The 60,948-nt window shown below is 40.2% G+C and overlaps 2 protein-coding genes across 6 annotated transcripts; one reads left to right on the top strand and one right to left on the bottom strand.

The window, feature by feature from the left end:
• Window positions 1-241: 241 nt before the first annotated feature.
• MDM2 (MDM2 proto-oncogene) lies at window positions 242-18,327 on the top strand. Of its 4 annotated transcripts, none has more exons than XM_056482572.1 (11): window positions 242-370; window positions 869-941; window positions 3,516-3,590; window positions 3,967-4,100; window positions 4,259-4,308; window positions 5,579-5,646; window positions 5,796-5,889; window positions 8,432-8,589; window positions 9,568-9,723; window positions 11,149-11,226; window positions 12,725-18,327. In XM_056482572.1, the coding sequence occupies exons 2-11, from the start codon at window positions 873-875 to the stop codon at window positions 13,292-13,294; spliced, it is 1,452 nt and encodes a 483-aa protein (XP_056338547.1). In that variant the 5' UTR covers window positions 242-370; window positions 869-872; the 3' UTR covers window positions 13,295-18,327. The 4 variants fall into 4 exon arrangements, with proteins under 4 accessions (XP_056338547.1, XP_056338546.1, XP_056338544.1 ...); XM_056482571.1 differs by having other exon boundaries at window positions 8,429-8,589; XM_056482569.1 differs by lacking the exon at window positions 242-370 and adding an exon at window positions 493-778 and having other exon boundaries at window positions 8,429-8,589.
• Window positions 18,328-18,805: 478 nt separating this feature from the next.
• On the bottom strand, window positions 18,806-47,633 carry CPM (carboxypeptidase M). Of its 2 annotated transcripts, XM_056482573.1 has the most exons (9): window positions 47,490-47,633; window positions 47,236-47,389; window positions 32,187-32,284; window positions 24,813-24,985; window positions 23,222-23,406; window positions 22,814-22,984; window positions 21,846-21,998; window positions 20,910-21,058; window positions 18,806-20,252 (listed from the first exon to the last, which is right to left on the bottom strand). In XM_056482573.1, exons 1-9 carry the CDS (start codon window positions 47,502-47,504, stop codon window positions 20,013-20,015), a joined length of 1,338 nt encoding a protein of 445 aa, XP_056338548.1. In that variant the 5' UTR covers window positions 47,505-47,633; the 3' UTR covers window positions 18,806-20,012. The 2 variants fall into 2 exon arrangements, with proteins under 2 accessions (XP_056338548.1, XP_056338549.1); XM_056482574.1 differs by lacking the exons at window positions 32,187-32,284; window positions 47,490-47,633.
• Between the last annotated feature and the right edge of the window lie 13,315 nt (window positions 47,634-60,948).

Genomic DNA, 60,948 nt, shown 5'->3' with positions numbered 1-60,948 from the left:
GCGGAGCTATTCCCATGTCCGGGCTATTCCCGTGTCCGGGCTATTCCCGTACGGGTCTGTTCCCGTGTCCGGGCTATTCCCGTGTCCAGGCACCCTGTGCGGGGCTATTACCGTGTCCGGGCACCCCCGTGAGGGGCAATTCCCGTGTCCGGGCACTCCCGCCCCGGCCGGGCTGCCAGGGGGAGCCTTTCCCTCAGGCCCGCTCCCACAGCGGCTCGGCGCTGGGCGCGCCAGGGGGCGCTGCGGGCACCAAGATGGCGGCGGGCGGCGCGCGCGGCGCGGCGGGCCCGCGGTAGAGCCCCGGGCAGGGCCCCGCCGGTCCCGGCGCTCTGCCCGCCGCGGGCCGGGAGCGGAGCGGGCGTGGCAGGCGGTGCGTGGGGATCGATCGCGGCTCGCTCGGGGGCCCAGGGGCGCCGGGGGTCTCGCTTGTCGCTCTGCGGCCTTCGGCGCTGGGGGAGGGGCTGCCGCTGGGGGAACGAGGCCGGGCGGGCGGGGGCCGCGGCGAGGCCGCTGTTCCTCCCCGGCGCCGTCTCTGCGCGCCGCCAGGGCCCGCCGCGTTCGGCGGGCGCCGTGAGTCACGCCGGGCCGGGCCCGCCCGCCTGCCCCCCGCGGTGGCTCGGCGGCGGCGCTGCGGGTCATGCTCGGGCATGTCGGGCCGGGCCGGGCCGCGCGGAGCTAAGCCCCGACTTGCCCTCTCCTGGCAGCGCTATATAAGGCCCGGCCCGGCCGCATCGGCCCAGACACCGAGTCCGGCGTGCGGGCTGGACGAGGCGCCGAGGTGAGTGGGCCCCGCCGGCGTGGCGGCTGCCGCCCGCCCGGGCTGCGTCGCCGAGTGCCGCGTTCTGAGGTTTTTCTCTCTTAACTGCAGGCAAATGTGCAATACCAAGATGTCCTCCCTTACGGATGCCTCCTCTGTCCCCGCTTCGGAGCAAGAGGCGCTGGTCAGTAGCTCTATTGGACGCGATTTTATTTGCATGCCTTTTGCAGAGTTTTAGCAGCTTATTCAGAGGGATCACTCTGCTTGGGAGCGATGGTTGGAGAAAAGCCGGGAAGTCCAGCCGGTAAAGGTGGTCTCTCTTTTGGTTCTGTAGTAAACAAATCTTAATCGCAGTTTAGAGAAGAGTCATGGTATAGGTCTAGACTGTTTCTTGCAGACGTTTGGTGGTTTTTTGCTTTCTTTTGATAGAAAGCATCCTGTGATCCCGTTTGATCGTGGTGAGTATGGGTGGAAATTTTTGACAGATGATAACTGAAGAGCTGTGGGAAATTTCCATCGTACAAAACATACTGTTGATTAAATAATCTGATGATTTTCGACTTTCTCCTCTATTGGGATTCGTAAGAAGGTTGTAAAAATAGTCTTCATTTGTGTTTATGGCTTTGCATTTCCAGGCTTTTCATGATACAGTGATAGTTCTCCTGTTTTGTCCTTAGTTTTCCTGAGGATGGAAGCCTTTTACACCCGAAATGCGAGTTTAAAAACTGCATATGTACAATGATGATTGAACTGGATTATCTTGTGTAGAAGGGTAAAGCTTAAAGTGTGGACTTGACTTCAGAAAAACTTAAAAAATGTGAACTTGCAGAACAGCAGGCTGTTCAAAATTGATTTTTTTTCATTTGTGTCTTCCTTTTTTTTTACATCATCATATTGTGATATTACTGTCTGCTGTCAGATGTGCAAGGCTGCAGAACTTCATACTTGTAGGAGTCAGGAGGAGAAGGCTGGGGAGTAAAACTGGGCTTCGTTGTGGATTCAGAGTTCTGAAACTGTGCCTTGCTATGCTTAGCTGTCAGTACTACTTGAATAAATTATTGCTTCCTTTATGAAACTCTGATATATATGCCGCATATTCTACATAATTCAGTTCTTAGGAGGGAGTGAATGGACAGCTAATGTTGTCCAGGAGCTTAGTTAGTTTTTTCATGATGTGTAATTCTAACAATTAATATCTTGTTAGCTTACAAAACTTAACATTGGTTTTAGCAGATCTTTGGAATAGAATGTAGGGGAGTTCCCTTCCTTCACCCTTCCCTCAAACACTGATTCCTTGTCTCATGATATTTTATTCACACTTCTCTGTTTTGGTTTGGGGGTTTTTTGTACTTTCTGTGGGGTTTTTTTTAACATTTTATTTTATGCAGTATATCAGGATAGCTAAACATTAGTCTGGTTTTAGAATGGTTGCACAATTATTAAAGAGGTGACACTAGAATATACTGAGCTGGGAGCATTAGTGGCTCTGCAGGCGTTGCTGTTGTGGCACCCCCTGCAGCTTGTTCTTGTCTGCTGCACTGGTGCTGGCACAGCTGTGTGGGACAGTGCAGGTTGTATCTATGGGGGAAGTGATTTTTCTTGCTTAACTTTTCCTCTGCCTCTGCCTTGGAAATTGTCACAGACTGACTGCAGATTAACCTGCTGGCACAGTGGGTGGGTGGGAGGCCATTGCAGGGGTAGGAGTGAGTGAAGTATGGTGGAAGGGACAGGATGTGCTTGTCCTAGCTAAGAAAAGTCTTCAGAGGTGAAGCAGCCCAGCTGGCAAGTGCAAAACCAAAATCCCAGAAACTGCCACAGAAGGAGACTGAGAAAGAGGTGGACCAGTGTTTTGCTTTATCACTTGCACTCTGGACCTGACTCCCTTTGGGAGTCATGGTAATGGTTAAAGGAGTGAAGCTGAACTCCCCAGGACCCAGCCCTGGCCTTGGAACTAATAAACAAGTCCTGTAGCTCCAGTTTAGGAATTTGTATTTACCAATGTGTTGAGGTTTAACCCCAGCTGCCAACTAAGTAGCATGCCTTGTTCCCTGCCCCCCAACTCCATGGTGGAATGGGGCAATCAGAAAAAAGGCAAAACCTGTGGGTTTAATAACTGAAGTAAAGTATAAGAGTAATAGTAAAGAAAAGGGAGTTAAATCCAAGGAGGACAAGTGTTGCACAATGCAATTGCTCATCATGTGATGATGGATGCCCAGCCTGTCCCCAGGCATTGGCACCTCCTGACCTTCTCCCCTGTTCATAACACTAGCCTGACATTCTGTGGTATGGAATATCCCTTTGGCCAGTTGGGGTCAGCTGTGCTGGCCATGTTCCCTCATTGCTTGTTGTGCAGCTCCTCACTGGCAGAGTGTGGGACACTGAAAAGTCCTTGACTTGCACCTACTGAGCAACAACAAAAACATCAGCGTGTTCTGAACATTATTCTCCTGCTAAATCAAAAACACAGCACTGTACCAGCTACTCAGAAGAAAATGAACTATCCCAGCTGAAATCAGGGGACAATGAAAGACTGGGGTTTGAGATACGATATACAGTATATGAGAAGTTTAGTATGGTTTGGTTCATATTATTTGCTTTGAAGTTTGAACTTTTCAAAGTGAAAAAGTTGAGTGAAGATAGATTTTAATGCTGTTGTATGTTTGCGTATCAGATTAATACAGGAGGAGGAAGACAACCTGTATAAATAATGTTTTTTGGTGAATAATTAGGCATATTGTTTTTCTCTTTCTACACACAGGTTAAACCAAAGCCACTGTTGTTGAAACTGTTAAAGTTAGCTGGTGCTGAAAAGGATACTTTTACTATGAAGGAGGTGAGAACTTTTTAATCACTAAAGGTAGACTACTGTGAGTACTGTTAGATTGCTTTGGGTTGAGTAAATAGAGGTGGGGGACAGTGTTGTTCATAGCTTGTCTAGAAATTGAGATAAGACACTGTGTTTTTTCTCCTGCTGACTTCTAACTGGATATTTAGCAAGTTTCTCAAATCTGAACAAAAGTTTCTGGTGGTCAGTAGAGTAGCAGTGTTCTTTTGAAATGATAGATGAAAATCTGTCAGTTCAAAGAGTTTTAGGCAGAGTTTGAAGAGCAAATTTCAATGTATTTAATAAGCTTTGTCTTTTACACTTGAAGACAAGTATTTGTCTTCAAATACTGGGTATTTAACAATGGTATTTATTTTTTTTTCAGGTAATATTCTATATTGGACAATATATTATGTCTAAGCAATTATATGATGAAAAACAGCAGCATATTGTACACTGTGCAAATGATCTCCTGGGGGATTTATTTGGAGTAGCAAGCTTTTCAGTAAAAGAACACAGGTAAAATGGGATTCTTTTCTGAGAGTCTGGTTGGGAAATGATGAAGAGCATAATGCATATGTCCGTTTTTAAACTCTTCGAATCTTCAGAGGTGGTAAGCTCTCTTTTATGGTTACATGTAGCTAACTTGTATCATCTCTTTCTTTATCCCTGTTAAGGAGACTATATTCAATGATTTCCAGAAATCTGATAGCAATCAATCAACAAGGTAAGCTAGTTTAGGAGGTTGATTTGTTTCAGTAGGGAGAACATAATTTACATAATGTATCTTGCAGCTAGTGATCAGATAACAATATTAGCTCCAATATTAGCTATTTGGCTTTGCTGACTATAGTCCAGAGCAGTCACAAATAGTGAATCAAAGCAAACACTTGCCTCTTCAAGAAGAGAAAAAATTCCCAGCAGAGCATTTGGGTAACTTTATTGACTAGAACCAGAAAAAGCACAGAGCTGAACAAAAAGGCTACTAAATTACAAACTCAAGTCATTTGCTTGTATTTGTTACTGATAAAGCCCTCAACAACATATAAAGTTTTAATATGAAAAATTAACTTCTTTAACTTACACCAGCAATGAAATCAAGGCAAAGGCTCCTGTTTTGTTTTTGTTTTTTTTTAATGTTAGAGTTCTTTTTAAATTTTTGAAACTGAATGTGAAGAACATTTAGAACTGGTCATTCTTAGTTATACTCAGCCCTGTTTTAAACAGGCTGTATTCTTTTAAAAAGTAGCTTTGTGGTGATGCTGTCAATAGCCACTCCTTGAGTGGAGAATTGTTATACACAGTCCTGCAGTATAAAAATGTTCAATATAGCTGTAATTTTTGCCTAATGTGGGGTATGAAACAGAAGTTAAACAATGGAAGCCATTTTGTAGATTGGCTTTAAATCTGTATAAAGTCACCCTTTGTTTCTAATTTTTCCTAAAGGCAAATGTTCAGCTGCTGAAGATGGGAAACTTGCTCTCTTTGTCATCGCCATTGTTAAGCTTGCAAACTCAAATTTATCTTTAATTGTTTTTTTGATGAAAGATTTTTTTATTAATTCAGGATCTGTCTGTTAGTAAGCATATATCATTAACAGCAGCTAACTTTTCTTTTGTTGCATGTCTTTTTAATTCAGGGTTCCCATAAGATGATAAGTACTAAAAAGTACTTGGAGAGGAGAAAGTAATTGCATTTCGTGCCTATGTTCTTTCATATCTGCAGAATCACAGTTTATGCACAGACTTCATTTGAAGCCATTTATCATAGAATTCTCATCTGCTTTCTGTTGACGTTTCTTCTTTTTCCCCACATTTCCACTTCTGTAATGTTACAGGGAAGGTGCTGTACACACCTGAAAAACAAGGAGCATTGTGTTTTTTTCCATTGTTGCAAAATGTCTGGATTTTAGGTTTTACTTAGAATTTACTTTTTGAGCCTGAAATTAACTTTTTTTGCTATATCATATTATGGGTTTTATTTTGGTTTGATTTCAGACTCTACCCCTGTTGACATGCCCGAGGATGATGCCACATCTCAGCTTGAAGACGAAAATGTTATTAAGGTGCTATTTTTATTTTATTTGAATAAATTTTCTGAGTTGTACATTCTGTTCAGTTTTGCATGGTAGTGTTAATGGTTTTATGTAGTAAGTTGATTCTAGCACTTTACCTCATATTCATGCTCAATCTTACTCAGTATTTCTATTATCAGGAGTCAGTGGAAGAGTTGGACGAGAAGCAGACTTCATCAAACATGACTTCCCGACCAACTACATCTTCTAGGAGGAGGACACACAGTGAATCTGGTATCTGCAGATTTATGATGCAGAGTTTCAGTAGCATGGCCACTTAGGGGGAAAAGCTACATTCTCTTGTCTTGCTGACTTGAAAGATGCTGACAAATACTAGTCATGTTTTTCTGCTTATCTAAAACAAAATGTTCAGTCTGAAAGAAAAACACAATTCCTTACATTGCTTCAGTGTCAGGTTACAGTTTGGATCTCTAGAATTGTTAATAATATGATGGAATAACTTGCTCCACAGTTCTGTTAAACTTTTTCACATGAGCAAGACTTTATCAGTCATGTTATCTTCATGATGAGAACACTTCTGTTTGTAATCGACTGATACCATCAAATTCATTTCAATTCCCTCTGTAGACAGCCACAAAATTTGACATTTTGTTTGTTCACTAAAGCCAGTTTTCATTGGATTTCAACTGGTGGGAGGCATCAAAGGTATGGTAGTAGCACAGGATAGTTTTGGGTATATTCAGGTACCTCATCATTCATTAAGCACTTGTTAAAACATCTGGTGACCTAAGCATCATATTTGCCTCCCATTGATCTTTACTGTGGTCATTCAATAATCACTGGCAAATACATTTTCAAAATACAAAATTTTTCTTTTGATAAGTAGCAATAACAATCTGGTGAGCATAAACCTGAGTAAGTTTCTCAATGGAAGCATTCTGTACAGTTCTACTAAAATATTATTCTGTGGAATTTCTTGTATTGGTTTGTTCCATCACTTACTGTCTTGCCTCACGACTTGGTGGTTGTAATTACCTGGGCAGTGATAACCTCCTGTCACTGCACTGTTCCTTTTCTTCAGTTGCTCAGGAGCATTTTTCAGTTCCTCAGCTTTCAAGCAGTATTTTTTTGTGTCCCTCATCAGCCCCTGTTACGTTAAGTCAGTCCCAAACCAGTGCTGCGTTTCTGAGCGGTTTGCACTAAATTAAAAGAACACTTTAATGTTGTAACTAAAACTGATGAAAGGATGGAAAGTCTCAGTTAAACATCACAACCTGTAATATTTAGGCATAACACAGAGCACATAAGGTCCTGTGTTGTGCTTACTTATTGTAGGTTTGATTATTAACTCTTGAGTTTGCATCCATTTATTAGTTTGTTACAACCTTAAGAGTTCTTTTAATATAGTGTTTTTATATACACTTTTTTTCTAATTTGTAGGAAATCTTCCCTTTAAACTACTATTCTTGTTAAATTGGGATGGTAGCGGCTCCTTTGGAGCCACTAAATAGTGTATAGAGACCTTGTGGTGATCAGTATCAGTACAGCATGGAGCCATGACAACTAAATGAGGACAACGATGGACAGGAGCAGCCTTTGTGCCTGGGGGCACCAAGTTTGGTGGGGCTCTCAGGGCGGAAAAAAGAAAAGAAAGGGGCTGAGCCAAGAAGCACCAAGGGAAAGTAAGAGAAGTCTCAAAGTATGTACAAGTGTTTTGTTCTCCTTTTTTATTATTTTTTTTTTTATAATGAGAGATCCAAGACTTGAAGACTTGTGGATTGTCCCAGTGTGATTTGCAAGGCAAGGGAGAAGATGGGCAACAGAGGGTGGGTGCAGAAGGCACCTGTGGGGAGGCAGCAGGCTCGTACGAAGGCCTGTTGAACCAAAAGTTGTTGGCATCTTGGGAGGTTTTCACTCTGCTACACTGACATTCTGAATTTACAACTCATTTTTATATAAAATTGTTTTTTACTAGACGCTCTAGAAGCCAATGGAGCTGAATTTTGACTTGCCCCTAAAATGCTGTGCCCTTAGTCCTTATGCTGCTGTAGGTTGTTGTTCCAAAACACGATGCATTTACAAAGCATTGTCTTTTTGCCTTCAAACCAAGCATGCTTAGTAAGCAGAGCTTAAAACAATGCTTTCAGAGTTCAGCTTTGGCAAAGTATGTCTTGAAGATTTTCTTGCTAGGGTGCAATGAAAGTTCTAATAGTTTTTTATAAAAATCTTCTTGAGTAAATACAATTACATATAGTGCAAGAATTCACTGACAAATATGTTGAGGTGTCTGAAACTTGAACCTGAACTTCCCATGCTTAGCACAAGGTGTTCTGTATGCATGTGATCTGGGAACTAATTGCTCTATCTCCCTACAAATTCTGGAGTGGACTCAAAAGCCCTCTGAAAGTGCCTTTCTGTCTGTTGCTTGTAGAGGGAGTGAGGACAAGATTCTACCTGTATTTCTTAAAATTAGGAAGGGTTTAACATGTCATATGTGGAGTAAAAATTCTTTCAAATTTGCAATTGTTTTTCATGTGGAGACTGCTATTCATAAGCTCTACTCTTGGGACAAGTGGGGAAAGCCAACCCCTGAAATACTGGTTTCTGAAACATTTCACGCTCTATGGGTATAAGTGTTACTGTGTCTTTTTAAATAAGTCTTAGTGGCTTTTTGCCCCATAAAAAAGTACTGAAATTATTATATTTATTATATTCTTTGTAGTAAATTATATTTTAAGCTTCTGTTGAGAATGTTCAAAAGTGTACATTGCATAGATGCTTTTGAGTAATAAAAAAATTCTTGACTGCCCAGAAGAAAATTCTTCAGATGATCTGCACAGTGACAGAAGAAAGCGACACAAGTCAGACAGCATTTCGTTGACATTTGATGAAAGTCTCTCGTGGTGTGTAGTCAGTGGTCTGTGCCGTGAAAGAAGCAATAGCAGTGATTCAACAGACTCTCTTTCCATTCCTGTAAGTCAAAAGAGAAATGTAAAATATTTTTGTGGTAAAAATTTTGCAGATGCCACGAGTGCAAACATGCATCTGAAAACACAGTGTTCTTAATTAAAAGCAGCAGTGCCTTCAGTGCTGTGTGAAGAAAGAAAAGAGGTTGAAAGAAGAGTAGGTGTGTGGGTGGATAGATCTGCTGGCAAAGCTGAAGTGAAATTTTTAAAAATATTAGCATTGAATAATCTTTAAAAACCCAAGATCCTCACTGTTTGGCACAGTGGGGAAAAAATGTCAGATGTATTTTGTGTTTTAAAATTAGTATTTCTTAGAATGCTAAGAGACAAAAAGAGTCATAGACATTCCATAATTCAGTTAGGTGCTAGTTGTGCAACTTTGGTAACAGTACCCAGTGGAATGTGTGCTGATGGTGCCTTGTATTCCTTTGCCATGCCACTACATAGAAGTTTTATATTGTTTTTAGCAAACACCTAGGCAAATTATTTGTGGTTAGATTAAGTCATGAAGAGGTGAACTTACAGTATTCGTAGACACATGCAAATTTAGAACATACTGTGTTCTAAATTGGTAGAACTGGTACTGTATATTCAGTCTACCTGCTTTGTAATTGTTAAATCATGGTCTCAGATTAAACAAGGTTTATGAGAACAGAGAATTTAATGTCACACGGCCAAAATATACCATCTTCTTGCATCTGTTTTGTAACTTCTAAGAGGGACTTTCTGAAGTAATAACCTTTCAGCTGCCTGTAGGCTGAGTGCAGTTTCTTTTTACAGAGCCAACAAAAGGCTTCCAGACCTAGCTTTGTTTTTACCCACCTATAATTTGTTTAGTGCTGTCTCTCACAACAGCTGGTCCTTTTTCTTTCATAGGTAATTACACTGAGTAGTACAGTTTTATCCTGAGTTGTTTTAACAGTAATGTTATCTATATGGACTGGTGAGGTTGAATGTGTGCTTTCTTTTTTTGTTTTTTTTTCAGGATCTTGATGCTAGTTCATTAAGTGAAAACTCTGATTGGTTTGACCACAGTTCTGTATCAGACCAGTTCAGTGTCGAGTTTGAAGTTGAGTCTATTTATTCAGAAGATTATAGCCATAATGAAGAAGGGCAGGAGCTCACAGATGAAGATGATGAGGTACTACCTGCTATGCTTGTTTGATCCTGGGGGAGGGAGAGGATGAGAAGAAAAAATAATTTCAACATGAAGACTTCCTGTAAGCTTCCAAGGAGAACTCGTTAAATATATTTTCAGGCTGCATATACTGGTGTCACAATCTGCACCCAGTTATTCATTAAATCAAATAACACATCAGTGCAGTTGGGTCACCCTTACACAACCCACTACCAGTGACTGAAACGGTGCTGAGGCTTTCTGCAGGCTCTGAAATGGGCTGGGTAGGAAAGTCTGGGTGCTTAACTTCTCTCACCAGCTGTTGGAGTCTGTGGCAGCATGTGTGCTTTAGTCTTTCTGCATTTTTAATTCTAGAAGTATGTATTGAGCTTTGACAGCTCTTGATACCAAAGGAAACATTTCTGATTAACTCTTTCCAGAGGGGTATGTCCAAGTTTTTTGCCTCAAGGAATGTAAATGTTTCATAGAGATGCTGAACCGAAGATTCAGAAATCTTTATTAGTAGGCAAGAAGACAGAAAAATTTGGATTACCACAATTTTCAAGAGATTTCTGGAATGTTGGGATCTTTTCTGGGTTAGTTTTCTGTTACTTTAGGAGGTTAATCAGCTCATGGCAAGGTTGGGTAAGTACCAGAGGCAGAATTCACCAGGGACATACATAATTGGTACCTGAGAGGGTGAATGGGACTGTACTGATGTACACCTGTAGTGTAGTGCAGAACTGTGCCCTGAGAGAGGATGGTAATTTGGAGGAAGAAAGGATTGAGGTGTGCCCCTGCTCCTGACAGTAGTTTTGGGAGTTGCAGAATGACAGGTGTTCAGAGGGGCTTCTGGAGGTTTGTCTTACCCACCTGCCCTGGCTCGGGCACAGCTGATTGCCCAGGTCCATGTCCAGATGTCTTTTAAGTATCAGGGATTGCGGTTTCATAGCTGCTCAGGGCAACCCATGCCTGTGCTCTTTCATCCTCAGTAAAAGATGTCTTCTGATATTCAGAGGGAGCCTCCTGTGTTTAATTTGTGCTAATGTAATTTTGCCTGTTGTCCTGCCGCTGGACACCACTGAAAAGAATGTGGCTCTGTGTTCGTGGTGCCATCCTCTCATGTATTTACCCACATTGATCAGGCATCTGTCCTGAGCCTTCTTCAGGCTGAACAGTCCTGGCTCTTTCAGCCTTTCCTCACCTGAGAGCTCCTCTAATCCATTAATACCATCCCTGGAGGCTCCAGTAGCTTGCTATCTGAGATTCATTCTGAGATTCATATCACGTTAAAAATATGTGGGGGGTTTAATTAAATGCCAAAACCCAGTTATATTTATTTATATATTTTTATTTATATATATATATATATATATATATATATATATATATATATATTTTATTATTATTTTTTTTTAATTTATTTTTTTTTTTTTTAATTTAAACTAGGTTTATCAGCTGACTATTTACCAGGATGAAGATAGTGATGCTGATTCATTTGATGAAGATCCAGAGATTTCTCTAGCTGTGAGTAAAAACTTGTCTGGTGAAGTATCATAAGTTGGGTAAACTGACATAGAGTAGATCAAGAAGTATAGATGAATTCTGTTGCTACCAGTGTTTTTTTTAAGAATTGACATTTTCTTCTATGTGTAAAGGTTCAAATACAGTATTTTAATTACTGAACATGTGATTATTAAGGAATCTTGGGGTTGTTTTTTTTTAACGATTAATAAACTTTCCAGTCCGTTATTAAAATCCCAATCCCACACTAATTTACCATTTCATTGACTTAATGGAAGGAAATTATTTGGAGCCTAAATCTGACTTTCTGCACAAAATGGAAGAAAAATTAAAATGTTAGTCATGTGTATTTAAAAAATTGTTCCTGTAAATCAGAATACCTACTTTTATTGTCCAGCTTGAATGAAGGTATCTGTAGCATACAAATAATGAAGGCAAGCCTTTTTTCAGAGCAGTACTGTAAAAGTAAAAGAGGCCTTGACTACATTCTTTGTGACAGTTCTTGAAGAGTGGGAAGAAATTTGCAGTCTTTGAGGCAAAGTATGGAGATGTTTGTGAAAAAACACTGCAGTTTGACTCTAATGTGTGCTATCTCCTTATTTGTGTTTGCTTTTCAAATTTGTGGAATTGTGAAGTGTTTCAGTCCCTTGATAGTTTGTAGGACTGAGGGACTTTGTTAAAGACAGGGCTTGGCCACCTTCTGAAAACATAGTAGTGCTTACATGTGGAAAAAGAGACCAGTACATTATTTTTAGGATTTAAATTTTTAGGATTAAAATTGGTGTTACAAGATTTTGTTGTTCAGGACTTGTGTAAGTAAGTTTTGGGTTGTTTTTTTTTTTATTATTTTTTTTATTTCCCCTACAGCTTGCATTATTTCTAAGAAGGGTCTCTGGCCTTAAAAACAAAAATGTATTTTTAACGAAAGAGTGGTTTATTTTCATTGTAGTATATGGAGTAAGCTCTGAGAGGCTGATGCACCCCTTTTTCTACCCTTTTATTTTTTTCCTGTTCCGTTTGCTGCCGTCTGTTTTTGCATTGGCCGTGTTTTGTGTGCCGCGGCTGTGCGGGAGCGCCCTCGCGCGGCCGTTCCGTGCACCAGCGGCTCAGCAAACCGCAGGGGAGGGAAGGAAAGGTCCCTCTGTCTTCAGTAGCTCCCGCTGCAGAGGCCCATCGTCAAAAACAAGGGAAATCACATTTTTCATGGGGGCCCCTGAAGAATTTTGTGGTCTGGTTTCTGCAGTTTTGCATAAGAAATAATAAATTGTTCTAATCACAAACCTACTGCAAAACGAAGGAAAGACTTTTAAAATAAGAGCCATTTTAATCTAGAACTGTAAAATGGGGCCAAAACCACTGAATGGAATTTTAAAATTGTAAACAAGTTGATAGCTCAACATAATAATTATTTTGGCAGTAATAAGTTGTTTATTATTTCTGAATACTTCAGTTGTAAATGCTCCAAGTAGCTTATGCTGTTCCAACCTTTGATTCACTAAAGGATTATTGGAAGTGTCCTGAATGTAATGAAATGAATCCTCCGCTTCCACGACATTGCCATAGATGCTGGGCTCTTCGTGAGGATTGGCTTCCAGATGAAAAGAGTGAGAAATTGGAAAAGAGCAAATTAGAAGCCTCCTTTCTTGCAGAGTCTGGAGAAGGTTTTGATGTTCCTGACTGCAAGAAAACAAAAATTACTGAAGATAAAGAACCAGCTGTTGATCAGAATGAGGATAAAGCATTACAGCTTTCTGAGTCTCAGGAAAGTGAAGGTTATTCCCAGCCATCAACATCAAGCAGCATGTTCTGTAGCAGTCAGGAGGACTTTAAGGAACCTGAGAAGAGAGAAATGCAAGACAAAGAAGAAAGTATGGAATCTAGTCTGCCTGTTACCAGCATAGAGCCGTGTGTCATATGTCAGAGCAGACCTAAAAATGGCTGCATAGTACATGGCAAAACAGGACATCTCATGTCATGTTTTACCTGTGCAAAAAAGCTCAAGAAGAGGAACAAACCCTGCCCAGTGTGCAGGCAGCCCATACAAATGATTGTACTAACTTATTTTAGTTAGACGCTTGTTGACTGGAAAGCTGCAAAAGAAACTTCATAAACTGGTTAAGAGAGTAAGAAATTATTTTTGTATGCTTATTGGAAAATTAATATTTTGTGTCTCTTGGTGTTCTGTGTGAAAAATAATGGCTGACATAAATGCACTGAAGTTATTAAGAGGTTTCTCTAATATTTGTAAGTCAACTTGGAGATTTTAAATCCTTCTCAGTAGAAGTAACCAGGTCCTCTAAATCATCTGTGTCTCCAAGTGTTTAATGTTCCATGCAAGTCAGTGACATTTGTTTTATTGAATTAAATACACTCATTAAAATGCCAAATTCAGTGATTGTTGGAGGAGAGACATGTTGAAGTGTTTATTTTTGCAAGTTGCTCATTTAAGAAATAGATTATTATCTAGGTTCCAGGTTTTGTTGCCTGGTGAAGATTTTTTCACAGGGGTCTGATTGAGCCTTAAGTCAATAAAATGAATAAACAGAATTTTTACTTAAATTCCTCCAAGTAACCAAATTCTATGGGAGATCTTGCCAGGAAGTAGGGAAAGATGCGGTAGAAAATAATTAATACTTTGGAAACAGAAAAGGGTATTGTGTGTCTTTTATTTTATAGTGTGCATTGTAAACTTAAGGGCTGTGCGTCCCCTGAGAAGTCATTGGTCCAAGCTCAGTCATACAGTTCTCTCAAATGGCCTGAGAAACTGGCATTTGTGGGTTTGGAGGTCTGTACTGATCATGATGATGATTATTAATTTAGCAGCATGAAACAAATCTCAGGCAGACAAGATAAATGAAGGATATGCTACAAACTGTCATGTCAGGCAGTATTAGGGGACAGTTTTCTTTTTCTGCTCTTGTTTCTGACTTGCCAGAATACATTCAGCTGCATTGGTACATTCACTGTATTAAAAATAGAAAAAAAACCCCCTTCATCTGCAGAAACAATTAAGCTGTGCAGTTCCAGTTCACATTCTTTAACTGCAGTAGTCCTTCCAACTCACTGTTATAACCTGTATCACAAGAATTCTGAAAATGTTTTGCAAGGTGTTTGGCCAACTCAAATTTGGTCTCACTGGATCTGTCCTTTACTGCTTTTAGCTCATGTCACCTCACTGTACTTTGTCAGAAACTTTGTGAAACTTACCAGTTCTGTGCCCAGGGAGTCTGCTGCCTGCCTCAGTTCTGGGGGCCTTCAGGCAAGGTAGTGTGAGTGTGGGAACCAGGATGTGGTAAAGATCACTCAGCTGCTTTTCACATGGAGTTTCTGTACCCAGTGAGTGATATTTATTTCTTATGGAAAGCTGTGTTACAAGTGGAGTTATATATTTCTAGCACCTTTTGTTTTTACAGGTAGTTGGTAATTGTCTGCCCAATAGGGAATGGCATATAAACAGTCAGGGGAGTTCCAAGAGTGGAGATGTAGTCCAAGTACAGGAGTTGTGCTGTGTTACCATCTTACAGGCTGAGGCTCAACAGCTTCCCTAACACCAGCAGTATAAGATTGCTGGTGCCTGTGTGCTGGCACAGAGACTTCTACTGCTCTCCTTAACTCCAGGGCTGCAAATGCTTGGAAGTACCCAGGAAAAGGACATAAAGATGTACAGGACAGACTTAGTAAATCCTTGGTTGTGACTTGGTTGGAAAGTGATAACATAAAGACTGAATTATTGGGATCGTTCACATTTTGTTCATACATTTGAGCTATTTCTTAAAAATACCACTAAAAGATACTGGTGTACCTGAAGTTCTAACATAGTTCATTTTAACTAAACAAAATATAAACCCCAATTGTATACATTCAAACTCTTACTTGCAAGTTTCTTGCCTCCTGCAATTTGTAAAGGGACAGCAGGTAGCTGGAAGTTCTTTGAAGTTTTTGGATCAGCAGAAACCTTTAATGGGTTTTATAGGATTTGATAATCCTTCAGCCTGAGATAGAGAAGGCCTTTGGGCAGATAGTTAATTTTTTTCAGGTAGGGATACTAATAGAGAGCTACCTGCCTTACTTTGCACTTCCTATTAATGTTTTTTATTGATTTTTGATTTGATAAATTTAGTTGCAGTGAGGCTTGCAGAGGCTTTTCATTGCACTTGCAGGTGAGAGAGAACTGTAGATGTATATGTGCAGAAGCATCAATAACATGGAGACTGTACCTAAAAAGTTTCATCTGCTTGTGAAGCTTTGTGCACTGCGTTGTCTGCCATGTCCCCCCCTCTCTCAGCTTGATGCCTTCTTTACAGTTGCTGCCCTGGCTGTGTGACTGCAATTCTGGGGGAGCAGCTGTCCTTATCTAGTTCCTGTTGGGACAGATTGTACCGTCCCACTCTTGGCACTCTTTTCCAGTCACATGCCTTCTGTTGCAGAGAATAGCCCTGGAAGTACCTTCTGCTTGCTGCAGTGGTGAGGAAATGGGGAATTTTAATTTCTCCATCTGCAAATCACTGTGTCAAGTGTTTTGGTTTGAGTTACATTTGATGTCTTAATATTATTCTTAATGACTTTTAGAACAACTTTAATTTGTTTGGTGTGGGTGCATGCCTTCCAAATGGAAGTGATGGTATTGATGCCAGTTCCTGTTCCTGTTGGGGATGCTGGCAGGCGAGTGCTAGTGCAGGCCTGGCTCCTGGGGGCAGTGTCACAGTGACTCCTGAGGTAACTCCTGGCTCTGCCTCCACCCCTCTCCCAGCCTGGCTGTGCTCTGTGTTGCCATGAGCAGTGAGCACCCTGCTTGTTCTGGCCCTTGAACACGCTCCTGGCCTTGGGTAGTGGCACAAAAATCAGTGAAATTTTGGTACAAAAGTTGTTCTTTGCAGTGTTTGAGATCCTTATTTAATATCACACACATTTTAATCTTTAATTTATTGCTGTTTGTAAATATCCTTGTGCTCACAATTGATGTTTCGAGCTCTAATTTATTGAATTAGTCTACTGGTACATGTGTAGTTATATAAATAGGCTTATTTTGTAAATCACAGGCACAAGAAAAATATTTTAAGAAGTGTAGCATTAAAATACAGATAAATACTTGTATTGTATTCAGATTGAGAATGGCACAGAAAGATCTATGGCTATGTTTCCTTTTTCCCTTTCCCTTAAAACAACTTTTTCGTTGAACCTGAACAAGATTTATTAAATAGGGATGGTGCTGGTGCAACATTAGCATAGTGAAAATGTTTTGATGGTGTTTTGCTTTCCTTTGGAATACTTTTGCATCCCTCAGTACAGGCAAGGAGCTGACAGACTGCTTTTGGGGGTGATGGTCTGGGAGATCAGGACAGTGATGAGAGGCTTAAAGGTTAATTTGCAAAAGTGGTAATGGCTTTTGCCTTTAGACACATGCCCAAGAAGGTGCAGGGGAGGCCAGATGCCCACAGGATGCAACTGTATGTGATTTTCAGTAATTTTCTTAGTCTCTTCCTTCTTGCTCATCAGGTAGACAATAGTTACGTACAAATGGTGCAAGAACTTGCATTTATTCTTTTTCAGAAAGTACAATAAGCGTACTTGTTAAAACACAAATCTTTAACTATTTACCTATTTGTTAGTATTGATACTATATTAGTATTGAAATTCACCCCACACCGGCAGGATCGTGGGCTGTGCCATCTTGTGCCTCTTCCCTTAGAAGATGATTTAGAAAGGGTAAAAGTGCTTCAGAAAGCTCACTGGCAAAAAGGATTACATTTCTAAGAGTCTGGTACGATTTTTATCACTGAGTTCTCTTTGCTGTACATTTGTTCAAATGTCACTGTCTCTGAAGTGTCTGTGCATATGAAGATGCTTGCAGGACTTCAGGCAGATTTTTTTTTCTTTTATGACTAATATGAGGAAGAGAAAAATCCTTGTTCTTACAGAAAGTGTCAATAAGAATAATTGTTTCAGAAAATTGTATTTTACAAAAGAAATTAGAAAATTTTTAGGAGTCTAATGAAACTGAATAAATAGGATGAAAATAGGTTGAAGATTTTTTTCTTCCCCATCTTAGTCTAAGGCTGCTGTTGTGTTAGGGCATAACTTCAGGTAAAGTTCATAATTTTAAAGCAGGTAATTTGTTCAGTATATTAGTTTGCCACATACATGGTGGGGCAGGAGTTACCCTTTATCCCAGGAAGATGTGGCATTTTGTTGTGCAACATTTGGCCTGAAACGGGCCATTTGCTGTTGTGGGGCTTCCCTGTGGGAAGGGGCATATTGGACATGTTCATGGGACGTTGTGGAGAGGCAGCATTGTCATGGAGGGACTGTAGGGTGGCCTTGTTCCCACAGCACAGCAGAGCCTTGCTGGAGCATCAGCCCTCCTCTTCAGGGGATTACCTGCCCTGCCCTGCCTTTCCAGTTACCACAGTCCAAGGCATGTCTTGTTCTTTAAAGGCTGCACAAGCAAAGCACAGAACCCAGCTTAAGGTTTTAACAGAGGGTTGCACTTACTGAACGTGAAAAACTATTGCTTTTAACTAAAGTGTGGGGGTTTTGTTAGTTGGGTTTTTTTTTAGCACAGATGCACTGAAAGCTTCAAGTGAATGCTTCTTTAGTGTATCTATAGCTATATTATACATGTGAAATTTGTCAGTGATACTTAAAAAGGTGGTGGCTCCCCTTTTGAGTAGATGTTTTAGCTTAACACCTTGCTTTTAAAGGACAGTTCTTGGTCTTGAGCCACAGTAGTGGGCTGTCAGCATTGATGATTACTTAGCACCTAAAATACCAATAGCTTTTCTAAAACCAGAATACTTGTTATCTGACTACACATAGCCAGAATGACTGTTGAATAGAGTAGTTCATAGTGATTTTAAATAACTATGCAACACGCTTTCAAGAGCTTGACCTGGTGCATTACTTTCCAGCTACCCAGAGCATTTATGACCACAGTCAGTAACCATTAAAATGCAAGTATCCATTCCAACTGCACACAGTATAGACCCATTTATGAGAAGTTTCACATGTGTTGCATTTATCTTTCAGTTTTCAGTTTTTCCTTTTTGGATGAAATTTGAGAACTGTGTTCCATTTAAAAGCTTTAAATAAAGATTTGTTTATCTACTCCATGGTGCTCTTTTTTTTAATGTCAATTACTTGATTGTTACGAGTTTTGGTACTTTGTTTTCACACAGATTCTTACTTTTGTGAGCCAGCACACAAACTCTTTCTGCCCCCACTCAGCTGCTGGACTGTTGACTTCTGTCAGATTTCTTTGTTTTGGGAAATTTTAACTCCAGGAATCTCTTCCTGCTACAAGTGGGAGGATCAGTGATGGGATTTAGTGGATAATTAATTCTATGTGGTAAACAACCCACAGCAGATCAGAGGATGAGAAAAGGTAGAAAATGCAAATGGATATGAGGAAGACATTCAAAAAGCAGGCTCTTGCACACACAGCCCTCATTGCTATCAGCATTGCTGTTTCAAGCCCTGGATTTGCACACTGGATGTGGCATCTGGCAGAGAAGTGGCTCCACAGCCCAGCTGGTAGGGCTTGATGTGACAGGCAGCAGTGCCTCAGGAAAGATTTTAAAAGGCATTAAAGGATTAACTGCATTCCTGCATTTTTTATTTACTGTATACAGGGAAAGACTGATGTTTCCAAAGATAATATTTGGTGGTTTACTTTTGAAATTGCTTAAGAAAATTACTGGCAGATAAAGCTTTAAAATAAACACAGGAGGTGGTACTAACTGGCTTTTCTTGATAAATTTTCTGTTTATTGGGCAGCTTCAAAGGGCCCTGAAAATGACTTGAAACTGGCCAGGCAAAAGGAATCTGCTAATCCTGCCTGCAGTACAGCCCAGCCAGGGGAACACTGAAACCACCCTCTATAACTGGAGCTGGCTTTTGCCTTGCTGAGTGTGCCTGCCAGCTCCTGGCAAGGGTGTTAAACAGTCCCAACAGTGGAGCAGCAGGGCAGTGAAGCTGTTGAAACAGTATAAAGCCATTGCTAAAATATTCAAAGAATTCTGAATTGTATGTGGTTCTGTGCCACAACAAATTCAGTTAAAAATGGACAAGGTATAAAGCTGTCTGTGATTCTTTCAAACTGTTTTCAGCAGCTCTGCCATAGAAGAACACTGTTTTCAAAGTCACAAATTCCTCCCTTTTCCCTGTTGGTGCAGATTATCATCCAGCTTCCACAGTATGGCCCTTCAGCAGATACTCACATTTCATTTTTATCTTCTTGTCTTAAAACATGTCTGTGTTACTGGTCTTTGCCTCATTTGAGCCCTGAGCAGTCTCACCTGTCCAGGTTAAGAAACAGCATATATAAAAATGCCATTCTTCATTTTTAACAGTGGCTTTATTATGAGAAATTAGTACTGAGCTGCTGACTTACAGTTGTGTGGCATCTGAGCTGTTGGCTCAGTGAGGTACCTGAGCTTGCATGAAACTTTGCAGTACAATCCTCAATGTTTTTTAATTTGGGAAAAGTCTTCAAAATGTAGTTGTACTTTTTTGCATCAAAATTCTACAGTTATCTCCATAGGCTGTACAAAAATTGTTCAGAGTAAAATACATAGAAAAATACGACAGTCTGTTACAATTGAAAATATGTCTACTATAACTAAAGTAAAACATTCAATTGTCAAGCCAGTATTTTAAAAAATACAGTAAACATGATTGTCAATCTGAGAATTTGGTTTACAAAACATACATTCTTTTGCATGTACAATTCCTTCTCTGAAAAGCCACATTTGTGCAGGAAGATTTTGCCTTTGCCTTTGTTATTCCTGACTTTATTTGAAAATTACAAGCATAGTGGCCATTAGAACCAAGATGTGCACGGTTGGTTTTACTGCAGCTGAAGCCCGTGCGAGCTCTTGGTAGAGGGGAGTTTTGGGACATGAAGCAGCTTTTGATCTGATCTGATCTGAGACCTCTGGGAAAGAGAAGTCCTGTTTCAAAGCACTGAAGTTTCCAGTATTGTCAGGTATTTCCACTGTCTTCAGCATCGATTTAAATCCTGGTACAGTAGCCTAGGAGGAAACACAAAATTGTTCTTCCTTGGTTTGAAACATTGAGTTCAACTGTGAAACAATCATTGTTTACACTTTAAATGTACAGGGAAAAATGTTCCAGAGATATATTTGAGAACATGGAATGGGAAAAGAGTAAAGTTTTCATGTTATAGCAATAAGACTCTTGCTGTATAAGAGTCAGAATCCTGCAGTGATGCTTAAGCATAAGCCTTTGCAGCAGGCAGAGCCTACAGGGCATGGATGTTCTTTGGGCTTCCACAGAGAAACCTTTGACACAAGGAAATGACAGTCACGATGGTGGTGCCAGCCTGCTGCTGTGGATCCCAGGCTCCACCTCCTCACCCTGCAAGAGCCCTGTGGTTTGTTTCAAACACCTCAAGCTCCTGTTGCTGTGCTCCAGCTGCTCATCCCATCTGGCTCCACCATCAAGGTCCAAGGAGTGCACATCTCTGGACATTGAGGACTGTATAAAAAATATCCTTTCTGCTGACTAATATTTAAATATATAGTTTTTTAAAAGTCTGCTGAAGAGTCTTTACAGCTCCTATCTATGACTTGAGCAGTTCAGCTCATCCACTTCTAAGGCTGCAGTCTCACTGTGCTCAGGAACTCATTGCAATTAGAAACAATACTTCAGTAAGGCTGCATACTCACATTGATCACATAGGTCCCAGGCAAAAGGAGAAGAAAGTACTCCCCTTGTTCATTTGTTCTGTAGGGGCAGACATGTGGCCTTCCTTTGGCTTCCACGATGGCATTGGGAATAGGATTCCCATTCTTATCAGTAACTTGGCCTTTGACACCTATGGAAAAGGGAGAGGAGGGAAAGATCATGATCTGTAACTAGTGAGCCTCCTCCTCTGAGAAAGGCAGCCTGTTCTCTTGCTGGATGCACTCAAAGGCTATTTCACCAAGTTCAGTACATCTAATATTATCACTAGTCACTTTGGCCTTGCTCAAGGGAATTAGACCAGAAAATCCTTGGCTGCTGTTGCTAACAGTTTACCTTCATGTTAAGTTAGAAAGCAGTAATGTAATCTCCTCTTCTAAATCTCATTTGCTGAAGGCATTATACACACTTACTGTATGTCCTTTAGTGAAGGGCTTCAATATTCAGTACAGGTTTGGCAGTTTTTGCACACAAACACACCCACACCCACATACACACACCCCCTGCTTTTTTGTGATTTAAAATAAGTCAGCCTCTTGTCTAGTACTTCCCAAAGGCAGAATACCAACAATGTCTGCTTATGAAGTAGTTTCCCTTAATTCCCACACACCATCTTCAAGGCAGCACAGGCATTAAGCAGAGATAAAATAGCAGTCAGATCTTTAGGGCAACAAAATGCAAGATAAGCAACAGGTTTGTGCAAACCCTTCAACTCATTGTAAAGCATCACAGCTTCACTAAGCAGCAGTTCTCTTCCAAATGTGAAGTCAGATCACACCTAGAGAAGCCTTTCAAATTCACAGAATTCAGAAACTCCCAAGCTAACACCAGACCTGTTCCCTGTGACACTGACCCAGGCTGCTAAGGAGTTCCCTCTAAGCTGGTCTCACTTTTCACTCAGTTTGCATTTGCATACCCACCTAGGTGCACTTGTTTGATATATTCGATCAGAGCAACTTTGTTGTCTCTCCAGAACTTTTCCAGCTGTTCTGCTGGAGGATATTTACAGCATGACAGCTCCAGTGTAATTTCAAAACACTGTCCCCAGACATAGTTGTAATCTTGCATTCCACCTTAAAAGTGAAATAAAAGGGTTTTCAGCTGCAAAGAAACACTAAGGTCAAACTAAAAGACAAACAGGAGAGTTAAAAGTTGGTACTTGCATCATACCTGTAAGAAAAGTAATTCAGATAAATTATTCCTCAATGCCACACTTATATTTACTGCCTCCTGTGAAAAACCAGCTTAATTATTTACTCTAGTTACTCATAGAGTGTGTTTTCTAAAGCATATTTCATTTTGGAAAGGATGATGATTGTGGCTGAGAAAGGGTGGATCTTTGACTTAAATTCATTCAGGTTTTCCCAACTAAAAAGGGACAGACAGGCTGGCATAGGATTTGCCACTGCCAAAGCCATTCCCAGACTCTTTTAAGTCTTTGAATTAAGACAATGAAAACAACATACACAGTGCACAAGCCCCACATTCTATTTGGCTACACATAAATAATAATGAAAGCATTTATTTCAGTAATTAAGAAATGGACGACAAATGAATAGAAGGTTGATTTTCTTTCTGAAAGGAGAAGCTCTTGATGGCAAGCAGTGTGTGCTCATGTGTGCAATGTATAGAGCTACTGCAGGCCTTAAGCAAGGGCACAGAAGCAGGCAAACAGCAGTGAGTGCCTCATTCACTTGTGTGACTGCTGTCTGGAAGAGTCTGAAAACACCCAGGTGCTGCTCACAGAATCTGTGAATGAGCTGACCTGCCCCCCTCATCAGCCCTCTTCTCTGGCTAAAATCACTGCCCTTTCACCATCAGAGACGGCAGGAGAAAGTAAGACTATCATACCAGAAGCAGCTGAATGAAATACCAGTGGCATTCTTACCTTCCAGCTGGTACCAGGAGTACCCGTTGGTGATGCCTTCTGGGAAGGTTTGCCTGTTGTCACACCCTGTCCCTTTGTACATGCTGGCATGGTTGGAAGAATAGGTTTTTGCCAGGTGAATAAAGACATCATCATCTGGAGATTTGCTATAGCCTTTCAAAGAGCCAGTAACTGCAGAGTGAAGACAGTTTAACTCTCATTACTGGTAAAACACAGTGTTGGCATACATGCAGGATAAACACCTCCCAAATGGCCATTTTCAGCAGTGAATTTTGATGGGGTTTATCAAATTCTGCCCATCCCAGCTCAAAAACTAGAAGAACTTTGCAGGAATCATACATTTTGCTTTGATACAGCCAATGTTCCCTAACCCAGACAATTGTGAAGAACAGTTTGCCACCAGCTTACCTGGGTTACCATTATCAAAGGTGTAACTGGCAACCAGGGCACCCCCATGCAGGTTTGCTGAAAGAACAAACGTTTCATTTTTTATCCAGTCCATTACTGCTCGAGTCTCTGGCTGAATGCTGGCACTGTTATTTTCAAAGGCATCAGGAAAATTCCTGTTCAGATCTTCTCCATTCTTGTTGTACCTTAGAAAGGGAGAAGACATTTCCATTACTGTTTTGCCTGTGGATACTTCTACATCACCAGGCTCCCAGTACTCCAGATCTGTGGTGTGCTGCTATCTTCAGGGGACAGGCAGGATGACCATTTTTCATTTCTCAAGCATTACAGTGATGGACTTCACTTTGCTTTCTGGCAGCACTGGAATTTTCATAGGCCACAATAAAACAATTCTAAGTGGAAACAGAGATACATAGAATGTACATCTACTCATAAGTGAACTAGGAAAACCAGAGCTGGATCAGAAGGACTTTGTCCTCCTGTATCTGTTTTTCCTGCTTGTATTGAAGACCAAGGTAACTATTGAATGGCTATATCCCTTGTCACTCTCAAGAGAAAAAAAATTTGAGTCAAACACAGGATGCATTTTCTTCTCACTGAGCCTTAACATCCAGCTCTGTTCAAACACTCACTTTTTCACTCAGGTCAGTATAGGAATAAAGAGGGTATTCACCCTTTACTGTGTTAATTTTTGAACTGTCTGTTAAACTGTCTATTTGACAGTGAGGGAATAAAAAATACCCCCCTCCATACAAGTCCCATCTATTTGAGGAATACATTTTTTCTCAATAAAAAGGATGGTCTACACTGGTCACCTAAAGAACTAAACTACTGAAACTTTCTTTTCACTTGCTTCTGATGTTGCCAAGGCCAGTGATCCAAGAGAACTTGTAGCTCATGGGTTTGCTTTTTCATTCAAAATTTGTCCTTTGGGCATTTCTTCCCATTCTCTCACTGTCTCTTTCCCTCTTCTAGCTTGTAAAGGTTTTCATCCCCTTTTTGGTCTCTGTAATAGTTACAGTAAAGAATGCAAAAGTAGCACAGGATGCAACGACAGGTTATATTTTCTTCTGTGTAGGTTTCTTTTCCTACCATCACTATTAGCACAGAACCTATTATAGCCAGCTCTGCTTGTGTAACTCTTCCTTCTCACTAAATCCATTCAACATTATTTTTAAACACATTGCTAAAGTCAATTCAACGAGTTTAGACACACCTTTTCTCATTAAGAAGGGTTACAGAATTCTCCAATTGAAATAGATCCCTGTGGGTGGAATTTTCCTTCTTTTCTTGTACCACTCTAAAAGTGCTACAAAACAGGGAATTGTGCTTGTATTCAAAATCTGGGTCTCCTGCCTAAAAGGTGAGGTCATTATGCCATTCTGACCAATTTTTTCTGGCCACACCACATATAAACACCAGTCTGACTCAGCCTTCCAGAAACCCATAACAATGTGTCTTCAGAAGAGCACAGGCAAAAATTAGCCCCAGCACATCCTGCAGACTCTGCTCTCCACCAAGCATGATTCAGTCTTCTGGCTAGCTGGGACTATTACTCCCCACCCATTTATTTTCCCTCTCCCACCCTTACCTTCCCCGTGTGTAGTAACAATCAGGCACTTTTGTAGCTTCAAAGCCATCGGGGTTCATGGTTGGCATGATGTGGATCCGGGTGTGATTGAGTAACCGGCTAATGACGGGGTCACGGCCGTAGCTGGTCACCAGCAAATCTATCAAATGCAGCAGCAATTCTCTCCCAACAGTCTGAGTAAAGAAGCACAGATTTTTACTTGAAGTCTGATGTGGAAGAAGAAAATAAATAAAGATCCATCACCTTGAACTTCAGGTTTTTCTTATGGACTACACAGATACACACTGATCAACATCTCTTTGTTTTATGCTCTCCCCTAAATATATTTATATTGAATAGATTAAAGAAATCACTGGAGGGTTTTCACAAGGGTTTTAAACTCAGATCAACCAGACCTTTTTGTATGATGGGAAACAGACTGTGTTAGATGCACTGCTTAAATATTGGATGGATAAGGAACAGCTGTAACAAAAATTAAAGCTGCTTGATAAGCATCACATGGGCTTGGGAACCCTACTGTGTTTTCTCAGTCCCACTGCAGGGTCCCAGCTCTGTGCTGGTGCCTCAGTGACCCTGCACATGAGCACCAGAGCTGTGTGGCACCACTTGGCAGTGGTACTTCAGCAGGAGGGGAGGACAAGTCTGTCCTTTTTCCAGGATTTTTCCATTTTCTAGGATGCCACAGAGCAGGATTTTTTTTTGTTGATGCTCTTTTATGGGAAGTCAATATTAATATAAGACCAAAGAGGCCACATAGATACTTCTGTTACATTGGTTTATTTTAATGTCATGAACATGTGCATTGGGGAAACCAAATAAATCCTTAGAAAAAGACATGGAAAGACATTTGCATATAGACTTTAGATCAAGGAGAGGCAGTGGCAGAGAAAAAGCTAAGCACATATTTATGTTCATATAATTTGTGTAAGTCATGCATGAAAGCTGACATCTCCCTTTAGTCTATCAGATTTTAATATAGTGTCAAGTACCAGATCCAGAGTTAAGGACAATCCTATTCTACCCCAGAAACCACTGCTAGTGTTCAGGGCCCCTTTCCACAGCTCTGTGACCATGCCTCAAGGGTGCTTTAGGATCCTAAGCCCTGTCTGGAAAGGGAACAAACCAAGACTTGCAAGCAAATGAGTTCTAGAGATAACTTATCTCTACTTTATCTCCAAGAACAAAGCCTGGTATATCACAACATGATCTAAACCAGCATCTGAGTGTGTGAGAACAGACTGCTCTGCAGGTTTGATAAATATACTCTGTGAAATTTAAGAAGGGATGCAACAGAACCTGTCTTGTACAGGCAGCTCTTGAAAAGGGTGATAGAAATCTTGGGAAAGAGAGAGGAGAGGAGAGGAGAGGAGAGGAGAGGAGAGGAGAGGAGAGGAGAGGAGAGGAGAGGAGAGGAGAGGAGAGGAGAGGAGAGGAGAGGAGAGGAGAGGAGAGGAGAGGAGAGGAGAGGAGAGGAGAGGAGAGGGAGAGGGAGAGGGAGAGGAGAGGAATCAGCCAAATCATGGCCCTGGGCATGAGAGATGAAGTTACCAGACTCAGAATCAGCAAGAATAGCTCTACCACAGAGACAGCTAAGCTACAAACAAGACTGGACTGCTGTCAGAGAAACTGGGAAAGTGCTCTTCTCCTACAGTACTTCTCTTCAGTGCCTGACCAAAAAAAATCCCAAAAAGAAAGGGCAGAGAAGCAGGAGCAGGAAGGAGAAAAAAGAAAAGTAACAAAAGAATGTGGTAGAAAAGAACAAGGTTTACAAAGAATGAAAGATGACCAGATTCTCACAGATGACATTCTTGGCACACAAAAGTTAATTCCAGGCTTACTAACACATACAGTATTTTACAGGATTCCTGGTACAGCTTGTTGTTGTATTAGGACATTAGGTGATTCAGATTACCATAAGAGTGCTGGCATTTGGGTGACTGCACAGTGAGGGAAGAATATACTTATTATCACTGTTTTGGTGTGATAACAGAGCGGTAGTTTTGTTTTGGTCCAGAGCATCCTGCTTTGCTTGGGAAAATACATCTGCAAGTATCTGAGGGAAAGTTTCTGTTTCTGGGAAAGTTCAAGTTCAAGGTTAAGTTTTGACCAAGCCCTTGGAAAGCATCTGCTGTTCAGTGAAGCTTTACCCTGTTACTATAGAGGTCAGGTGTGTCTGTGGATAAGAGTTGAGTCACTCAGTTTTATTTTAGAGCTTGAAATAAAGGATGTACAGACACTGAAAGTAGGTTGCTGACAGTAAAATCAAGGACAGACACTTATACCTGCCTCAGGTTTAATATGAAGATAGAGGGAAGAGCAGGGGACAGCATGTATGTGTTCTGGGGCCTTGAGAGGACATGAACATTTAGTTTTGATTGCAGTATCCCAAAGGAGAGGCCAAAGTGCTTTGTGCTAGTGCATTTCACACCAAGGGTGACAGGAGAGCAAAGGAAATCCCTTTCTCCCAGCTCTAGGGATACAATTAGACATTAAGTTTGTGCACTTCAGATGTCAGCTTCCTCCTGTGCCCCAAAGGGAGAAAGTCATCAGGAAGGGCTTTCAGAGGTGCTCAGGGAAGCCGTGGAGGAAGGAGGGTGCGCGTGTCGGGACACGGACCAGCGCTGCAGAACAGGGCACGGCCGCTGCTCCTGCACAGCCCTCCAGAGTGCTGAGTGCCTCTGGCAGGGCTGGGTCAGTGTCAGCACCTGCTCAGCCACCACAGCATTGCTCAAGGAGCCTGAGCAGCAGCCAGGGAGGAGATTCAGGTTAGCTCCAACTGCACCTGCACTGTAACCCTTCACTGATCAGCCCTGGCTTTAGAGCAGTGCTCTTACCACATGATAGAGACCTAATAATTCCAGGGGACTAGGGGTGGATGGACTCTGCCTATTTTTATTATTAAAATTCTTTCCTTACACTTGGCCTGGTTTTAAAGTTGAACAATGTTGAAAGAAAGATCCAAACCATCAGGCAGGACCTGTTTCAGTGCTGCCCATCTCCTTGCTCCAGCCCCAGGGTCAGCATGCCAGGCACAGCCCCACCCAAGGAAGCACAGCATGAGCAGGGAAACCAGCAGGCCATCCTGGTTTCCCACTGAAATGCCTCACTTGCACAGTGTTATTTTTAACACCTGTACACATTAATTATCATGCACCGCTAGGACACTCCCCACTGGGGCTCTCCTCCTTGGCTAAAACACTCCAGTGCTGAAGTGGCTGTTTATGTGAATATTTGGCACACATCCCTTTATTTCTACAGCAGCAATCACTGCAGGCATCTGAGAAATACCACATGTGACAGGGGAGTGCAGTTCTCTGGTTTGTCACTGAAGGAAACAGCAACATAAAGTCTGGTGAAAGTTGTTAGCACCTGGGCAAACTCCACCAGCTTCAGGATCTACCTGGCTGAGTGATGGACAGCTTTTTCTTTTCTCACTCAAAAGAATCTGAAGAAACATAAGGAAAGAAGGAACTGCAGCAAGGCAGAGTTAAAATGTGCTGAAACAGACCTCAGCAACATCTAACTTCTTGCAAAGTCTGTTGTTAGCACTGAGATTCAATTGTTTTTAATTTTGAAATCTCTGGTGCTTCTGAGATTTTTCACATTACATCAGCTTATACTGAAGCTAGGTGGAAAACAGTTCACTATGCAATAAATATTTTTTATTAATAGGGTTTTTTTCCTAGAGCAAATACTGTTTCCCTGCATATCACTTCAATAATATATCACACAGGATTGAGGACATAGGAATATAGGCTTACAATTCCTTATAGCAAGTTGTGCAGTTATGCATCATGCTTATTGTGCAAATGAATGATTAAAAAACAGCCTTTTTTCCACAGTGATATTTTGATAGTGTAAATGCAGCTTCCATTAACTTTTTGGGATTAAGAGTAAGAAATTCTACACAAGACTCATTAGTTAAGTGCTTGGTGTTTTTTAAAGACCCCATTATGTTGATCACAAAAAAAAAATCTACTCCAGTCCTTATTTATCTAAGCCCTAATATTTCAGGAAACCCTACTGTGGATATGACTAAGTCTATCATGACATGGAAAACAGGGCAGAGTTGCTTTAACTTATTTCACAAGATAAGGCAGCAGATAAACACATCCTTTCACATAGGCTAGTTCAGACCTATCAGTACAGGCTCATTTTCCCACAATGAATGAGAAAAAATACTACTATTTTTAATAATATTTTTGCTACTACATTATTATTTATATTAGTATTTTATTGACAATATCATAAATAAATTGTTGTTTATTAAAACAAGCTATTGTATTATTTAATATTATTTGCATTGCTGTTATTTTATATGAAAAAATAAAGTGATCAGAAGTGGACACTTTAGGAGAAAAGGACTGATACCAGCACTGCCATCCTGAGAAAGAGTTTATCTTGTGATGGTCCAGTTCCTTTCTACAGCTGCAGAAAGTTAAAGCCATATACTCAAAACATTAAAGGGGGAAAGCAGAAACACACAGGAAGTTTACAGTTTGTTCAGATGTGCTTTTCCTTGAATGGTTTCCCTGCAGTGATATGCATGGTTTAGGAACAGCCTTCCAATCAAATCCTATTTGTTCAGTTGTACAGAATGGATTTCAGTCACAGGCACAGAGGGTCCAAAGGTGAAAGTTCTGCTCCATTTATGACCTAGGAGTATTTAGGAGTTTGGCTGTGGCTGATATTAAGCAGGAGGAGTTCTTCCCCAGGGAGGAATGTGTGACTTAGAGAGGATCTTTCAAGTAAGAGCACAAGGCTGGGACGAGAGAGGCTGCTGTCTAATTCAGAGTGGGAGTTGTCCCAGAAGATCAGGCAACCTCTCCCTCACCTTCCCCCTACAGACTTATTAACATTTCACAGGCTTATGCATTTTGTGCAGTCAATTCCTGCTTAAATCCGTTTTAATTTGGCTCAGGTTAAACAAAAAGTACTGCTAAAAATGGTGTCCAGCTTCATACAGCCAACACAAAGAGTGGGAGAAGTCTCTTGTTGCCTCTCAGTGGGTCTGGGGCAAAAGTTCACACTATCTGGCAACAGTGAACACAAATGAAAGCCTTTTAAATCTTGGCTGGTTATATCTCAGAGCATCAAGAAAAATGAACTTAAAAAAATAAATCTCTTCAGCTCTGAAAAGAAAGACTCCTTTCCTGATATTGTGTACTCACTTTATTAGAACTTCCCTATTGGGCAGCTTTCCAAATAACCTAGATTTTCTTCCAGCAGCATGTGTGAACAGCCCACACACGTGCAATTCAGGTTCCACCCCAACTTTTATGTTTCTGGAGCAGTGGGCCAGCTGAGTCAAAGTTAAGTGTCATATGTGTGCTCATAACAGGTTAGAAGGGCAGCATCACCAAACAACTCTTGAGAACAGAACCTCTCATTTTGTACCTTTTGTGGAAAAAGTCACTGAAGCACAAAAGACCTGACTGGATCAATGAAGCCATAATCCTGCAATTTCAATTTACGAAAGACTCTGGCACACAAGTTGAAACTTGTTGTATAATTTGTGCAAAACTTATCTGTCTAATATATTGTAGGGGTAGCTGAATCTATCCCCAGTGACTAGTCCAGCAGGATCTCAGATTACAGGAAAAAAATATTCAAGTTCTCCTACGCTTCTCTATATGAGGAATTAATTTCCTGCCATCTGAAATACATTTATGATTGACGAAATAAAAAACCCAAACACCACCATGTGTTACCTGTATGTCCCAAAAAAACCCCATACAGCAAAAATCATCATGATGGCCTGAAAAGGTTGAATAGCTCTATTTCTGGAATGCTCCCTAGGTGTGAGCTTGGTCTGACAAACAACTGGAATGTAGGATGCCTTAGCTGGGATCAACCCTGCTGAGACTGTCTGGCACTGTGTCTGATTTTAAAAGAGAACCTTGCCTCATTTCCCCATGAAGTCAATAAAAACCTAGATCCTGGGCAGTGATCTGAGTTCATCCCCATGAGCTCCCAGCCCTGTGGAGGTGCAAACACACTGTGTGTGTGTTGCTATGGCCAAAGCTCCTCGTGTGCATCCAGCTGGGCAGTGATGATGGCAGGGATGTTTCCTTGTGGGGACCTCAGTATGTGTGGCCTTTTGCAGTCCAGCAACACTGGCTTTGCAAGCCAGCCCATTCCAGATGAGATCATATCCTGCCCTCACCTCCTCCCATCAAAGCTGGGTGGTTCTCAGCCACAGGTTTGCAGCCTGCATGGACTGCAGGATGGAGCCTGGTTCCGAGATGCCTCGGTGACACACACCAGGCTCCAGGAGCTGCAAACCCCATCCTGGGCACCCATCTGACACCATGAATCAGCTTCCTCCCACACAGAGTTAAATTCCCAAGCAGCCAAACTCCCAGCAGCACTTTGAGCAAGGCCAGCGTGGAACAAGGTGAAACCAGTCTAACTTGGGGAAAATTCTTGGCACATAATGTCACAAGTGCCTGTAGGCATCCAAGGGCTCACACACAGAATTGTTAACAGCAATAACCTGTGACATGTTACCCTTTGCACAGGATACACTTTCCACTATATCTTTCTTAGTTTTGGGAATTCATAGTCTAGCACATATATACACATATATATACCTTGCTACTCCTGTTAAATTATTTAAACTTCACATGAAAGACTGCATAAAAACACATTGTACAGTTTAAACTTATCCTGAAGATGACTCATATAATCAGGTAAAGCTAAAGAATAAAATAAATATAAAGCAAAAAGTACTATAGAGGACAGTGAAGCTTTGATTCTTTCTGATTCAGATTCAAGTACTGTACCAGGTAGGCTCATAATCATAATTTTTCCTTGATCATTAATGAGTGGGCATTCTTCCCAGAGCAAGTTTATTGTTCTGGCATTACTTTTTCTTTTGTACTCTGTTATCTCAGGTGTTCCTCGTTACACCTAGTTCAGGTGTAATCTAGATGTTCCTAGCTTAAGGTTCTCAAGATAAATTTTCTTCCTACAATAAATGGTCTGATGCTGCACAGCAATTATTATTTAATCTTAGCATGTATTTGAAGAGTTCTATCAGTCATATTTCACACCTAGGCAATAACAATGTACAAGCAAACTGCTGCATCTGACTCATTGCCAGGAAACTCAAAGCCCCTGGGTTTACTCACTTGGAGAAGACAAAGCTCTCTACTGAAGAGAGTGTAGGATTGTAGGATCCTTCACCATGATGTAAGCTCTCCTAAACAAGGCAAGTTTATTCTGAAAATTCCTCAATAAATACACACATATTTTGTCTTCCTTGAGTTATGGCATACCTGAATAATAAGAAGCACATGCCTGAGAGAAGCTCACTGTAAACCCCTGGTAAGTGTATTTGGTATAAATGACATTGCAAAAATTGAAACATACCTCATCCCCATGCATATTAGCAACATACTTGAACTCTGGAATGCCAATCTTATGATGGGCTGGAAACCTTCCCAGAACAAGAACCCACAGGTCTCTACCTTTAAGAGGGGAACGGGAAAAGACATTTTTTAAAACAAGTGTAAAATCATACAAGCCTTAGAAGAATAAAAGGAGTTGGTCATTAAGACCATTGTACAAATTCTCATATTTCATTGGTGCCCACTCAGTCCTATATATAACATATCAAAGTAGACTGTGGGGTTCTTTTATTCTATAAATATTTGCAATATTAGTTATAGGAATAAATACACTTTGCCTTCTGCCCAAGTATGTAATAAACTCTGCAATTTCTAAAGCATTTAACCAGGACCAGAAAAGAAGGCTTTTTTTTTTTTTTAAATAAACACTTTTCAAATCAAATTTAGCAATTAAGACCACTCTTCCCCCCACCTCCCAAATTTTAAATCATAAGGCTTTTCTAAAATATATACAGAAGTTTTCATTATCACAAAGAAAAAACATCTGGTTTTGTACTAAAGACAACACAAAAAAGCTAAACACATTCATGCATTACTGCTCAGAAAACAGTAGGTACCAGAAAGAGTTGTATCAGAGACTTAATCCAAATATGTCAGCAGGGAAAGAATTAATAGCTACAGAAAGAGCATTAGTTAGGACCAGTGAAACTGAACTTTAAGTAACAACATAAACATACAAACATTATGGAAGTCCACACTTAGGCAGGGGTGAGAGGGAGAGGGGAGGGCGTTTTTTGTTATTCTTTTTAGTGATACTGTGGCATTTCAGACCTCATCTGCAAATCTGTGCTTCCCACTAGTCTGCTCAGTGAGGTGGATAACTCAAGTTTCAGCAGATGGCAGCAATGAAACTGGAGCAGTTCCTTGACAGCAGCAGAGACAGGCTCAGGTTGCTCATGCCCAGACCTCACAGTGTGTAGCTGTCCCCAGCTCCACAGGGCTTGGAGGGACCCACGACCTGCCCGAGAGGAGCCCAACCATCACATTGCAGGAAAGATGCAGTACTACAAAAAGCTATATGCAGTTCTATAAAATGCCTTATTTCCTAAATCTTTGTGAGCCATCAAATCTGCAGTAAACAAACTCTGGAGCATATCAGCTTCCCATTTGTGAAGGCATGACCCCTGTAGTCACGCACATGCCACAGCATTTTTGTTTTCTTTTCCAGCTATGTGCCTCTCAGCAGCTATACCACAAGGGTCATGACTTTGGGAATGGGAGAAAAACTTGAAGAGGACTGAAGCAACACTGCAAGATGCACTGAAACAGTTGTAGAGATAAAAAACTGAAGACAGTGGTTGCCAAACTAAATTCTCAGTTAACAGAATCAGGGTCTTAGGCTTGGGATCAAGAAGCAGCAAGACAGTGCTGAGAGCTGACAAATTCAACAGAGTGATCTCAGTATTCCCTGGTTTTACAGCTGCTCTTGAAGACATTGGTGTGCAACCCCTGTAATCATGCTATGCACAAAGCTGTGAGATGATGCTACTGACTCTTTCATTAAAGGACAATATCAGCAAGCAATCCATACTTTTAAAAATAATTTTGATTTGGTAAGAAAACTAGTTATTTGGCCTTGTTGTATGTAGAGCCACTGTTTCATAAAAGAAGAAAGAGCTTGATTTCTCTAAGCCTAGACAAATTGCAGAGTGGAGAACCCAAAGGTACCAGCTTTTAATCAAAAGGGAAAGAAACACACAAATCATCTCACCCTAGCCCTTCTCCCCTCCAAAACCTCCAGAGGTCCCTTCTAATCTCAACCAATCTGCAGCTCTGTGAAAACAGATGACAAGTCTTACTGCAGCAGCATATATTTGGAACTGAAAACAATCCTAGCAGTGAAAAAAACTGTCATTCATAATCAAGTGTGGACAACAGCCTCAACTTACTTTCCAACCCTGCAATGTGTCATTCTCTCTCTAGTCGTATCCTAGGGCAACTTCCAATGAATTACCAAGGAAGTCCTTACAGAATGCTCCTGTGATTCTTTGTCCTTATGCCCTCTCAGCCCTGCTTCCCAGCTCTCATTCCCTCTGCTGGAAGGCAAGTTCACACATCCCTCCTTGGTGCCAGTTGCCATGTGGACTTCTGCACCAAGAGGAGCACACCTGCTTACAGCCTTTCCACCACAGCCCAAACATAAAGGTGGTTTCTGCAAGCCTACAACGTGCAGCTCACAATATATTACTCAAGCAAAGAGGCCAAGTAGAGCTAAAGTGCTCTAGATGTTTCCATCATTTAAGTTTTCTACAAATAATAGTGTATTCTGATTTCAAATCTTAAAATAATACTTCCAGTGTCTTGCCATCAGCAGTTCTTATTCCTGCTGCTCTCTATGTGAATTGCACTCATGGGAAACATAAGGAAGAGCTAAGTATAGACTAACATTAAATACTGATGTAAATTGGTCTTTCCTGCATTAGGGGTCAGACTCTTTAGAGTTTGTGTGAGGGCCATCTACACGATAAACACTCCCATGAACTGAGATACCAATTATTTCCTGGCATTTCCAGCCTATAAGAAGTACTAACCCTTCCATTAACAATTACAATACATTCCTGGGTCTGCTCAGCCTGCAGTACTGGATAGTGTATCTGTGAGGGATGATGTAAGATTTCTTTCCATACGGCTGTAATTAACTGCATATAAAAAGATTCAGCATATGGATGGTTTCCTTTAATCAGCAAAGCCTAGATAACTCTGGTTTGGTACCTGAAGGGAACAGCTAAGCTTCCTCTCAGGCTTTGAAAAGCCATTTCTCACTGCCAAATTGCCAAACCAAAACTGACGTCAACTAATTAGTGAACTATATTTCAAGTGATGAAGACAAACGTGTGGTTCTGTGTGTCTCAGGACAAGTAACAAGATTTGCACTGGATCAGAGCCAGACCACACAGCTTCTAGTAGAATGAGAAGCTTTTTTAACTTTTTAAAAGGTTTTTTAGCACTGCCAATAGTTCACAACGTAGAGTCGGTATTCTAAACAGATGTACAAAAACTGGTAATTAAAATGAAGAATTGAAACTGATCTCCAGATCTGGTGGGAAAGAAACCAAATCAATCTGTAGATATTGGGAGTCTAGATTGTGCTCCCTGTTTTTGTTCTGAATTTTATTTCTGCTTTTCTTCACTTTGTTCTTTACAGCTGCACTTATGAAAAGCTCGTCATTTCAAAGGAAGTTATGGCTAGGAAATAAAGTCAAATTATAGTCAGGCTGGGGAATGGCTCAGACCCACTGTCAGTACCAGTCAGACTGGGGTACTGATTCAAGAGTTTGCAGGGAGGACCACAGGAAAAAGCAACAGACTGACTACAGTCCTTGTGGGCTGGCCATGAGTTACACACTGGCTTCACGGGTAGGAACTGCAGCAATACTCAATCTGTGCTAAGGCAGCCCCCACCTGGAAAGATGCAGGACAGAGAAGAGGGAAGAGAAATTAACTCTCATTAGAATGCAAGGTCCCAGAGCAATTGAATCTTAGAACCAATCTCAGAGTCACTGAACAGCCAGGTTAGAAGGAACCTCAAGAGATCATCCAGTCCAACCCTACATGGGAAAGGAAACTTAGATAAGATTATTTAGCACTTTGTTCAACTGCATCTTTAAAACCTCTAGTGAGGAGGATTTTATCTAATTTCTGGGAAAGTCATTCCCAGTGAATGATTCTCACTGTAAAAAATTTGATGAAAAGATGAAATCTCTCATTGTGCAACTTGAACCCACTGCCCCTTGTTTTTTTCCATGTGGCTCCTTGCAAAGAAAAAGGATCCACCCTTTTTGTAGCCACTCTTCAAGTACTAGAATTCTGTGATAAGATTCCCCCCTAAGCATTCTCTTCTCCAGGCAGATGAGCCTCCTGGGGCAACATTGTCTTCCAGCAAAACACTACCCTAGCTAATGAAGGACTTCAAGAGTAATTCCTTTTGCTAAATTATCACCAGCAGCACCCTTGCCCTGAGGAACTCTGATTTGTCATCACCAATTGAAGCTGGAAAATCTAAAGCCATTTTGGAACTTCTCTTCTGCAAGGGGACTGCCCAACAATACACATGGCTTGATTCAGATTCTAACAGAATTTGAAGTACCAGTACATTATCTGTATAACCAGAAATGGTTAATCAGAATGACTGATGTAGCAGTACTGCAAAAGTAGCCTTACAAGCACAAACAAATATGTGATTTTAATCTAGCCAGACTGAGTAAAACATCCCCAAAATAAGCTACATACCTGAAGCTGAGATCAGACAAACATCTGTAAGAACAACTGTACATCACATTCTTTTGTGAGCATTTATCCTTACTTTCAGGTATACCATGATCCACTGAGACAGAATGGATTGTCTAAAGACTTTGCCTGTAGTAGCTCTGGAATTAGTAATGAACAAAGTTAATATGCCAAGAAAAGCTAGGACACTTTAAATATCAGAAAGTCTTCAAGGCATTTCAAAGAATAAAGATATACAATCAATCACATACATCAACCAGGCATATCTGGCAATATTCAGCATGATGCTTAGGTAGGCAGAAAAAAAGCCAAAAGATTTGGCTGCAGGTCAAACACAGCCACTGAGTCACTATGTGGGGGCCACTGCTAAACTTAATATTCTGGCCTCTTCCCACGGATCCCTTATTACAGGCATGAGGAGCTCTCCAGGCAAAACATAAACAGAAGTATCAATTTCCCACTATTTAATCAGCTCCTATCTATTCCAAGAGATTATACCAGTCACTCTAATTTAGGAGTCAGCATCATATAAGTAGAACTGAGGAATAAACAATGACTCTAAAAAACAATAGATACTGTTTATTTGTATCCAAAGCACTTGAGAAAGGAAAAGAATCAAAACAATTAATGGTTCACATGTTTGCTTATCTTCCTAAAGGTTTACAAATCTTTGGTTGATTGGGACATCCATAGCTGCTTTGGACACTCTCACAAGACTTATATTTTATGAGAACAACAACCCTTTCTTTCCTATGTACATGTGAGTCATCACTGCACCATTTCCAGCTCTTATGATCAAGTTGAACACACTCTTTATACACATGACCATGAAAAATTGCCAATGCAGAGCACAGTCTCTACAACAGTACCTTATAGGTTATTTGAACAAAAATCAAGAAATGAAAATAAATTTGTAAAAGCCAAAGAAAAACAACCCTGAGGGAATACTGGTTTTAAATTAAGATATACTAACTTTATTATTACTCACTAAGAAGATGAGAACAGAGACACATGGAAATAGCCTGAGCAGACTTTTTTTACTATTTACACTTGACTGGTTTCATACTTACACCCAGAAACCAAAAAGACTATTTTTCCTTTTCACCAACTCTTATTTCTGTTAACAAAAGGTTTTTAAACTTAGCTCTAAAAAGTTGTACTTTCTTTTCTGAGAAAGCTGTGAAACTGGTATGCATCTAGTAATTTTCAGAAAAGCTATTGTATACACAAAAGTAATTAATATTATCCATTCACAGCAGTACCATTGGATCATCATGAATAAAGTGATTGCTTGTAACCCAAGGCAGCCATAAGGGAGAGGGGTGGTTTGTTTTAAAGTGCAATTTATCCTGTTTTGTTTGGCCTGCACTTTTACCTCCAGAGGCAGAGGATGTCAGAACTATTTCTGCCACTTGAAGGTAACAGAGGGAGTGCACTAGAGGTTGTGGTTCTTAGGTGGCTCAGAAGTTACTGCTGCACTTTAAGGATATCAGTTCACTGAAGTACCTCACCAAGAGACTTGATACACCTGTCCTGAAAAAATCCTTGTCAGATCTCAGACATTATGTTTGCCCCAAGAATAGGAAACTCAAAAGCATACACATGCCAACAGTGACAGCAGGCTCCTATAAATCCAAATACTGAGTGGTTCCCCCCATTCCTGTTTCTTCCTTTTTTTCCTTTAAACTGAATAAAGAGGGGGGGAATATTAACTTTTTAAAAATAATCCAGCCTTGGTCCTGATCATCTGTTTCTGTTTTAAGATTAAAGAATCTTAACTAGATTCTTTAGTTAAGAATCTATATTAGCCTGACCAGCTGTTTCCAGATTCTCTCCTAAAACAGGTCTGTAGAAACTTTAGGGACTGGCTTTCAGGAAAGGTAACAAAGACACAAGGCAACAACTAAGAATCAGGCTGTTACTACCTAGGAGTAGAGTAATTTGGTCTCCAGCCTCTTGAGCAAACATGCTCTGGTGGCCTCTGTTTATTCTTGGGATTTTGAGATCAGCCCAATGCAATTGTGCAGCAAAGCAAGTTTTTTAGGCACACCACAATCAGGAAATACACTTCATCAGAATCATCCTGGCTGTGTATTGCTTGAAGTGCACACCAGGGAAGGCATCTGTGCCCACCTTATTCCTGTAATGTTCTTTGGGAAACTGAATTATGGATCAGACTGAACTTTTGAACTGACAATAGCACTGCATTTCTTACAGAGAATTCTCTTTTATTTTAGATTTAGGATAAGTGTTACCTTTTTTGATGTGCTCAAGTTCTATTTAAACGCCCCAGGTAACTGCAAGACTGTGGATGTAGAACACACTGGCTAGGGACAAACAGGAAATGTAACTCAACTGTCCTAAATCCACTGTGAGCTCAGCATGTTAGGTAGCAGCTACAGTAATTTAATTAACTAACTCTGACTGCCATGGTCTGACCTTTCTCATAACAACAAGTAAGTCCTAGATATAAAACTGCAGAATCATCTGCTTAGAAACATCCTCTAACCTCTTTCTCATATCTGAGCCACTGCACAGCTTATAAGAATGAACAGTTTTACAGGGAGGGTATTCTCTCAGCTGTGAGGGGAAGAGATCAACAGCCAGTACTATGCATTTTCTTTTTCTATGTCCACTTCATAAAATTAATCTTCTAATTAATAAAAGGTTCCAGGGGCAGAACTTGCAGAAAGTTTAGAAATCACATGCACATTCAGATTTCATAAAAAAAAAAAAAAATCCTCCCAGCCCTAAAGACAATCTAGATGTCTCTTCTACACAATAACATGTACATAACAACTGTCTAAGGAACAAATGTTTCATTGTAAGAAGTCTTGCAAGCAATTAATTAATGTATTATAAGTAGGTCTCCATGTACTTATGTGAACACAATATGTGATAGCTACACACAGCAAACCTTTAATTATGTAGCCCTGAAAATAAGCAGGACTGTTTCCTTCAAGGATCCACAGCCAGAGGTCCCAGGCAGAAAGGCTGGGCAGAAGGGATGCAGGGCACACTGCTCTTCTTTTGTGGGAAGTGAATGGAATGCTGCTAGGAACACTTTCCACTAAAAAGTCTCATTGTCTGGAGTGGGATAGGAGGAATGTGTTACTAAGCTCTTCTCAAGCTAAAAGGAGAATGCAGACAAATTGACCATCTGGGTAAAACTGAGGCACAAGATAAGAGTTTTATTTCTTTAAGTAAGTTTGTGATGAGGATCATATTTCATTTACAGGGCTAAAAATGTATGCACAATGCTCCAAAATGCAGAATCCTACAAGCAGTGAGGGAGAAAAAAACCATTAATTTATGTCTATTGTGCACCATTGTTAGTGACTGTATATACTCTGTATTTTAGTTAGTTTTCAAACAAACTAAACCCCCAAACAAAATCTCTTGCATATTTACTTCCTTAACACCAGGAAAGGATATGGATACTGCACCCACCAGCTGCAATTGGTGATTCTATGTTACACGAGCTCCAGAGCATTGCTAACCTCATTGGTGTGAATTACAATAACCAGTAGTCAATTCTGCCTATTTCTAAACAAACACAGAAAGCTGCAAAGTCCTGCTGAAGGAAAACAGGATGGCTGCAGCCTTCAGACCTCTACTGCTCTGAAAAAAAGGTTGACAAATACATGCTGCAACCAGACAACTACAAAGCAAAAGACAGAGAGGAAGCAGGAGAACAGAGATTTTTCCCACAAGGCTGATTCTAAATAAACGCTACTCACATTAACAGTGTACTATTTCTAAACAGATTAGATATTTCCATTTTGTATTTACAACATTAAAATTTCCATACTAGATAACAGTTTATATATGAGAAATGTTTGATCTACATTGCTAGGATAGGTTCCCCTCACACTTTTTTAAAAAAAAAATTATTTATTTATTTAGGCTGGGACAGAAATCTCTAATACAGCATGGTCCACAGGAAAAACAAACAAGCAAATGAACAAACTTTCCCACAAAATTTTCTGCAAGAAGTGTATTTAAGTAGAAGAAATCATAGAAGGCAGGACAAAGTGATTGACCAATTCACAGAAAGTATAAAGCAGAGAAGACAAAGTAAAATTATTTGCTTAACTGCAACAGAATAGGAATGTGTTCAGAGTCAGTGACTGCATCTCCAAGAGTTAATGTCTAAGCTTATCAAACTTTTAAACATCTGACACTGACCAAGTGACGCTTTTTATGAATGATTCATGCAAAAAGCATAGTTATACTGACAGGAAAGCAAAGTTAAGTCTTGTTATCATCAGATAAAATCTTAGTACTTGGCTGTTGGAGGACTGATTGCACACAAACTACTTGTGCCCCATCACAGGATTCAAATGCTAGAGGATGCAGACAGATAATATATGAATCTATATTTCAGCATTTCAAGAATTTTTAGCTTCAGTTAGGGCAAACAGACTTAGGATTTAGAGCTAATATAGTAATGGTGACTTCTATTTCAACACATGATTTAGAGCAAAGCGCAGCTGGGAGCTGAAGACTTAAGAATACAAACTAATACTTCTTGTTTTGAAAGTCATGGTTTAGCTTTCACTAGATAAAACACGAAGGAGCCAGTATTCCTTCTCTGTTTTATTTCCCCTTCCCATCACTGTGACTCACATAATGTGCTGCAAATAGAGTTTGGCTCTAAGGCTGCTAATATCAAGCCCATCTGTGAACCCAAACACCTTTTCAAGAAAAAAATGAACATGTAAACCTTCTCAGAATCTTGTTAACATACATTTATATGCCACACACACTGTCAAAGATGAGAACAAAGATGGTTATGAGGAAAGACACAAAAAAGAGCAAGTGAACACATAACAGGAAAAAAATATTCAGAAGTGGGCAAGCACGGATAAGAATTTAACTATCACAGTAAATTTTAGAATGCCCATTTTTACATGGAACTCTGGACTGGAGCCAAGCAACTTTATTAGGATTTGTATCATGGGGCCCTCAGGGTAGAAAATGTCTCATTCATTCTTATTTCTAAAAACAAACTTTGAAAAACCTCAAGCTTGTATTATCTATACACACCATACTTGCATGACAAGCCTGTAAGGAAGTTTGTGGGGTGGGGATAAGGAGGAGGGAAGGGAAAAAGAGAAATTATCAGGGATTGGAGACAGGAGGAAAGTCATCTACAGCAGTCAAACTGAATAAACCTAAGTTAAAATTCTCTACACAAATATACCTCATGTAATGTAAGCACAGAAAAAATAACTGCAATATAGTCTTAAAGACAACATATTTGCTATGGATTTTTGTCTAGGTTTATTTTAATACAAAAAGAATTCTCTTTATTACTTTTAATTTTCCTTCCTTCTTTTAAAAACACTGGCACTAGCATTTAATAATGGGTAACACCAAGAAACTTACCTAGAAGTACAGTGTGCTGTACATAACCTTCTCATTCTATTTCTGTGCAGTGCCAGAACCCCAGAGTCAACCCAATAATAATTCCAGTAGAATACAAACATTGTATGGATAACGTATTTCAGCTTTGTTTTCTCCAGCAGTAAAACTTGCTTTCTAGTACTTTAAACAAAGTAAAATATAATATAGAATATATACAGAATATAAATGCAATGCAAATTCAATAAAATTTCCAATGCACTATTGATTGTAACTCAGGCTCCTTCCATACTGTATTACAATAAATAACTTGAGTTCCTATTTTTTCCCAGCTACATACAGACTATTAATGTGTAGATGGGACAAGTACAATACCTAGCCTTTTGTTATTAACTATTTTCACTGAAGTGCAGTGACCCTTAAATCAGCACTCCCCTGTTCAATTACCACCCATAAGTGCCAAAGGCATCACCTGCACTGTATTTAAGTTGACCTCTGGCACACCTTGGGCACACATTCCATTGATGTTGGTGAGCAATGATGGATTAAATGCCTAGGTTTATTGTCCAGGTTTTCTACTGACTGCATTACCAGGCACATGTTGCATGCAGCACTACCTGAGCCCTAATCCCTAGCACACCCTTTTGCTGAAGTCACAGCTGCTTATCAGATGGAAACCTGGGCATGCTCATTCCCTCCTGTTTTCCAAGGAGGAAAACACACGAATGCAGGCAGTAAGGAGATGTAATATGCTCCAACAGCCACTGAGCAACCTGGCCTGCTGGGAGCCCTGCTGAGCACACCTTCCCTATGGCCCATAGCACAGCCCATGCATCAGCCACGGTGAGTCCTGCACGAGCTATGAAACCCACAGCAAACACACACACACCCCTGCATATCTCAGCCTTTCTTGTTTACAGAGCAGGGATAGCAAAATGCTGACAAGCAAGACTCACTGCTCAAAAACAAAACCAAAAAATTTCCCCCAAAGTTAGCAAAGTGTTTAACTGGATGGAATGTGTCTGTCCAAGGGCAACAGAGAGAGCAACTGAATGAATATGGGTGTTCACTAAGCATCAGAGTTGTATGACTAAGCCACATAGCTCCCAACCAAAGAAGCTTCCAGGACAGCTCTTTTGCAAGGTATTTCTGAGCATTTCTAGTGGAACCAGAACAAAATCTGTCAGCTTATTTTACCTTTTGTCTCTCCAGTGATAAAATCTGCCAAACTACTAATATATAAGTCAACTTTGAAATGTCATTAGGTAAAGACAAGGGTACTTTAACCACACAAACCTTTCCCTCAGTGAGCAGAATCTGGCCTGAGGATGTTTACAACTGCCCCAAGTTGACTGGAATTCTAAAAATGCAGACTGGCCTCCATACAATCTAGACCTGAACCAAGCTGTAATTAGCATGCTATCACTTTATCTCAATCCAGAGTGTATCTGAAAAGACTTTTTATAGTGTGGATCTACCACAAAAGTTACTCCACTCTTCCAATACCTGGCTGCTTTTGTCCTCCTGAGGAGATCATCAGGTCTGTTAGAATCCTTAAGTCAGCTTCCCACCACCTTTGTTTTCTTTTCAAAGCATAACAGCAGCACTGCTTCTTGAACAATGAAAAGCCATAGATCATACACATACATTGACTATTTTCCCTTTGGTAATGCACTCTAAGATTTGCTTGCTGAAGAGTCAGTCTGTTTTTCACTGGGGTGGCACTAGGCAGGATGGGTTAATATGATTACACCAGGTCCCATTCCTCCACCCCAGACTGATGCAGCTCTGCAGATTCTTCCATTATAGAGTGTACACATTGTTCTGAGGTTGGATATTGGACATATTAGAAAACTGAACTCCTGACAAAAAGCTTTTATAACTTTATTCAACAACATACCTGAAACAATATAAAAGAACCAAGGTATTTTCTGAGCCATCACAGATCTCTGCCTACCTGCTGCTAAGACTGTATCAGGTTTCTCACAGAAAAATCACCTACAAATTTTGAGGGATATGAGGATACCTACTAAACTAGACCAAAAGGTAACATTCAGTTTTGTCAGCCAATGAGCTACATCTTTTAAGCTTCTTTCTCCCCTATTATTTAAGGATAATAGCTTAGCAGATGAGATACATAATTAAATATCATAGCTTCCAAATCAGATCTGGAGACTGAACAAGCCATTGCCAGTCTAGAACACATTGTGCCCAGTAATTTGGCAGAGGTGCTCCTAGTAACCTGGCAGGGGGGAATTTCTATATGGTGATGTAAACCACCACAAAAATTGGGCGTCTTTTCATTTTTTTTCCACTGAGGATCTTGGTACAGATTCTGCTGTGTACATCACTATTACAGTCTACGTGCATCAAATAAACACACTATGTAAATATCACCTCAGATTTATCCATAACAAATCACACTTGCCTGAGTTTTATGCAGAAATGACTGATTTAGTGAGATGAAGCAAAGCACCCTGTTTCTTTAGTCTTGACCTTAGCAAAGCTTTCAAGAGAACAACAGATTCAGGAATTGCATGGGACCTCTGGAGGTCATCTGGTCCAACTCATCTCCTTAAGCAGGGCCACCTACAGCCAGCTGCCCAGGACTGTGTTCAGACAGCTTCTGTCTTCATCTCCAAGGATGCTCCCTGAGCAGCCTGTTCCAGTGTCTAGTCAACCTAATGGTGGCTTTGTGAACAAGCTGGGAACACATGGATTAGAGGAAGAGACTACAGTAAGGTCAGAAGCTGACTGGGCTGAACAACTGGTGGTTCAAGAGACAGCAAATTATTAGCAGCATTCCTCAAGGGTGAATACTGGGGCTGATGCTGTTTGATACCCTCATCAGGGCCAGGACTGCCATTCAGAAGGCCCCTAACAAGCTGAAGGAATTTCTTGACAACAAACTCACAGAGTTTGACCAAGATGAATGCAGAATCCTGCAGCTGGAAAAAAAAAAGAGCCACATATTTGGATTACCAGCTCGAGAAACTAACCCCATGCAGGTCCAGACTGCAGACTGGCTGAGTTGCAGCTGTGCAGCCCAAGGGCTGCAAGGTGGCTCAAGTACCCTGAGACTTTGCAGAACCTCCACCCTTGCAGATATTCAGAAGTAGAGTGGAGAGAGCCCTGAGCATCATCATTAACTTCAAGTGAGCCTGGCTTTGAACAGGAACTAGACAGCCTCCAGACCTAAGTTACTTTATCATCTGCCTGAAGCAGGCAAGGCTTCTGACATGAAGAGTGCTTAATTCCTTAAATTTAATTCCTTAAAAGAAATACACACAATCACTTTCTGAAGTGGTAATACACAGGTCCCTATCATCCTCCATAGCTTCTAAGAGCTGGATTTTTACATCCTTGCAGAGCTCTGCTCTACTCACACCTACCAAAAGTCAAACCTTTACTCACATTCTTCATAATACAAGGCTACATGGCAGTATAAAATACTAGATTATTAGATAAAATTGTAGTAAAATGTAGCTTAACAAATAACACAGGAACAATAGCCATTCATGATAATAGTAAAATAATGTCTGTTTGCTTTATAGGTGTTACTTTGATCCACGGGATACTTATTCATCATCAAGAATGCTCATATCCAGAGTATCAACTTGCTACATCACATTGATCTCAGTTTTATAGTACTTAAATTAATTCCTGTTTCTCATCATCAAGAAGTACATTTTGCTATCATGGTTTAGCTAATTGGCAGGAAGACAACTAGTAAACCCATACAAGTGTGTGCACGCACAGACAGTCATGCTTGCGTCAGCTTAACTGAGAATAGAGGATCAGAACTCCAACACACAGACCAAAATTGAAACTTCATTTTCACCAAAATTCTATAACCACAGTTGTCACAAAAATTTCTCTTAGTATGAGCAAAAAAAAACCCCAAATTAGACCCTAATTCAGTACCATCCCCTGCCATATGCTAGGTGATTCTGAAAGTTCATTTCTCAACGAAGGTAGAAATCTCCTAACATTATAAAAAACTGAAAGAATAGAGGAGCATTTAATATTTTTCACTGCCATTCTGCTTTACATGGCACTGAGAATAAAAACAAGGAGAGCCCACACAGTTCTCTTCTCAGAGTTTGGCAAAGCAGAATGCAATATATCAAAATCTGAATGATGTTTCAGTGCATTGCTCAATCAAGAGGTGATGCTCTTCCAGTTTTCATGCTGATGGAACTCAGACAAGTTGAACACCTCATGTTATCAGCTTTCAGGAATCTAGATATGTAAAAGCCAAACTTTCAATCTCTCAGGCTGGATGAAAGGTTTTTGCTCACCCCCACAAAGATAAGCCAGCTGAGTTCTTGGCAGAAAAGTCATAATCTAGTCCCATGATCAGAACCTTAGCTAAGTTCTCTAAAGGTATGAAAATGAGGATGTGGATAATTGCTAGTTTGTGCTGGAAGGAACTGTACTTACAGGAACTAATCTCCTGCATGGATGAATAACATAACCCAATCTAATTCTGCCTTTGATGAAACCAAAACCAACACAGTTTAAATAACTTTACAATTCCTTGTCTACTTTGAGATACATGGTAAATCAAGGCAGAAGGCATGAAAATGTCTTCATGATCATCTACCAAGAAGAATACAGATTTTTGGTTTTCAAACACAAGCGTGGATTTGATAACAGATGCTACAAATGGCTCCTTCCAGTGGTACAAAATGGGATTAGAGGAACAGACGTTTCTAAAGAATGGATTTTCTATCTAGTTTTAAAGCTCTTCCGTGATTTAGTTTTTTGAACTGAGATTCAATAAAGTAGTTTTGTTGTTTTTTTCCTTAAAATTAAACAGATATACATTAAAGTCCATAATAAACACTAATTTTTAAAATCTCTTTTTAAAAAGTAGCCACTCCCACAACCCCCCCCCAAATTTACAGTAAGAAAGTACCAATCATAAGGAGATAAATTAAAACATCAATATAAGGTCAGAAATGTGATTATTGACTTCAGTACACTTTCCTGTAAGGTTTGAGACTGAAATCCTATTCTTCATCTACAGCACAGGACCTTGTATCAGAAGGTATTCTTAATGCAACCACCAGCTAGAAAACAGCTTTAATTGTATCCACCCAGAACAGGCACTTGGCAAAGGAGTCCCAGATGTTCTACACTCCATAAGGACGGATCTCTCTCTGAAATTGCCACTCAGGACGTCTCCAATTCTCAGAAACATTAGTGTTGGGAGAACTTTCACCCGGATGACACATACGATGCTTCAGCCAGAGTGTGTTATTCACGCTTAAGCAAGAGGAAGACGAAACTTCACAGAGGTTTGTTAGAGCAGCCCCGCAGCCAGCAAGCGCCCACGAAACGCCACCTTTAGCGGCACCTGCCCCGGTTAAATGAGAACAACAAGGCTCTCTGCCCCGTCCCGCCGCCCTTACCTTCCACCGAGCGCCCGATGCTGTGCAGGTGGGTGAGGGCGGGGTAGGCGGCATGAACCCCCTTCAGGTACTGCTCCAGCTCCTCGCTGTGGTGGTACCTAAAGTCCAGCGCGGCCGCGGAAACCAGGCAGAGGATGAGGATTCCCACCGCGCCCTAGAAAGAAAGAGATGAAGCCAGCCCGCGGAGAGCCCCCTCCCTCCCTCTTTCCATGTGTCGCTGCCGGAGCAGGTGCTGCAGGTGCTGCCCGCCCTACCCGTGCCGCTCGCATGGTGACGGTGATGGTGATGTTGATGGTGACAGTGATGCTGATGTTGATGGTGACGGTGCCGCCGCCGCTCCGCCACTGCCGCGCCGGGCGGGGGCCGCCATCCCCATCCCGGCCCGGCCCTGCCCCTGACTGACGCGGGACACATCCACTCAGCTCCCCCGGCCCGCCCCGGGCTCGGGGCCCGAGGGGACAGCCCTCCCCTTGTCCTTGTCCCCTCCCTCCTGGCGGGCCGCGCTCTCACCTGCGCGGGGCGCGGCTCCGGCGCGGCTGCCAGCGCTGCGCTCCGCTCATCGCCGCGCTTCTTCCTCCTGTTCCTGCCGGGGGGGAGCGGTGTCTGTAGGGATTAAAAACCCCAAACAACAAACCGGGGAGGGGTGCGGCACGTTTTGACTTTCCGTGTGTTTTGACACCCTTCACGAGAAGGGCTGCTCAATAAAAACCGAGCTCCTCCTCAGCACCTGTGTGGTCCTGGCGTGTGATCAGGACCGCAGCACCTGGGGCCCGGAGACAAAGCCTGCTGCATGAGCCGTGAGAGAATTTATCTGCAAATCCAACAAAATCTCTACCTGCTGCTATTTTTGCTTTGGCTTGTTTTGTTTAAAGATGAGTTTTTAATAGGCTTGTATTCGCTTTCTAAAAGGACTGGATTCTATCTACAGAATTAAGTGCTTTTCTTGGTTCTGCACTAACCACATTGCCTTGGGGATATCTCAGTCTTGGGATTTGCCACAAAGACTTTTTCATCACCTTTTGTTGTCTTGAAAATTGAAAAGAATGAAGAAAAAGAAAGTTAAGCTGGCTTCCAGCAACAAAAATTAGTCTGCTTCTTTTTTTTTTTTTTTTTTTTTTTTTTAATTTAGGATGGTGTCTGCATTTATTTTAATCATTTAAAATATGAATGTGGATACAGCTGAATATTAGAATACAGCTACTTGTAAATTCTGTATAATTTCACTGAGCAAAATAACAGTTATAAGCACCAGTTGGATTTCATCTGCTTTCTTCTGAAATTTACTATGCTGGTTAATGTCAGAAAAGGATGTTAAAGGAAATGAACCTATGAGCCAATCTCAAATAACAAGTCCTGTATTGAAAATAGAAGACACTATATTTAGCGTAAGTTCTTGTTAAACAAAAACTTACTCTTAAATTTAAAAGCACCTTTTTTTTTTTTTTTTAAACAATGAAGTTTTAAGAAAAAAAAGCTGAAACTAAATTTTAGTGCAGCTATCTGTAGTGTCCCAATGTACCAGAAGCATATATACCTAAAGATGCAAGATGTCCATATCCAGACCCTTCTTAGTTCATGGGAGGGATTTTTGTATTATATATGACATACAACAAGGGATGTATGCAAATTATGAGGCTGTTTGATTAAATGAGATATGTAATATTATATTTCTGTTTAATAGAGTTCCTTACAGTATGATATTCTGAGGGAGGGGACAGACCCAGAGCCTTTTTCCCATACACTTCACCTCATTTTAACTCTTATAACTTGACAAGACCTTCTCTTTCTTATTCACAGAACAAAATTCTTGTGAGACTTCAATGTGGATGTCTTTTACATTCTGTAAAAAAATTAAAAAGTTGATAGTTGATTTTGATTGTAGTTACCTGCTGTGTGAAAAGGGAGAGAAACTGTGGGGTTACACTGCAAACATGTCTCCAGAGAAGCAGGAGGAGGAAGTTGAATATGTGAGCTGCATATTTGAATTTATTTGGCTACAATATGCATACTTACAGGTTCCCTGAAAGATGATCTGGACACACCACTTGAGTAAGCAGGGAAGAAAATACATTCAGGTGGTAATCCCACATAAACATACCTGGAAACTTTCCCAAGATAATCACATTAAATCAGAGATCTTGACTTCAAGACAGGGTAGGGTGTTGGCAACATGGTAAAAATCACAAGGGGTGTAAAACTTAATCTTAGTGAAAGAACTAAAGTCACCTTTGATACTGAGTGATTACCCAATATCAAAGGTGACTTTGATAAAGCAGCATTATCTCATTTGGAAATTACACCACCCTCTAATGGAGCCAGCATAGTCATGGTTAAATGAGAGTATTACTGCATATAGGAGTGTTCAAAATGATAGATTGTTTCTGTGCCAGTGCTTGCAAGTTAAGACAAGCCAGCCAGTTTGGCAATATTTGAGTTACATGTGACAGAATCAAAAACCCTTTTCCCCCCACCCCCAGCCTGCACAAAATTCAAAGATAAACTTGAATTGCTTTTCACAAGGTCAGTTTAATCCAGCCTGGGCTAGTAATATTCTGGTAAATACAGTTGTGGGTAAAAGTACCAAAGATCAAATCCTGCATGAAACTAAACCAGCAGTGACCCTTTATGAGGAAGTGACACAAACAGGGAAGCCAGCCCCCCTTGCTGTAAGAGGCATTATTCTCCTCTCAGCGTTATTCCGGATCGTCCATTCAAAAGTATTCGAGTGGTAATTACTTAGGTTAGCGCTTGAGCGTGGGATGTGTGGAGAAGAGCCCTCGGTGATGTGATCCTGGCATCCGCGATGCGAGCAGGGAGCTGCTGGGCTCGGATGCTGAGAGCGGCTGCGTTGCCCTCTGGTGACAGGCACAGGAATTCTGCCTGCAGGTACCAGCAGCTCCTCAGGGTACCACCCTGGGACTGACCCTTCACCGACGCAGCTCAGATAGGTAACGGCAGCAAGGGCATCTTCTGGAAAATGTTATGGCTTTGGAGAGCCGTTCATAGAGGAGACCTTGGAGCTTGAAATCTTAATTAATATTTTATTATCTTTCATGCAGGATTCCTGCACTTTCCAAAGATCAGTAAGAAAAAATAGGTACACCACATTATAACTGAAGTGTCAAAATATTTTTGGCTAGAAATTCAAAAAGAGGTCACTAACAAAGATTAAGTTTTTAAGAATCATTAATTCTATTGAAACTCTAATCTGAAATCACATCCTAGGCATACAGACTGCAGCTACATGTTCCTTACTTTGATGTAACATTAAGGACCTGACAATCAAATCCCTCTGGGGGAAAATCACAAGATAAAGGCTTTCTCAAGTGAGATGGACCAGACAAGTGGGTTCAGTACAAGTGATGACACAGACACATGAACTTGATAGGACAGCACAGTCCTGGATTAGCATAAACCCAGATAAAAATCACCTGAATAAACATCCATGAAGCCATTCTGCTGTATAATATCTGCACTGATGATTTAACAGGTTGATATTAGTATGGCAAAAGATAGATTTCCTGCAAGAAAGAACACTAAAATATCTGAAATCTCTCAAACATTCACCAACTGATTAGTTGTCTCTACCATACTGACAGTTCTCAGCTATTCGGTTCATAAATCTCCTCCCCTCCATCCCAGCATAAGAATTATCCCTGGAGAAGAAAGGGATGCCCTGCTGGGTCTGGTAGTCTGCAATTAGAAAATGATCCCAAGGGGAGCTATTAGCAGCTGGTACTGTTTAGAGCTGTCCAGACAAGCACTGATTCAGCTGGAGAATCTGGAACCACAACCAGCTGCCTGACAATCCTCTCACTCATCCCATCTTGCAAACAGCAAGATCTGCATACAGCAGAGATTTTGAGCTACTGTATGACAACACATGGTCATGTGCTATGGTAGAACAGGTCAGTTCTACTCCACACAGGGTGGAAAAATGGAAACATGATCTCATTCAAGACAAAGGTCTTGAGTGTTGTGCCTTGGGTATCGTACTACAATTGTAACATTTTTCAGCTTTATCTTTCTCCTCTTAAATTGGCTCATACTTGCCCTTTCAACAGTCCAGACAGAATCAGATGTAATTTGAAAATAAATTATGTTTGGAATGGCAGAACCTAATTTTGCACCTGAGGCATTATGTGTCCCTGGGTAGGTAAAAGCCTGGGACTAAAAATAGGCAAACCAGAAAGTTTTGGTGGGAAGTTCAGTGGCCTAGGGACAGATGCATCTCAGGGAAGCAAACAAAAAGAAAGAAGGTGAGGAATGTCCATAGAGGTCTTTAGGAGGTGAGAGTGGCCTGGAAGGTGGATGGGTTATAGATACTGTGGTGGAGAAAAAGCAGTTGAGAAGATTTAACAGGTGAATTCATATGGAAAAGGATTGAGAGTAGTCTTTCTGCTCACTAACATCTTGCTAATCTGACCTCAGGGTAACAAAATGTGAGGGATTTAAGATGTTGACATAGCATCTTGTCAGGTCTGCTAATTTGTATATGAAATGCATTGCAGTTAATACCATGGAATTTAAAGAGATTCCTCATAGCTGATTTCTTGTTGATATTAAGCAATGCTTTTGAGCAATCTGAAAATTATCCCAGGAACTGGACTCATTTCAGTTTTAGCCATTTGGAAAATTTGTCAAGCTTTGAAATAGCGTTTTGCCAGTTTTGCTAATTACCTTCAAATCAAAATTTGTTTTAATTGCCATTTTCAAGAACAATGCAACACTCTTACTCACAATGATGGCAAGTCTGTCTCCTAAAAACAAAATTCCTCCAGGCCACTTAGCATATCTGTTTCAAGTAAACAATGGTGCCATTTCTTGAACAGGAAATTAATATCCTTTTTGGAAGTTTTCATTGTGTAATAAAACAATCCTTTATTTCTTTGCACTGATTTATGCACAGTGGGCCCCTACACAGACAACTGAATAAACAGTATGCACTGAAATCTCCCATCAGTCAAAAGTACATATTCTGCACTAACCTTTTTCTCCTGGGAAAGAAATAAAAAAGGAGCTTTCCAGATATACAATAGCTATGAACTGTCAGTTTAAAAATGAATGTTTAGTGGTGCAATAAACAAAGATACCACTTGTTTAACCACAGTGAAAGCAGATGGGGCAAGACTTCTTGGGTTAGTCTCTACTGGCTAGACTACCATTTATTAAACCATATGGCTTCATTTCTCTGAAGATATAGTTATGGTTTTCTAACCAGCTTAAAGTAACCTAAAACTGAGCTGTCCCTGAGAGAGGCCACCCTTGCTGTCTCTCTTTTGCCAGTGTGAGCACTAGAGCAGCTGTGTGGCCAGTTGGATTAGGGAACTGGAGCATCTGGAAGCTAACCCACACACAGCATCCAAAGAATCTCTGTTTTCACCTGGCCCAGCTCCCTAATCCATGTAGGCACTGGTCTCTGGTGGGTGAGCAGAAAGGGGAGGTATATATGGGATGCCACAGGTTGAAAGAGAGTCTCTTTGGAAGAATAAACTGAGCTTCTAGGAGAGGCTGTTGTGCTCTGCCTCTCTTCTGGCAATGGCTTGTTCCCTAAACATACACTATGTCCTATTCCCCTCCTCCCCCACTAATGATATGCAAATATTAATGCTGAATTTAACTATAGGTTAATTAGTGCTTGTCAAACAGTCATATAATGCCAATTAAACAGAAATTTGAGAAAGAGAACCCTCTTAAAGATATGGAAACTTTTGCTACCCTTAGTCTGATACCATTGCTTGCTTGGTATAGAAAATGATGATAATATGTGAACAGTTCCTCCAGCAACATGAGCCTTCCAAGACTACTGTCATGACAGAAACCATACTAAGGTTATCTTGACACAGCCAGTATTTACAAACACAACAGCCTGCATAAAAGAGCACTGGAAATAATAACTTTTATTCACAAGTGCTTGTAAGGGAAAGAAAAGCTGCTCCCGTGGTGGCTATGGAGGCTGGCTAAAGAGAAGCTCTTATCAAGACACAACCTGTACAGAAAGGATCTTTCAATACTCAGGATTTGAAGGTAGTTTATTTGATGTCATGAAAATCAGAAAATCCAAAATCAGGATGAAAAAAGTTGTTTTGCTGACAGCAGAGAATTTTTTCCCTTCTAGTTCATCTTTTACAGAGTTATTAGAAAACTATAAAATAGGCAAGAAAGACCAGGTAAGCTTTAATTTTGTCTTGGTTCACTGAGTTTGTGTACAGTTGAACTTGCAATGTTATTTATTTACAAATACTTTTAAGTGCTTTCTTGCTTTGGAATGCTTTGTACTTAAACTAGATAATGAAAAAATAAACGTTTTTTTACAACAACTCTTCCCATCAGCAATTTTTCCTGTCAAATCCACAAGCAGACAAGACATATAGGATAAGAGATGCTTTAGCATTCTTGGCACATCTTTGCTATGGATGTTTCAAAACAACATACATTTCAGCAGGCTTGAGCAGAGTCATCAGGCACCAAACTGACATCTGAGCAAGCCCCAGACTGGAACAATTTCCTGTACCAGATACAGAAGGAGACAAATCTTCAATAGGGTTCAATATCTTCATTTTTATTTTGCTAATATATGGCTGTGAAAAGGTAATATAAAATTCTCCCCTGGGAATGAGGATTTCAAGTGTTTAACAAAGAGTAGCCTCATTTGCATTAGTAATCCTTGTTGGCAGTCTCACACACAGGAAGCCTGAAAATACACAAGAAAAACATTAATTCCCCAGAGAGCCTGTGGTAAGGAGATCTCTAAATTAAGATAACTTGAAAGATGTCCTCATTTCAAGGCATGTATTCAAATCCCCATAACAGATAGCAAGGCTGAATATTGCATGAACTGTATAGATTGCCAAAACTATTTTGGTAGTTGATTTTTCTTCATATAATTTTAATTATTTTTCATCCTACAGGGTTTTTAATGGATATCCATGGAGTCTTGATCTGCTCTTTTCATTATACAGAGTAGCTTTTTTGAGCCTCTTCTTTGCATGACTGCTCCCATGCAAGCCTAACTTTGTGAGAGTCTGTCTTTGATCAATGATTGAATTGTTGAGAGAAGTATTTGCTATTTAAAAATATAATGTTATAGGCTGATACTTCAAATTCCACTGTATACTACAAACATGTCCAGAGATTGTCATGGATATAGATATTTGATCATTAAAAAATGTATATTTCCCATACTTGCCTTCTTTAAACATTAACTATTTCACCTTGTCCTAATATCCTCTTGTGCTCCAGGATTTGACATCATTGCAAAGTAACTACCACAATTACAAATGTATTGCAATATAAGCCTAATGTGATTGATGGTTTACAGAGTCATGGTACAGATCTTAGATTCATGGTGGCAGAATAGATGTTTTACAGGACTGGAATGTTAGCCAGTTCTCATGTGAACTGAAGAGAGTTCTTGTTTTAACTAGAATAATTTTAAAGACTGTAAATGTAAAGAAGAATCTGAGTCAACAGAACTTGCTTCTTCTCCTGATGCTATGATGTAAGTTATATTAATGTAAACTCAGTTTATTTCTTTTTCTTGGTTCCCTTAGATTAATGATTTTTGAGATTGGACCTTTAAATTTGGCCTTGTAACCTAAATGTAACCAAAATATGTGACCACTTAATCCAACTGCTGTCTTTGTCTTTAAACAAAGAATTATTTCTTTTCACTGCATGTGAAAACAAAAAATATATTATCCCTTGTGTAAGTTTATATCTAGGACATGATTCTTATATAAGAGGACCAAAATTTATTTCTTCCTCTCCAGACAGTTTTGTCCTAATTACCCTCAGTAATTTTGGTACTTTTCTCTAGATCTAGAATTACAAAAAAGATCTCTATCTCTATATGCTGTCCAGCCTTTACCCAGCTGTAAATAGAGAATCTGAGCCAGTAATAATGCAACCATATGTTCAACAGCTTCAAACTTATGCCAAGGTTGTCTTGATTTCAATCACAGTTAAGATGATATGCACTGTCATGCAGGAGATGGAATAGGCTTGGGAGCTTTCACAGCTGGGGCTTAATGATTTGGGCTCACAATTTTGATCACCATTATTTTCTCCCACACTCTTTTGAAACAAAATTTTAGTGAGTTTCTAGGCCAACAGAGATTTATGAACTTTTGCTGTCTCATAGGAACATTTTATCTGATTAAAATATGGTATCATGTTTTAAGATTTTTTTTCCTTTCTCTGTTTATGTTCTATTCTGAACTGATTAATATGCTTGGTCCAGTCTCTTTTGAGAATTAAAGAACTGGGACTCATCTCTAGTTAAAACACTTAGGCTGTGCATGATGTAAATTGACAGATTTTACAAATAGTAAAGGCAGAACAAAAGAGCCTTTCATTAAAATTTCCTATAACAAACTCTCCTATTACAAAATGATACTGTCACTTCATTACACTCAGAAAAGACTTTAAATTGAATCAGCAAATAAACTGCTTATCCTGCTAGTGTAAGATTGCTCCAGGGCACAGAATTGAGTTTGAAGCAGTCTTGTTTCACCTTTGGCTCTTTCAACCTGTAGATTTAAGCAAAGATCAAAATTTCTCTGTTTGCTTAAAATGCATGTTTTATAAACATTTCAAAATGATCTGCCCAATGCTTTGGCAAAATGAGACACTAAATTATAATATGTAAGAAGCATATAGTGACTCTGGGGTTGCACCCTGCAAACAAACCCAGAAAAAGAGAGTAAGTTTACTATAACCCTGCATGGAGTGCTGAAAATTCTGCTGTTTTGCCTAAACTGCTGTGTATTCCATTTGGTCTTTTCTTACAGACATAGCACTTTATTCTGTGATAAATGCTGCAGCTCTGCTGGTGTTACTGTGGCCCCACAAATGGTAAGGTAAGGCAGAGAAAAAAAATGCAGACAGGGGACTTAAAATGTATGAAGATATTATCCAGGAGGATTCACTCGTTTTAAAATACTGTTACAACTGCCAAAAAGTGTTGTTACAATTGAGAAGACTGTTTGCCCAGTGGTACAGGATAAGGCCCTGACACAGAAGTTTAAGGTGACCCTTCATTTTCCTGTGAAGTAGATTGTTAAATCCACTGCTTGTCATGCTAAAACTGCTGAGGATAATGTGGAAACACCAGGCTCTTGAAAACTATGGTGTAATTAATTCTGAATAATGAACACATTGAGTGAAAAGTCACACAACAGTTGTCCCTCATCAAAAAATAATCATCTCTGTCTGTGGTGGCTTGTGGGCTGCCTCCAGCTGATCCCAGGTATTGCATATCTTTGTAATGATGAGGACTCTCTAGACTGCTTTTTGAACAAATTTCCTGAGAAGACTGACACATCAATCTCCCTTACCCTTCACTAGCAGCCTTTTCAGAATCACCCTGCTCTGCAGGGGTATTTATCTATGTTCTGAAAGATTTAAGATTGTCTCTAAGCCACTAACACAGCACTATTGCCTTCTGGTACGGGCTGTTACTGTGTTAGTCCTCTGTACTCACAGAAATAAGCTACAGAAGGGCTTTTGTCCTGTCTTTCTGGGATGCACATCACTCCAAGCCAATCTTGTCCTTTCACTGATTCTATCTGGACTGCTCTGAGGTCTGGGACACTGCAGTTTTGTTTCCATTTCTCTGACTATATGCTTTGTGACACTGTTTCCCACCATCACTGCCTTTCCATTCTGGTACACACGAATTTGGCCTTAGAATCTTTTTTTTCAGCTGAAGGGAAATTTCTACAAAATCTGTCCTGTTGCATCACAAACTTGCTGCTCTGAAAAGCAAGGATGAGCAGAGAAGCCTGTGACTGCAAGAGAAGGCACTGCAGGGACAGCCCATGACACCACTGTCCCCTGTCAGACAGCAGGCATTATTTCCAACATTACATACACAGTGTTATAAGAGCAACCAAAGCTTCCCCTTCTGGTAGTCTGCAGAATGTAAGCTTTGTCACTTATGAGACAAGAAAGGATATTGCAAACATCATTTTAGCTAAAAGCTTCTGACCAGGACTGAGCAAAGGATCTCCTTATGTTACGTGTTATTTCCTACTTGGTCCTGTCTTGCAATGACAATTACTGACCTGCTGATGGCTTGTAACACAGAGCTTTGGTGCATCTCAACTACTCCTTTTGCTGAGCATTTCATTGTTATCATCAAAACAACTTGCACAGTTAACAAAGTCATTGTTACAAATAAAATGACAACTGGAAAAGAAAAAGCTCCATTTGAAAATGCCTGCAGCTGTGGGAAGCCACCATTAGGAGAGATTCCAGGGATTCCATGGCTGCAATACAAGAAATCTGTAATTTCTGGAAAGCTACCTAGCTGATGAATCCAGTGAAGGTAGGATGTTTTAGCATGTACCTCAGTAGTTTAGCAGGTACCTAAAGGCATTAGTTTAAGGTTAACAAACAACTTTACCTGATGGAGTTTGATGGTAATTTCTGTGTCTATCGTAATTGTAATCATGATCCTTCATGGAGATTTTACTCCAAATACAGAAATTTTTGTCACTTTTTGTATTGCAAAGATTGACATACACTACTCATCCATTTCTAAACAATCTATAAAGTCACATATGATAAATATTTATAGATAAATAATTATAAAGTCACATATAATTAAGTTAAAATACAAGCATTCATCTGACAGCTGTAGGTATGGGACTTGACAGATATTCTACACTGATTTGCAATTTAAGACAGCAATATCTGGATAGTAAAACCATCCAGAAAGCTGTCTCTTGCTCTAATCTATCTTGACAGATAAACAACAAGGTTAAAAGTGTAAATATTTTGGGTTACCACACCCTGAGCAAGCAGGTCAGTTCTCAGTTGTGTGACCCCAATGGCAACATACTTTTAATATTATTGTACATTTCTGTCAACAGTCAGGCTCTTTTAGCATAACCCCCACCCCCCCAAAAAAAGCAAGCAACCAACCAACCAACCAAAAAAACAAAAAACAAACAAACAAACAAACAAAAAAAAAAAAAAAGGAAACCAAACCAAACCAAACCAATCAACCGACCAAAACTCCAAAAAACCCTCCAAAATACACAGCCTCTGGTTTTGATCATATATTTCCTTTCCATCAGTTTTCTCCCATAAACATTTTAAAATATTCTGAATATAGCCCTGTACAAAGTGACTTTCTTTTCTAACCTCAGTGCTACAAGACTACAATGATGCTACACCAAGTACTTTTTACCATAATAAGCATTCTATAATTAACTTATTAATCTTTTCTTTTTCATAATGCTATCCCCACGGTTCTCTCAGCTCTTAATCACTTCAGTGTCAACAGCACTTATTTGGGTTCTCATTTTAAATGTCTCTCTTTTTTTTCCACTGGCTATTGTGCTGCTGAGGTACATACTCCTCTCTCTTATGCATGTATTCACATATTTATTTGAAAAAATATTACTAATTTTAATAATGCTACTCTAATTAAGTCTGAACAATTTTTTATTGTGAAAGCTCTCAGATTTGCTTACTTTCAACCCCTCATTTTAATTGCCTTAAATTTGCTATCAACTGGGAACTTTTTTGCTCTCTTTTTCTTCAAAAATTTTTTGGAAGCCATCTTACAGATTCCATGAATGAAAAAATAAATCAGCAAATGAAAAGATAAAAAAAAGACCCCAATAAAAGTAAACTGTTCTCTTTCTTTCATCTACCTCATTGGGGTTTTTTTTGTTGTTTTTTAGGGGTTTTTTTGATCAGAATAGATGTATTGTATCCAGAATTCTTCATCATGCTGCTGGATAAGTCAATATCTGGCAGCTAATTTAAAAAAGATCCTAATATGCAGCAGCTTCCAAGAACTTCTTGTTCATTTTTTACCCCAAAGTTTCACTAGAATGGTGAACACTTACCAGTGATTAAATTTTTACTATGAGGGCCCCAGGCAGACTCTTTGTATCAATTCTAGATAATTCCTTTCTCTGGAGGTTTTCTTTCACAAGCTCATATTTCTCCACACTGTATAGTTTCTGTACTGCTGTTGGTAGTTTCTCACATGGTTTCTCTCTTGTGCCTTTTACTCCAAGAATAGGGAGTAGAAAATTTATTTTCTTGTCCTGAGAGGTCTGTGTGTTTAGTGGGAGACAGCAGCCTGGTCAGCTCAGGAGCAAACCTGATCTTTCATATGAACTCCTTGCACTGATCACTAGGTGGTTGCTACCTAGCTGTTACCTGGGAACTCAGAGTTCTGATTTATTACAGCAGCAGCAAGGGGATAAATGAGAAACAGATTTCTAAAGCTCACAGTTTGGTAAATTATGAAAGACACATTTTTAATATAAAATTGGAATGCTGAAGATATTTTTATGCCTATATTTATATAAGAGATGTGCTTTAATTTGACAAAAACCCCCAAGCTCTTATGTTTTGACTCTTGAAGCTAATTTTATCCCCATCAAATTAAGATATTTTATTATTCATTGTCTCCCTCTCAAACCTTCAAAAACACATGAAGCATTAGTTTCAATGCCTGTATTTTACTGGCTTGGTAAAGAACAGGGACTCACCCAGTTCAGAGCTTTCTCTACTCTCTGGGCAGCATCTGGCAATCTTCTTCCAGTAAATCTTCCTCTTCTATCTTTTTGTCACAACAGACACAGTTATGAGGAACATATGATATCATTTTAGTTGATACATCTCCAGTTTGAAAAGTTCTGACAGCAGGCATAACTGTGAAACTGTTCCCTGGAAATAAATTTCACAGCATGAAACTGTTTCCTGGAGATAAATTATAACTGATAAATTAATTAAGATTTCCAGTCTTACTGGAATGATGAGCAGCATTCAGGGGAAAAAAAGAAAGGGGATTTGCAATCAGGTTTAAAAACCAAGAACAAAGTCAGGGTCTGTTTTTGTTTAGTGTACAGTTCCAGGTCTGGATTACAGCATGTTGATGTTGGAGTCATGAGAATGTTGCCCATGCAACATTAACCATCCAATCATGACCATAGATATTAATCCTTCTTAATGAGATACAGATAACAGGCATTCTTAGAGAAACCAACTTGATGAAGGAGACATAAATAATTCAAATGCTCTAATGTGATGATTCTTCTGGTTTTATTTGGAAATATGCCATTAACTGTGCTTCTGTGATCACACATCTCTTTGGTTTCCAGAACTCTTCATTCCAAAGTCACGGAGGTAAATCTGACACACAGAGACTGTGGAGGCTATTTCTGCTCTGCCTTACCAGCAGTACCTGGGTGGGCTTGACTTGTTTTGGTTTGTACAGGTGATCCCCCTGTAGTGTACATACATAACTTCTTCCAACAGATGGTTGTGTTACAGATATAGTTCACAATGATCTAGCTGATGGGGCTTTTCTTCCTGTAATGCCTGACATGGTTCTGGTGATTCATCAGCAAAACTGAGGTCAAGAGAACCTCCTCTAAATGATAACCTATAGGAAATTATATGATCACATAGTAAAATCTTTAGGCTGCTGCTACAGTTGGCAGCCAAAGCAAAATAAAGCCACTTTTTGTTTGACACACAGCTGGAGGGACTCCAGGTGGGCTCTGTGGCCTTGAGAGACATACCCTGCCAGGGTCAGATGTCTATGGATACCCATTTACCTCCAGAGATTTTGTCTAAATCCTCCAAACTAGAACAGCTGGTGCCTCAAGACTTAAAAATACCATCAACAAGAAGAATGGGGAATCATCATTTCAAACAAGATGGCTGCCAACAAGGGCAGCA

The sequence above is a fragment of the Oenanthe melanoleuca genome, chromosome 1A (genome assembly GCF_029582105.1).
Source record: "Oenanthe melanoleuca isolate GR-GAL-2019-014 chromosome 1A, OMel1.0, whole genome shotgun sequence".
NCBI classification, from domain to species: domain Eukaryota; kingdom Metazoa; phylum Chordata; class Aves; order Passeriformes; family Muscicapidae; genus Oenanthe; species Oenanthe melanoleuca.
The sequence above is the reverse complement of the archived record's forward strand: the minus strand, read 5'-3'. Positions and strand labels throughout refer to the sequence as shown.

Coding starts and splice junctions, on each gene's coding strand:
- MDM2 (XM_056482569.1), top strand. CDS start 648: ATGTCGGGCCGGGCCGGGCCGCGCGGAGCTAAGCCCCGACTTGCCCTC. Junction 3,591..3,966: donor ATACTTTTACTATGAAGGAG/GTGAGAACTTTT, acceptor TTTTTTTTTCAG/GTAATATTCTATATTGGACA. Junction 9,724..11,148: donor TCACAGATGAAGATGATGAG/GTACTACCTGCT, acceptor AATTTAAACTAG/GTTTATCAGCTGACTATTTA.
- CPM (XM_056482573.1), bottom strand. Junction 23,407..24,812: donor TGTTACTACACACGGGGAAG/GTAAGGGTGGGA, acceptor TCCCTTTCTAAG/GTACAACAAGAATGGAGAAG. Junction 22,985..23,221: donor CTTTGATAATGGTAACCCAG/GTAAGCTGGTGG, acceptor TTCACTCTGCAG/TTACTGGCTCTTTGAAAGGC.